This window comes from Syzygium oleosum, unplaced genomic scaffold (genome assembly GCF_021117445.2).
Source record: "Syzygium oleosum isolate NSW1041296 unplaced genomic scaffold, Sole_v2.1 Sole_v2.28, whole genome shotgun sequence".
In the NCBI taxonomy this organism is placed as follows: Eukaryota; Viridiplantae; Streptophyta; class Magnoliopsida; order Myrtales; family Myrtaceae; genus Syzygium; species Syzygium oleosum.
In genome coordinates this window covers 2,887,696-2,959,784 of record NW_026607512.1, presented here as the reverse complement: position 1 = coordinate 2,959,784, position 72,089 = coordinate 2,887,696, and the positions used below count along the sequence as shown (strand labels likewise).

At 40.2% G+C, this 72,089-nt stretch overlaps 3 protein-coding genes and 1 pseudogene across 5 annotated transcripts; all 4 read right to left on the bottom strand.

The window, feature by feature from the left end:
- Positions 1–16,060: 16,060 nt before the first annotated feature.
- On the bottom strand, positions 16,061–17,266 carry LOC115666915 (uncharacterized; annotated as a pseudogene).
- Positions 17,267–23,181: 5,915 nt separating this feature from the next.
- Positions 23,182–24,183, bottom strand: LOC115675261 (uncharacterized). Its single transcript, XM_030597861.2, has one exon. It carries the CDS (start codon positions 24,181–24,183, stop codon positions 23,182–23,184), a length of 1,002 nt encoding a protein of 333 aa, XP_030453721.2.
- A 26,787-nt stretch (positions 24,184–50,970) lies between these two features.
- LOC115664530 (uncharacterized) lies at positions 50,971–54,607 on the bottom strand. 2 transcript variants are annotated; one of them, XM_056303553.1, is made up of 5 exons: positions 54,082–54,607; positions 52,649–53,617; positions 51,877–51,924; positions 51,393–51,792; positions 50,971–51,200 (listed from the first exon to the last, which is right to left on the bottom strand). In XM_056303553.1, the coding sequence occupies exons 1-5, from the start codon at positions 54,337–54,339 to the stop codon at positions 51,181–51,183; spliced, it is 1,695 nt and encodes a 564-aa protein (XP_056159528.1). In that variant the 5' UTR covers positions 54,340–54,607; the 3' UTR covers positions 50,971–51,180. The 2 variants fall into 2 exon arrangements, with proteins under 2 accessions (XP_056159528.1, XP_030442312.1); XM_030586452.2 differs by having other exon boundaries at positions 51,356–51,792; positions 54,082–54,606.
- Positions 54,608–68,780: 14,173 nt separating this feature from the next.
- Positions 68,781–70,755, bottom strand: LOC115675322 (homeobox-leucine zipper protein ATHB-40). Of its 2 annotated transcripts, none has more exons than XM_030597926.2 (3): positions 70,501–70,755; positions 69,740–70,083; positions 68,781–69,382 (listed from the first exon to the last, which is right to left on the bottom strand). In XM_030597926.2, the coding sequence occupies exons 1-3, from the start codon at positions 70,592–70,594 to the stop codon at positions 69,092–69,094; spliced, it is 729 nt and encodes a 242-aa protein (XP_030453786.1). In that variant the 5' UTR covers positions 70,595–70,755; the 3' UTR covers positions 68,781–69,091. The 2 variants fall into 2 exon arrangements, with proteins under 2 accessions (XP_030453786.1, XP_030453787.1); XM_030597927.2 differs by having other exon boundaries at positions 69,740–70,080; positions 70,501–70,751.
- Between the last annotated feature and the right edge of the window lie 1,334 nt (positions 70,756–72,089).

Genomic DNA, 72,089 nt, shown 5'->3' with positions numbered 1-72,089 from the left:
GTTGTTGAACTGGTCGAACAAAAAGAGTATGTCAGTGTAATTTAATGAAGTAGGCCACCCGATGAAGCAGTCCATGTGCGTTATATGAGAAGTCAACACCCAAGAACGCAAATTAACTTGGATGCTGCCTTCTGGTTGGCCATTGTAGACTCGCGTGATCATTTCGGGGGCGCCCATCATGCAGATGATAGATAATATTAAGAATGTAAAGATTGATTTAATGACAGTTGTGTCTTTATATTGCACCAACCTCTGTTTAACGTGGGAATAGGATTGCAATTGCCGAGCCAACATGTCTTACAAAAGACAGCACAATCAATTAGGCAGCCATCAGATCATGAGTTTTCGGAACCAAAGTTCATTGCAGAAGAATGCAAGGAACTCAAGTCGTTAAGATTCACCCAACAACCTGAAATGTACCCGACAACGAGGTTTTTTCTTTTTTGGTTGAAAGAAAATTATATTCACTTCTCAAAAGGATACATGAGAAGTACATAAACTTTCATGGCAAAGGAATCCGACAGAGCAAAGCCCAAAATATAACAAATCAAAGTCAAATATAAATAACAAGGATGATCAACAAAGCACCGGCAGGATTAAGCATACACTCGTTCCATAAAATCGAATTTTTCAATCAAAATGATCGGCGGCCGATCACTGGATCTCGTATCATCATCAATGATGAGTACACGCCGGAAATTCATTCCCCAATAACTACGACGTTGCCAGTTGGCAGTGCATGCCTACATTCGGCTTCCTCTACACCATCATTATATGGAGGCAACCAAAACAGGTTGAAAAAACACAGATCCAACTTTTGGAAGAACAAATCTTCGTGGTTCAGCAAGCCAAAGTTTCTATAATCATCATTGAAACTGGAAGGAGAGGATCTATACATGAATAGAGCACCGGGTATCAAATCCCCGAAAACATTATTAAAATCCCAGATCTAAAGAAGGAGAGAAAAACTCATGGATCTACAAGTAACTAAATCAGTAGAGTTCAAACTCTCAGATCTAGAATTAAATCGAGAGAAGAGAGCTCCCAGATCTAGATTGAGAGAGAAGAAAAAACAAGAAAAAAATCAAAATACTCAACAAAATCAACGAGAGGGGAGGATGAGACTAGCTCAAACCCTCCCCATGGCTGAAGCTTGGAAAATACAATGGAGAGAGGAGAGAGAGAAAAAAAACCTTTCGGCTCCTTCAAAAGAACTACTTAGCTCACTTTGGATTTTCACTCCATGGTCTTCTTCAAGCTTTTACTAGGCAATTTTTCGTAACTTCTTTATAGATGTAAGGTGGCTTTCTTTTACCCTGACCCAAAAACAAAGGGTGGCTATCTTTTACAAACAAGGAGCTTGTCTTCACAATCTCTCCCAAGAAAGGAACAGAGCCAAGAATGTTGTCAAAAAGAAACTTACATCAGCAGCTCATGGAGCTGTGTCTTCAGGATTACATCAAGAAAGCCTGCTTAGTACCTATCAAGAGGGAGACAATACAGATTTTTGGGCAGCAACAAAACTGTAAATTTCTTGAAGTTTATAGTAAACATAAGGATCTGCTTCGACAGAGTGAGAAGATGAATCTGCCGTGAAAGCAGCTTGGCACGGAGCCACATGCTGTACATTAGCACCTTGTCAGATGTAAGAGAATATTCTTTTTGCCAGGAACTGATGGATTTTGCCATTGGACTTAGAGGCAGAGTTCCTGTGGTTAATGCTCTCAACGCATTGTAGTATTTGTCAATATGCATCTAGTTCCAGTTTCTGCCTTACATGGGAACAAAGTAGGATGATTTTTTAAGCCTCACATCTCACACTACCAGTCACATGGCATCTCTATCATCTCTCTCTCTCTCTCTCTCTCTCTCTCTCTCTCTCTCTCTCTCTCTCTCTCTAGTTTTATGCTCTTCTTCAGGATTGACTTTTTCTACAAAACTAAACAAACATAGGTAACAATCTCCTTATACCATGCGAGAAACTTCTGTTCCTGAGCATATGAAACAAAACCAGTAAAGCAGACCAGGAACAAGGAACTGTCTAACTAGGATGGTTAAAGATGTCATTCCCCCAATAGAGATTGGTTCAATACAAGCTTCAAGCCATCAGAAAAAAGGGCTTTGGCAGAAGCCACCGATCTTGCTGCTAGATCTACTTTGACAATCCTCTTGTGATTAAAGAGCTACAACAAGACACCAAAGAACAGAGGACCATTTAGTTTCAGATATCCTCGAATCATAAAACAGATGGAACTCTGATTTGCAATGATTATTGAGAGTACTACACATCCAACAGTGGCTGCAGAGGAAGAAAAATTAGGTGAATCTCTTGTTCATCGTAGTATTCAAGGAAAATCGACGGAGTCAACATGATCTCTTATTTGCATTTTGTCAAGTTTTAGGATTCAAAAAAACGGAAGAAAAGTTTGACCTTAAATTGGCCCAAAATCTGACGTGACCAAATGAATGATAATAAAAACAAAAGAATCAAATACAAACCAAGGATCTTCATTTTTTTAATATGAAAAACAAAACCTCCGGCCAGAAAGAGACGTGCATGTGTACTATCATCTCTTAAGCAAATCAAGAAAAAAAAATGGTCTCAAAACATTTGGACCTCTATATAATCCATTCTCGGTATTGGTTCGAAGCGTTTGAGGAGCTCCATTTTCTTTTATAATCTAAAACGGGGGCGAATAAGCCCGAAATTACGCGTGGAGGAACACAAATGCCCGCTTGATCTTCTAAGGACAAACGTGATGAATCATTTCGTGGACAGAACGAGTCACGTTGATGTTTTTTTCCGCAATGAATCGGGGACCAGAAAAGGATAAGAATGAAATGTAACAACAAGATCAGAGCCTCCTTGGCTCTTTCCTCTATTCAAAGTATGATGAATTGGACTCATGGGTCCAAATAGGTCGCTTTATTTATTCCAAAACCCATCGTGATAATTGGTTTCCGTACCGAAATAATGTCGAAGTACCTTCCAAGACTTCGGAAAACTAGGAGATAAAAGAAACAATTGCGAGGGTGGAACGTGTGTTCATGTTTGGTGTCGGATTCAAAGTTGTCAAGGAGGAGGGGAGACAAGGACGGAGAAAATAATGTTGTTGCCTCGCTTCCATCGAAGCTGACATTTCATGGGCCACGGTCAATCAGAAGAACCGCCCAGAAACACACTGTGATGAGGAGTGATAGGTTTTTGTTTCGACCCTTCATGTATGTCACAAGATCAATCATGGAAAGATGATGGTATAGCAGGAGATTGAGATGAGCTCGACTACTTTACCACACCAGCAGCATTTTCCAGTGTCCACAGAGTTCTCTTTTCGAGGCTCAAATCATGTAGAAGATGTTTTGGCACAGGCTCCTGTCAAACGCCCCGTTAGCAAGCGGTCAGATTGGATGAAAAGGTTATTTGTTTGGCGATAGATTGAGCGGTTGGGTCAGTAGAATCGTTCTTTTCGTACTGTACAAATTGGGTTACTGCTGCACGCTACTCCGCACTTTCAAACAACAATGCCCGTCATTTAGTCACTACACGCATCTTGAGACTCGCCAAGGCATCTGTGTACAGGAATTTGCACGGGACACCTCCATGGATGAGGTTATTTATGTTGGAGAACATCTCTTAAGGAATTTTAATAATTCGAAAACTATCATTGATATAATATCTACTATGATAAATGCATCATATATTTGTGGTGATATCTGAAAGACTGTGATGATATCCATGATAGTTGAATAGCTTAGCGAAGACCAATTACAATGATGTAGATTTCGACAGGAGGAGAAGAAATCGGACATGACAATGTGCTCGTGAAAACTTGGAAGGGCCATGATCGATCTCTTGGAGTCTTTGGAAGCTGATATGCTCGGAGTTATCATTGGAAGTTGAACTGCAAGTCATTTCATGCGGCTTGTACATGAACAGCGTCAACAGATTAGTGATAATGTGCACGTGCTAAAGCATCCAACTGCTCGCCCCACGTCAAAAAGGTCATGTTCTCAGGGGGAGCTGCTAATGCTGAAGGACACTGCGGAGGACGAACTTACCAATGCGCAGCTTCAAGAGAAAATGAGGGAACTCAAAGCCCTTGTCAATGCTCTTGGACGACATCTCCTAAAGATAGAGCCGGCTATTCTATCTCTAAATTGTTACAAACCTTTATGCCAATTCCCTAAGTCCTCTGTTGCTACTAAATCCGCACCCTCCTCTCAGCAAAAGAAGCGACCTAGGAAGCTTGAATCGTTTTCTTTTCTTTTAATTAGGTTTACTAGTGTTTTTCTTTTAATGATTATAATATGAATCTCTCTCGTTTTCATTGGAATAAAGGTCTCTTCAATCATTTATGTGCGCTGTTCGTTTTTTTTATTCTGATGACAAAAGGGGGAGAAGTATTATGGGATGTGATTGATATGGATATGTGACTATCTGAATACAGTGAAGACATGAACATATTTGTTGTTATTTGCTAATACTTGAAGATATGATCACTGCAGCTTTTAAATGATCTTTCTTGAAACGTTCACTGTAAGAGACAGAGGGAGAAACATTTTTTAAAATAGTTTAAATCAATTAGAATATATTGTCTCTCAATGCTTGTCTCCATAATAAAATTTCATGATGTATTGTCCAAATATTTCATCTAACTTATTATCATGTTTTTCAAAGATATCCGTTATTCCCTAATTATCACCACTAGTTGGAGATGTCGAAATCTGGTCACTTAAAATCAAGTGAAGTTTATCTAAATTCCGAGCAAATCTATTAACCTAATTGCATATACTTCTTATGATTCATTATCACATTGCGGGTAGTTTTGTCATCATAAAAAAGAACAGATTGTTGGGAACACATCCCTATGAAATTTTGATAATTCTAAAACTATCTAGTACTAATATCTTCATGATAAGTGCAAATGTGTTTGGTAGTTTCAAAACTGATTATGATGATATCAACAATCCCTAAGAGTTAAGCAAAGATTGATGAATATATCGACAAGAGGAGAACAAGTCTAATATAATGAAGATTTCATGAAAACTTGGAGATACTGTGGTCAATCTTAGATCAACTTAATGTCTTTGAATGCTGACATATTCAAAAGGATTATTGGATAGTAAATCACAAGTTGATTCTTTTGGATCAACGTTGGACAGCATCAACAAACGGCGATACCGAGCACATGTTCATAATGAGCATTGGATCTTGCTAATATCAAGTCTCTAGTGACGCTAGTGACGTATTCGTCTAACGATGACCATTGAACAAATAAGACATAGCAATCACAAGCTGAGAAACCACGGTAACGAAATCAGGAAAAGATAAAAAGAGAAGATCATAAAACCAACTAACAACCCTTTGGTGAAATAGTCAGGAAACCATTGAAGTGACAGTTGCGACAGACTCCATTTTAAAAAAGGGTTAATACCACGAAAAATCCCAAATTGGTATACCTGTAACAATTTTACCCCAAACTAATATTGACCACCAAAAACCCCAAACTGGTACACCTGTGACAAATTTACCCTCAGTTTATTTCGGTTAAATTTTACTGTCAAATTGCTTTGTTAAATGACATAAGACAATTTACTGATGTGCCAGTTTTATGTTTTACCCTCTGTTTGTCACAGGTGTAATAGTTTGTTATTTTTTTTTGTATTAATTTAATTTAACGAAAACTAACTGAAGGTAAATTTGTCACAAATGTACCAGTTTGGGGTTTTTAGTGGTCAAAATATCAGTTTGGGATAAATTTGTCACAGGTGTATCAGTTTAGAGTTTTTTGTGGTCAAAAAAATTAGTTTGGGATAAAATTATCATAGGTGTATCAGTTTGGGGTTTTTTTATGATATTAACTCGTTAAAAAACTTGTTGATGTTGAAAGAAAAGATTATATGAGCAATCCTAACATTGACAGCAGCTCCTGACGACTCTCAAACGACTCTTTGCTCCCTATTTGAGTCTCCAACGACATGATTGAAGATGCCTATATAAAAAGGATCAAGGAAGCTTGAAGAGGGTTGGACCGAAAATTGAGCATATTAATGCTGGACTCCAACTTTTTTGTCTATAATCAGAAGTTTCATTGTTCTCTTATGATGGTTCATGTGTAGAGTTCAAGATGTATTGTGATCATGATAAGAACAAGTGTACAAGCATAAGAGTGGTGATTGTGTCTTGATAGTGTGATTTATGGGTTGATAGGAATATTGCCGATTGTAACTTGTCTCGAAAAATACTAGTGAAATTCAGCCCATTTTAAAATTGTTACTCGGAGACTAGACATAAGCTTGAGGATAAAGTCGAACCACTATAGATTGATGTGGCTTACTATTATCAGCATCTGCTCACTAGCACCACCAACACATAACATTTGTTAACTAGCATCTTTTGTATATAAAGGAAAACCCGCAACTCATCGGTAAAATCTAAAAGTGAGCTAATCTAAAAGCGATAAAGGAAAACTTGCAACTCATCGGGTAATTATTACAAATTTGAACCAAAAACCCGAGACATGATTGGGGTAGAATGAATTGATATAAGATGAGATCGGATTGGACATTGGTCTTTAACCTCCATTTTCAAGGGTTTCGGCCACCTCCTCCTTGATCCGCTCTGGTGGTGTCGGTTTCGCTGGAACCATTCACTTATTGTTTTACACATCCACTTAATAATCATTCAAGTAATGTCACCAGCTAAACATCAAACAATGCAAACACGGAATTGCCTTGGGGTCAGCCTTTGATTTCCATGCGTTTCTATCACCCCCCATTCCTAAGGACTAAGATTCATTAATTGATGGTTAGTGATAATCGGTCACCATTTACATTCACAAAACGATGATCGATATCACTTAACCCCTAAAGTCGGTTTGAAGTGTTCTCGATAGGCTACCCGGCGAACAAGCATCGCGCCTAATCATTCATCCAACAAACACATGCGTAAGCAAGAAATTAAGCATGCAATTAGGCTAAGTGACCTTGTTTCTCAATCAAACATATAAGGGGAAGTGAGCCTCTTGTTCAGGTAAAGTTTATATTTCAAGCAAGTTCTATTCAAACCCAATTGGCTTATCAAATGAAGTCCGATTAACATGGTTCAAGTGTCATTAGAAAGCTTAAGACGTGGGATACAAAGTTCATGAAACCATTTCGACTTGTTCTTACCCTCGAAAAATGTGACTTAACCCAGATACCCCAGACTCTATTCGGTTTCAACCCATGATTTTTAAAAATACGTTAAAAATATCAAACAATGTCAAAAACATGTCAAATTTGATAGGGAGTTAGAAAAATATGTGCTAAACAACTTTAGTGTTTTGATATTTTTCTAAAAAACCCCTGATTTGCTCAATAATTCAGTTTTCATCCAGGGCTCAAATACAAAACAATTTTGAAGGCCAGACTGACGTTATCTGCAATTTCTACCAAATTGGCCTCGGAAACATTGCTATTAGGTCCCAAAATTTTCTAGTCTACAAATTAAGACCCTAATGAATAACTTTTAAGTTTTGAGTTTTTTGCAAAAACATGACCTCAAGTTTACCAAAATTGCAAAATATGTTCGGATGTTCAAAGAAGTAAATTTTCAGATCTGAGTGCAGAATCCAATCAGCACATTGATCAAACCTTTAAACATTAAAATGAGCCTCAATTTTAATAAAATTGATACCATTGGAAATCTTATTATCTCAGTTAAAACTTTCATGAGAACACATCTCAAAATTCGAAGCACAAAAAATCATAAAAATCGTAGAACAAGCAAAGGTCGGTCAGAAAATAATTTTCACAGAACTGAAATTTTCACTTTGTACACTAATTGTACTAATCAAATCAACATGGGATTTTATGAAATTTTTATACTGGAAAGATAAAGACATTGTCTAAAACTTTCATGAAGACACTTTCCCCATATCATGAGCACAAAAAATCATAAAAATCATGGAACCAGACAGGGGTGCGTTTGGTTCGGTATTTTGAAAGCCCCTTGGGGGAAATTTGGGGTGTTTGACAACCATTCCCCAAGGGACTTTGGGGTGAAAGCTGGCCTTAGGAAGACTGAAAGCTCAATGTTGGTAGAGAAGGCTGAAAGCTCAATGCTAGTCCCTACCAGCATTGAGCTTTCAGCAATTTCAGAATGCAGAAACCTTTTATTCATGAAATTTTGCCTTTTTTGCCCTAAAAAACTCATTAGAAATCCAAGTTTACCCCTTTTTAAAAAACAAAACCCTAGACAACCCTTAGCATATCTTCTACCCTTTTTCCTGCTCTAGACCACTCCCTCACGTCTGGTCCTTCTTCTTTACGTATGCTCTCTCTCAACGATGCCCGCTCGACGTTGTTCACTTGATCACGCTCTCTCTTGCGCTTGTGTGCTCCTTCGCTCGCTCGACTGCTCCTCCACGGGTTCAATTTCTCCTTCACTCGTTTTTGGGTTTTCTTTTTTGCCTTTTTTTAGGGTTGAAGTCGCTTGCTTTTGGGTGAATATGTGAGCTTGGTCCTTTTGGGGTTGCTGATTGTGCCCTCTGGATCTCGAGACCCCCAGTAAGATATGCGGTAATCCTCTCTTGGCCGTTTCGCCTCGATTTCTTTTGGTTGTTTTTGGTTAGTCTATGATGTATGATTATGACTTTTGTCTTGATTTATCATTGAGCTAAGTATTATTTTGTCTTTGTGAGAAATTTATGAAGTTGATTCTATTGGATTAGTTCAGTTTAGGATAGATGGTAAATTGGGATAACTAAAATAGATTTTTGTCCTTTTTGTGGCTCATTCCTTACTTTGAAATTTTCTCTGTGTTTTCTCGAATTGATGTAAATATGAAAAGCTTAGTTCGATCGATTTAACAGGGTCACTAGTTGTGTAATCTGAAACTACTAGTAAAAACTCAATGTTAATCACAATTCACAGCTCATCTCTCGAAATTGTCTCTGTTTGACCACTTTGTCGCTATGTTGGCATTTCTCATGCTGTTGGCATAATGTGGCTCCTAGTATTCATCGATCAATGTGAGAGAAAGGGATAGAGTCCAATTTGTCTTGCCATAGCATGTGATTCATCGGCACGAGTTGCTAGTTTGTGACAAGCCTTGCTTATCTAGGACACAAAATCTAGTAATTTGGGTTATCGATCTTGTAATGCATGACTCTCTACAACCTACTAGTCTTTGAACTTGAAAACTCTTTCTACAATATATTTCTACTATATATGCAGCGAATTAGTAGAAAAATGTATGATAAGCCTTAAGGTTGTGCTTGATTCAAGTTCTTGCTTCACCCTTGCTCATTCTAAAAAACAGGTTCCTTTTCTTGTCAAATTCTTGATTTTCTTTGTTCATCTCTGAAACTTAATTTGTTCTTTTGTGCCACAAATCTCTTGGACAAAGAAAATTTAGAGTCTACTTCACATCTTAGTATCTTTACAATCATCTTTAACTTTAATAATTACAAGACTAGTAACATACTACAATTTTGTGCAGGTCAGAGAAAGAAATTATTTCAACGTATGTAACTTTTGTAAGTTGTGTGTTGAACATTCTATGTTTTTATTAGCTTGTTCTCATTATTCGAATTTATTCATGTGATTTTACCGGTAGATGGCAAGTTCATCAAAGGAAAAGGCATTTTGGAGCACGGAAGACTAGTAACATACTACCATTTTATGTAGGTGTTACGCCGCAGACCCTAACGGGCTCGCGACACCCCTATGGCGGTCGTATCGAACGCGACGTCCCAGGACGCGTCGCCGACCCAAGCGAAATACCCACATGAGTACGCAAGCGGAAGGGAAATAAAACGACCCAGACAAAAGACAATGACAGAGGGATAGCACAAAACAATAATTTCATAACAATGGAAAGCAGTCAGACATTAGGCTCCTAGGGTTACATCCACCATCATCATCAAAAAGGGACAGGTGGTAGGGTAAGCTAGCTAGCTGCACAAAAAGGGCTCTACCAAAAAGCTTCTAAGCCCAGCACCCAAACGCTCCTACGGTGCCCAATCTGAATCAGACCCTGAAGACTCCGACTCCGTGTCAGAGTTGATCTCGATCGGCTCTTCCTCGTGCTCGGACTCCAAGGGCTTTGGCACGGGCTCTGGCTTAGGCTCAGATTCTTCAAATTCCTTCTCGAGCTCGGGACCCGCAGGCGCTACGGGTTCTGGTACGGGCTCGGGTTCGGGACCAGGGTTCTCTAGGGGATCTTCGGCGACCAGAATCTCACCGTCAGGAGCATACACATCCCCAGGCTCCTAATTCACGGCATCCTCGTTGCCGTGCTGTTGTTCCTCAAAACCCCGGATTGGGCCCATTAGCTCCAACCCATCACAATTGAACCAGGCCAGGTAAGTGTATCGCTGCAAGTCCTCTAAGCCCACATCTACCCAAACTGTAGTGAGGTGCCTAATGTAAGTCTGATTTGGACCTACCGGGTACTCAGTCTCCTCATGCACCGTATGCATAGGGACCCCAAAACGCCGAGGCAGCGGCATAATCAAGGTCGGGGTTGGGGATCTGAAATGATTTGCACTACAGCTAAGAGAATAAATCTCAATAAGCAGACAACCTATACCCCACCTAGACCAATGCGTACCCAGACGAGTCCCAGCATGCAATCTAGCAATCGGCATAATTAAAATTCTCATGCACACTTACCTCGCCTCAAATCACCTGCCAACTCCGCGCGTTAGTCAAATCACAATAATGCAATAATAGCTCAAGAACATATCATAAACACTCGAGCGTCATAACCACGTACATTCACCCAATTCAACCAAACACATTTCGCATGCGTGGCCGACCAACTATTCACAACCCGCTTCAACACGCCTCAGGTCCATTCTCACAACCCGCGTCAACACACCTCAGGCTCAGCCCTCCGATCAATCCGGGCTCAATCCCGCGTAACCACGTCTCAGGACATTTCTCTCGACCAGCGTAACCACGCCTCAAGTCATTTCTTACCTTTCTAGCCACACCACGGTAACCACGCCTCAAGCTGGCAGCCTTCTTATCAATCCGGGCTCAGTCCCGCGTAATTACGCCTCAGGACATTTCTCTCGACCCGCATAACCACGCCTCAGGTTAGCAGCCCTCCGATCAATCCGGGCTCAGTCTCGCGTAACCACGCCTCAGGACATTTCTCATGCACACACGCCACATCACAATTCGCCAATACCAATCTAACACGTCATACTATTCAAAACCAAGTCATGCTCACCACATTAGCCCACTAATTCGACCTTCAAGTCGGCCACATCCAAATGCCAATTTCACCCACAAACGCCACTACAATTCAGTCATTGAACCCACCTCGATTGATCACTAAAGTAGCACAAAATCACCACCACAATAAACCATAAAACAATCACATTCAATTAACTAATCCCTGTCTAATTTAATCACTAAACCAACACTAATCACTCCTAAACAAGTCTAATAATACCCAAAGTACTAAGTAGGGTTTAGAGAGTCACTTACCTAGGTTTTGGCCCAAGGAAAACCGGCAAGGGGCCAAAATGGCTCGGTAGAACAATGGCGGGCTCGGCGCGGCACGGGCGCAACGGCCACAGTGGCCGGCCACGGCTAGGTATAGCCCTCGGCTACGGCTCGGGACTCTCGGCCACGGCCGGGCGAGCGGCCAAAGCGAGCGGGCGACAGGCCGGGCAACGCCGGCGAGCGGGCGGGCGAGCGGCGGTGACGGGCAGGGCGGCGGCTAGGCGAGCTTGGCCACGGTGGGCGGCGGCCAAGCGAGTTTGGCCGGCAAACTGGGGCGGCGGTCGGATGGCGACAGCGAGCTGGCGATGACGGGGACGGCGACATCGACGGGCTCGGCCAGGTCAGCTGGGCTGGCGACCGGCGAGCTGGAGAGCAGCCGGCGACGGCGATGGCGACTAGGCAGGCGTGCGGCTCGGCTGGCTGGCGTGCGAGTTGGCCGGCGAGCTGGATGGCACGGCGGCAGCGACGGTGGTGGCGACAGGCAGCCGAGGCGGCGATCGGCGAAAAGGGAAGCTGGGGTAGTAATGGAGAGCCAGCGGCGGTCGGGGGCGGCACGGTGGCGTCACAGGTGGCTGGGCGAGGCCAGACGGGCTGGCTGGTGGCTCGGTGGAGCGGGCCGCGGTGGACGCGGCGGCGAGCTTGCAGCTGCTCACTCGAAGGGGAGGGGAAGGAAGGAGAAAGGCAGTCGGCCTAGGGGCGAACGGCGGGATGAACGGCGGCCCTGGCGGCTGGGCGAGCGACGGCGCAAGGCGGACGGCCGGCAAGCAGTGGCTGGGATGGGCGGCGGCGGGCAAAAGGGGAGCAGGGTAGCGGCAGCGAAGGGGAAGGAGGAGGAAGAAGAAAGGAAGAAAGAAGAAGAAGGAGAAGAAAAGAAAAAGGAGGAGAGAGAGAGAGTTTGCATGGGCCAGGTGGAGGAGGGGACGTACGCAGGGGGAGAGGACGCACGGGCAGAGGGGGAGAGAGAGAGAAAGAAAGAGTCAACCCATCGAGTGCGATCCAACGGCCCACGTTCAAACTCGAAGTCGATCCGACGCTTCACGAAAAACCCTAATTATAAATTAGGAAAAATGGCCAAAAACACTAACTGAAATACACTAAGCTGCGCATGGCAACCATTCTGTGCCCGGGAACATATTCTGGTCAGAAATGATTCTTTTTGATTCTGTGCCCGGGAACTGATTTTGAGCATTTAAAGGCGTTTGGTAACAGCCCAAAATTTCTATTCCTGAAATAGTAAAAGAACAGAAATGCATTTGGTAACGGCATAAAATTTCTTTTTATTAATTATATTTTAAAAACATTTTAAATATTTAAATATTTCTTTCTTTTCTTTTTTTCTTCTCCTCCTTCTTGGCCATGATCGGTAAAATATTTTTTAATTAATAATACTTTTATTAAAAAAAAATTATTTTTTTTGCCATGGCCGGTAAAAAATTTTCTTATAAATAATTTTTTTATTAAAATTTTTTTTTAAAAATATTGTTTTCTTTTTTTTTCGCCATGGCCTGGTCACTGGCCATGGCCGGTAAAATATTTTTTTATAAATATTTTTTTATTAATAATATTTTAATAAAAAAAAATTTTATTGAAATTTTTTTTATATTTTTTTGCCATGGCCTGGTCGCTGGCCATGGCTGGTAAAATATTTTTTTATAAATAATTTTTTTATTAATAATATTTTAATAAAAAATATTTTTATTGAAAATATATTTTTTTTTCGCCATGGTCTGGTCGCTGGTCATGGCTGGTAAAATATTTTTTTATAAATAAATTTTTTTATTAATAATATTATAATAAAAAATATTTTATTGAAAATATTTTTTTATTTTTTTCGCCATGGCCTGGTCGCTGGCCATGGCCGGTAAATTTTTTTTTATTAATAATATTGTTTTTATTTTTTTTCGCCATGGCCGGTAAAAAATTTTTTTATTAATAATATTTTTTTTATTTTTTTCGCCATGGCCTGGTCGCTGGCCTGGCCAGTAAATTTTTTTATTAATAAAATTTTTTATTAAAATATTTTAATCTCGCGATATCTAGGCGAGGTGGCCTCGCGCGGACATTAGAAGCTATATTAAAAATCAACAAAAAGAAGAAGAAAAAAAAAACTGATTCTCATTTTTGTTCCCAGAATCAAGAAGCTACTTTTTTTTATTCTTGATTCTACTCCAAAACTGATTTTGGGCACAAATTTGCAAGAATTTGTGCCCAGAATCAAAAAATTAAACAAACGGATTTATATTCCCAAACTGATTCTGGGAACAAAAGAACAGAATCAAATACTATTTGGTAAGTTGCCATGCGCAGCCTAAGAAGGAGGTCTACTAGTCCAAATTCGCACCCGGTCCAAGTTTCACTTTTCGCTAATTCCGGGCAATATCAACGCTGGCCACAATAATATCAACACCATCCAATTAAATTCGTCACGAAACTCTGAGAAATTCGACACCAAAGTTCGGACTCTAAAGTAGCGAATGATAACCGTTCTGTTCCGGAATGAGTTCCTGAAACAGAAATAGATTTTTCTATTTCTGGTTCCAGGATGAGTTTTTGAGGAAAAAAACCAGTTTGATAACGACCAAAAATTTCTATTTCTAGAACAGAAACCCGTTTGATAACAGCACAAAATTTCTATTTCCTGAAACAAAAATCCGTTTGATAAACAACAGAAAATTCTATTTCCAGCAACATAAATCCATTTTTTTAGAAATGGAATAAAAATAATTAAAAAATCCGAAAAATTCATAAAAATCTCAAAAAAAAATTCAAGAAAATCCAAAAAAATTGAAAATTTCCGGAAAAAATCATCAAAATGTCGAGAAAATTAAAAAAAAAAATTCAGATTTCAGGAAAATAGGAAATTTGTTGAATTTTTTCAAAAAAAAATCAAGAAATCAAAATTTTCAAAACTTCACAGAATTGCTTAGAATACCTGTAGCCACCTACTTTGAGTAAAATTTAAATTTTCTGAGGTGCCCAAAAAAAAAATAAAAGATTTCAAAATTTCACAAAATGGCTTAAAATACCTGTGGCCACCCACTTTTTGAGTAAATTTTAATTTTTTTGAGATGCCCAAAAAAAATTTTAAAAAAATTAAAAATTTCAAAACTTCACAGAATGGCTTAGAATACCTGTGGCCAACCATTTCGAGAGAAATTTAATTTTTTTAAGATTTCCAAAAAAATAAAAAAATTAGAAATTTCAAAACTTCATAGAATGGCTTATAGAATACATGTGGCCACCCACTTTGAGCGAAATTTAAATTTTTTTAGGTTCCGAAAAAAAAATAAAAAGTGAAAAATTTCAAAACTTCATAGAATGTCTTATAGAATACCTGTGACCACCCGCTTTAAGCGAAATTTAAATTTTTTTAGGTGCCAAAAAAAAATATAAAAAAAAATGAAAAATTTCAAAACTTCACAGAATGGCTTAGAATATCTGTGGTCACCCACTTTGAGCGAAATTTAAATTTTTTTAGGTACAAAAAAAAATCAAAAATTTCAAAACTTCACGTAATGGCTTAGAATACTTCTAGCCACTCACTTTGAATGAAATTTTAAATTTTTGAGGTGCACAAATGGTATTTTTGATTTTTTGCACGCTCACCTCACCTCCCATCTTTGTCCCCTTCTTTATTATATAATAATGGCGAACGTCTTTGGCCCGTTGCCCCTTCTTTTTCCACGGAAATTTCTAAATTGGACAAATAGCGTGCATCTCCTCCTCTTTGTTTTTTTTTTTAACCACTTAATGTTGTAAACATAAACACGTTGTAAAACAATTTATGACATGTGTTTTCGTCGTTACGACGGTGCTTGCTAATGCTGTGTAAGGTGGCATCGGGGGAGCACCATAATCATCTACGGTGCGACTTTCTCTTTTACATCTTGCACTTAACCACAATGTATGGATACTTAACCACGATGGCCCGTCCTAAAGTCGGTACGGTAGGATTATGCGTAAAAATGCCCCGACATTTTGGCGAAACTTTTTGATTACCAATACTTATTTCCGTTCCTCTTTTAGTTTCTTACTCCCTTAACTGGTAGACAACAGTTGACCAAAAGAAATGGTAGACAACACGTGTCACAGGGCGAATGGTATTGGAATATACGTACGTGGTACATTGGATGGACCCAGTATTTTCTCCTTGTCTGATATCAAGTCAATTACATGTTATCACATTTTAAAAAGAACCTTTTCTCTTTTGACCCCGGGAAGCCATCCGCCCAAAAGTTCATCAACGTCATAAGCACGTGTTCCGAAGACAAGAAGAAACCATCCTAAAAGATTAAGTCAACTGAATGTGCATGCTTGGAATAAGCGTACTTTTACTATATTGCGCCGTGTCTCTAACAAATTCAATCTATGCAGCCATCGGCCCATATAGTCACCTTCCACACTCAGTTCCATTGAGCCCGGCCGATCTACAACTCAGGAAACATAAGCCTTACCAGAGTGTCCTCATTTGATTACAATGTGATACTTGAAAGGCCTGCTCAGTTTCGATCCAGTTTATATTAACTAGGATGGCCAAACACAAAACTAAGATAAACTCTTTTAAGAAAAAAAAAACTCCACTTATATAAATCAAAAGAATGTCCTAATCCACTTGAATACATTGCTATCAACAATGACAGATCCCATTGACATTGGGAAAAATCATCAAGAAAATGGCCTCAAGCACCAGGCTACAAGCTCGAAACATGATCAGAAGCAACATCCGACCGGATCCCGGAATTCTCGACATTAAACGCAAAAGACTCTGCCAACTCAACGGCATTCTGGACCCTAAGCCGGGTGCCCTGTTGCCCGACAACTGTGGATGCAACCCTTGCAGCTAAGGCGCTATGCCTTTCAGATCAGATGCACCCCGCAAAATCCCATACAAGACACCCGAGGCGTACGCGTCCCCAGCTCCACAAGTATCCACCGGGATGCTTGGGGAAGGAGGGATATAGATTGCTTCTCCCTTCACACCGAAATAAGAGCCCCGGGGGCCATCTGTAACCGAGACTAGTGGGACAAAATGGCTCAGGTACCTTGTAGCTGAGACAGGACTTTCCTTTGAGGAAAAGTGACAAAAAGCTCGAGCTTCTTCACTATTTGCAAACACGATATCTGCATACTCTCCAACAACTTCCCTACATGGAGATGTCCGCATCTATATCAGGCACTAAGGATAGAATGTGCCAAACAAAGAAACACATTTAGCCAGTTTACCTAATCTACCATGACCACTGATGATTAGATTTCATATAAAACGCTACTTAATTGGCAACAAGCTCAAAATTGGGGGGGAAGTTGCTCCGACAGTTCCTCAGTCCTTAGTTGTTGGAAAAGAAAGTTCCTCCGACTCCCTCAAGAAGGATGGGAAACTGTCTGTATGGAAAACCCAAAAACAACTAAAAGGACGAGCAAATACGAACAGCTTTCATGGGTACACTCTTCAAACATAAGATGCCAGAAAAATTTCAAGATAGCTAATAGAAGGTCAATAAAGCAAGTGAATTTACCAGAAATCATCGTAGTGATTCTCAATGCATGATCCATCAGAGGCAGTTATTGCAACTAAAGCACCACCCCTGCGTGCTACTTCACATGCTTTTACCATGGTTTTGATGGTATCTGGGAGTTCAAATAAATAACCTTCAACGATGAGGACATTTGTTTTGGAAACCATGCCAGCCAAGGATGAATCATAGTTAACAGAGGACGATGTGCCCTGACCACATAAAAAGAAAGGCAATAGTAAAGGAGCGATTTACCATCAGCAGCACAAAACGAGATCCAAATCCAGGAAATAGCTCTAAACAGTACATGGAACACTACGCAGGATAAATAAGACAACTTTACAAGGCCCTTCCAAAGCTCATACAAGTTAGATTTCTGCCAGCTGAAATCCTAAACTCAAAAATCCATCTTCTGATGATTCGACAGCAAAAGGAAAAGACCCTGCACAAAATGAATAGCACCATACTTTGGATGCTCATGGTTTTGGCCAGTGCCCACAATCTCCAGAACAACAAACAGGCTATTCCCTTATGCCTTAGTTACGTGTCATCTCAAAAACAAAATTATTCTTCTTGAAGTAGTGCTGCATAGTAGATTATGCCTCATCTTAATAGATCTTACAACTAAGACTCAACCCATCAAAAAAAGGGGGAAAAAACCTCCATGGAAATGGTGAAATGCTGGCGGTCGACCTCGCCATGGCCGCCGGTCGACCTCGCCGTCGCCTAGATCTAGGCGACGGCGAACTCGACCGGCGGCCATGGCGAGGCCGAAGCTGACCCCCCCTAATCACGGCGACTTCCAAATCCAGAAAAGAGAGAGATGAGAGGAGATCCAGCGCAGGATCGGAGCTTATGTGGAGCAGGAGCGAGCGAGCGAGCGGCCCTGGCTTCCTCTCGGCCGGAGCGAGCGAGCGAGCGGCCCTGGCTTCCTCTCGACGGTGACAGAGAGAGAGTATAAAGAGAGACGGGCTTCTAGATCAGAGAGATGAGAGGAGACGAGAGACAGACATGTTTTTTTAAGAAATGATTCTGACCTTTGTTCCTCAGAAATGGTTCTGAGTTTTGTTCAAGAAATGAAAAACCAACTTTTTTTTGGTTCTGATTTCTGGTTCAGAATCGGTTCTGGACCAAAAACTTGTCCCATAAATAGAAAAATGAAATTGCGTTAACAAACGGGTTTCTGGTCTAAAACTGATTCTGGGAACAAAAAACTAGTTCTGGACTGAATCAGAATGGTTATCATGCGGTACCTAAATAACGGCCAAATTCGATTGAGTGCGATTTTAGCGAAATCTCAAATTTAAAAAAAAATAACCCGAGAGTGTTCAGTTCCGGGCGAAATCTTACTATAAGCACACTGACGAAATACACGTTTTATAAATTTCAAAAATGGGTCAAAATTCGGAATGTCACAGTAGGTCAGAGAAAGAAATTATTTCAACGTATGTAACTTTTATAAGTTGTGCGTTGAACATTCTATATTTTTATTAGCTTATTCTCATCATTCGAATTTGTTTATGTGACTTTACCGGCAGATGGCAAGTTCATCAAAGGAAAAAGGCATTTTGGAGCCCGAAAGACTAGTAACATACTACCATTTTGTGTAGGTTAGAGAAAGAAATTATGTCAACGTATGTAACTTTTGTAAGTTGTGCATTGAACATTCTATATGTTTATTAACTTATTCTTATCATTCGAAATTTGTTCATGTTACTTTACCAATAGATGGCAAGTTCATCAAAGGAAATACATTTTAAAACCCGGAAGACTAGTAACATACTACCATTTTGTGTAAGTCAGAGAAAAAAATTATTTCAACGTATGTAACTTTTGTAAGTTGTGCGTTGAACATTCTATGTTTCTGTTAGCTTATTCTCATCATTCGAATTTGTTCATGTCACTTTACTAGTAGATATCAAAAGGAAAAAATATTTTGGAGCTCGGAAGATGTAGAAACCTTTTGTAAGTTGTGCGTTGAACAAATTGATAATGACAATCGTCCTGCAAACGAAAAAAGGGATGGATGGACAATCATAATTAAGAGGTTTGAGGACCTAAGGGACAAAAAGTATGATAAAAGTCAAATGAATAGTAAGATAAATTTAAGGAAGAATGGAAAAGATGGAGGACATTGGTTTTGAAGGAAATGGGATTAGCGTGGGATCCAAAAAAGAATATACGATTGATGCAAGCAATGAATGGTGGGAGAAAAAAATTAAGGTTTTTTCCCCTTCTTTTGTTTTTTTTTAAGTTAATATTTTACGATACACCTCACGAGCATGTTTATCATAACAGGAAAATCCCAAGGTTAGAGTTTTTAAAATGAAAGGCATATATCCGGATCTTCAAGTTTTGTTAGATAGAATGTTTGGAGATACAGTAGCTACTCGAAATGTCACATGGAATCCTACACAAGGTTTATGTGTTGATGAGGATATTATGGTCACGCAACTTGATATTAATGATTGTGCAGGATTTACTGATAATGATATAGAGTGTAATGTAGGTGAAAAGATTGTTCAACGGGCTTAAAGCCATAAAAGAAGACAATCTCAATTAAAGAAACAAAAGAAAATTACCACAGCCGCTAAGCTAGCAACGCAAATAGACAGAATTTATTCAACTATTGAAAGTAGGAGCCATGTGAGGGGGTTTAACCCTTACAAGGAAATCATAGAAATGTTGAAAGCCATAACTGAGATTAAACAAGACGAAGAGTTTTACAATTTTGCGCTATATCATTTAGCAGAAAAGAAAGACAATAAGCAAATCTTCATGAACATGGATGGCGATCAAGAAAATATCAAGTGGATCAAGTATAAGTTCGTTAGCTACTCATTGTAATGTGAGATCGATTTTGTAACGCCCCCACCTCGGGGTTATTCATGTGACGTCCCGTTCATTATTATCTTTCGTTACACACAAGCGGAAGCATAATTTCGGGACAATCACATTCAATACACACAGCGGAATAAGACAAGAAGCATCATGAGCAAACCTTATATTTACAATGCATGCAAACATGTTTTAACAAGCCCGTTCTTTTGGGTCATGGTAATTATCACATATTTTCATAGCCGACTATGAATAGCAAAACTTGACTTGGGTTATCCTATACCCACTACGGCTTCTCGCTCCTCGCTTCTTCACCTCCACCCCGGTCCCGTCCGCCTGACCATCTCACATCCCATCCGTGGCTTTATCCCGGAGCCGGCCCGCCCACACTGCCAAAGCACCGTTGAACCCCCATAGGGATCCAACCCATTCTCCGTCCGCATAGCGATACCACGCCACGTACGGATGAGGCACCAAGTCCGTTAGGCCCTCATCGAACATCACAAGCGTCGTGATTCGGTGGTAGGCGCGGTCTTCTCTGACATCTATCACGGTGAGCACTTCGGATCTCTGCTCCACGAGATTGCCAATGTGGGCTGGGGGAGATACCATCCTACGGACCTGAAAAAGGGAAACAATGAGGAATGAGTCGGGGAGACTCAGCAAGTGAAAATACTAATATCAAGTGAGGATATATTGATAGCCGTTAACATAAGTCGGCCCTTACCGCACCCACATCGATGGCAGATCAATAGCAAAGTTCAAACAAGAGAACATCACGCATGGCCACATCATATACACTTTACCAACCAAGGCTCGGTTCTATCTCAAAATAACATCAAACATGAAACATGATTAAATCGAGAAAATGAACCAATTACGACCAACCAAACGACCGAGAAATGGTCCAAGCAAATCACGTCACAACGCATCTCAACATCCTTTCCCGATATTAGGGAATTCACTTACTCAACAACCACTAGAACACGAGATATTGAAGGAAGAAAGTGGCTGGTAGCTTGGCTTGAGCAAGGAACAAGCTTGATTTCGGGAAAAACAGGGCCTCGAGCGCGTATCGGGTGTTACTTCCTAGTTGGCCAAACGAGCAAGGAGAAAGAACAAGGTTGGCTTGTGTGTTTCTTTGGGCGTGAATGAGGAACAAGGAAGCAAGAAGGCAAGAAAAGTGGCTGGTTTTTGTGTGGGGACTTCACGTAAGAAGGCTTCTTGCTTCTTTATAGCCAAATAGGCTTGGAGAAGAAGCCAAGCATTAATGTGCATTAGTGCACAATAGTCAAAAGTCATGATGTATAGCAATTAAGGGCATTAAATTGGATCTTATCCCTTGGCTTCTCTCTCTCTCTCTCTCTCTCTCTCTCTCTCTCTCTCTCTCTCTCTCTCTCTCTCTCTCTCTCTCTCTCTCTCTCTCTCTCTCTCTCTCTCTCTCTCTCTCTCGACTTCCCCTTGGCTTGGCCGAATGGCCTTGCCTTGTGCCCCATACTGATAGAGCCTCCAAAGTCTAAGGTCATTTATGCTTGTCATCATGAAATAGGGCTTCTAAGTCAAGGGCCATTTAATGGCATTAATGAAACTTAATGATGGAAGCTTGAAGGAGAAGCTTTGACCATGTCAAAGCCTTATCTTCTAGTTTCTTCCCAACAAAACAAACGCGGAGCCTATTTTGGCCTACTAGAAATGTCGGTTCGGCTCACAATAACTCAGCACCATCGGGTTGCACAATAACAACTAATCGACACTTAAGTCGCAAACCAGCATCATAATCAATTCCATGATTTCCGAGGGTTTTCCACGACAAAACATGTATAATAATCTCGTTCAACCCGAGGTTCGGCACGGGAATGTCCTCAAATATCACCAAAATACATCAAGTCGAGATTCTAACGTTCTCATATAGAAATTGAAAAATCTTTGAAATCTGACAAAACCGGACAGCTTTATACTGTTCACGAAATTGGTCTTGAAAACATAGTAAATGGACTCCAAAAATTCTCAAATTTGAATATGTCATAAACAAGGCCTTAAAAAACATTTTTCATGAAGAACACGAAATCTGAATCTCTCTGAAAACACCATTTTAGTAGCTCAAAGTCAGACTAAAAACAGTTCGTTGGAGCAGAATTCTTGTTTCTCAAAGTAAGCTCTGTCCAGAATCCAAATCATCTTGAAAAATTCCCAAATTTATATACGTTATAAAAAAGGAAGTTCTCAACAACTTTTACGAAGGAAACTTTTCCAAAATCATCCCAGAAAAGCTTGTAGAAAATAAAGGAAGGGTGAACATCACCGAAATACCCATTCTGGGCAGTTTTATACGGTCCGAAAATCAGGCCATCGTACCACTCATATCAAGTCCAAAAATTATGAAATTAAAGTATGTAAAACTTCAAGATGTTTGGAGAAACTTTCAAGAAGGAAGTATTTAGAAATTCGGATCACAAAAGTCTCCCCAAAAATAACAAAATGAAGGGGTACAAAGGATCCAAAACTGGGTTTTCCAAAACAAGAGTAAAAATTTGGTTCCAATTGAAAAACTACCAAACTTAAACCATAGCCATTTCCCAGGGACTGAAATTGAGGATGTTACAATTCTTCCCCTCTAAAAGAATTTCGTCCTCGAAATTTAAAACGTACCTGGGATTTAACTTACCTTTCCTTCCGAAGTGTGACACACCCCTCATTAGTGACACCTTCAGAAAGACATAGTCGCCTACCTGAAACTTAAGCGGTTTCTGGCGCTTGTCGGCCTAATTCTTTTACCGACTTGTGCCATCCTAAGTTTTTCTCTACTTATCTGGACAGCATCTAAGGTGAGTTGGACTAGCTCTGGACCCGTGACCTTCTTTTCCCGACCTCGTTCCAACAGACTGGAGTTCTGCAAGCTCGACCGTATAATGCCTCGAATGGTGCCATCTTGATGCTTTGCTGATAACCGTTATTACAGTTGGATTCTACCTTCCTTTCTGAAGGTAGCCCTGTTTAGCTTTTTCGGAAAACATCGAAAATTTTCTTTATGGAAAATCTTCTAGCTTTGGCTTCCCACGCTTCCGCTGCGCCACTCTGATTTATCTTTTACCATCCTTTAATATTTCTTATGCTTGCTTGCTTGGATTTTTCAGTACATTGAAACGTCTTACATAAATACTATGATAAAACAGTACAAGTACAGTTTCAGTCACCCGATTTATCAAGTCTCCGTAATAACATTCTTGGAGTTTTCCGCTTCCTCTTGAGTAATGGCATAAATCCTTCCTTGAGCTGGAGGATGATTATCATGCGGTGGAACTTTGTTTTGTTGCATCACTTGTGGTTGCTATGACTGCTTCACTTTCTGTCGTTGCAGGCAATCCTTTATGCGGTGGCCTTGTTGACCACAGCCGAAACATGCTCCCGTTTGTTTTGGACACGGAGCATTTCCATGAAACCTTCCGCAAGTATGGCATGCATCGCCTGCAGTGGAAATTGGCCTCTGATTTTTTATCTTCTTGTTGGGAGTGGAGAAACGGTTTTCTCCCGACATCGGTCTTTTGTCATGATGCTGGTTGGATTGAGATGTCGGATGATAGGGCTTTCCTTGGTTAGTCGCAGTGGCAGCTCGTTCCAGGGACTCTTTCTCCACCAGCTGGGCTCGTTCATACAGCTCATTGTAATCCTTGAGGTTCAGCGGCACCAACTGTCTCCGGATGTCTGGGTTCAAACCATCTCGGAATCTTTTTGCCCTTTCCACTGGATCTTCAATAAATTTAAGGGCGTACCTCGACAATTGAGCGAACCTTGCTTCGTACTGGTCCACTGTCATGTTGTTCTGCTGAAGTTGCAAGAATTCCTTCATCTTTCGGTCACGAGCACATTCGGAAAAATACTTTCCATTGAATGCTTCAACGAAAGTATTCCAGTTGACAGCAGCATTTTCTGGGAACACGATTTCCTTGGTCGCTTTCCACCAATAGCTGGCATTACCTTGCAGTTGATAGGCTGCTAAGGTAACTTTCTCTTCCTCAGAACATCTCAAAAGCTCAAATGCCTTTTGGAGTTCATCGATCCAGGATTCCGCTTCTTCGGGATCTCCAGTTCCGATAAACTTCGGGGGTTGGAGCTTCAGGAATTGCTCGACCAATCCGTGCATCGTACGGCCACCATTTCCATTTCCATTTCTATTTGCTGCCACATTCTCAGCATTAGGCATTCGTTGTTGGGCCTGCTGTCCCAACAATTCTCCCACAGTCGCTAGAGCCTGCAGAATTCCGTCTATTCGAGGGTCTTGATTTGACTTCCCCTTCGAGGTCGAGGTCGAGGTCGGGTTCCGAGCACTCATATTGGTATTATAAGGGGTCTTTCTACAACACAAGAATAGGTCAGTGGTCACAAACAAATATTAGTACACAACCTATTCAACCACAATCAATCATTCACATGCGCAGGGGTGTTTCCTAGCTAACTACCCCAACTTCAAAGCACCTTATCACTCCAGGTCTTTATTTCCGCTTGGATTTCAGAATCGTTCTCCCCCATTCAGTGTATAGTTCGGTTTCTTCCTCTCTTACCCATCATCCTAGAAGCCTGCCAGGAGTCGCACCTTGTTCAGGTCTTCAACCCCGGCGACCACTCTTACTAGAAGCCGCACCTTGATCAGGCCTCATGCCCCGGCGTCCACTTCATAGCCAAGAGCCGTTCTTTGATCAGGTTCTATCTCGGCGACCACTCCCCGCTCTCATCGGAATGGGTCCTTTCAGGATTCCACAGCCTCTTCTTGGCTCAACACCGAACTTACACTTACTAGAGGGGAACCTGCTCTGATACCAAATTAAACTGTAATGCCCCCACATCGGGGTTATTTATGTGACGTCCCGTTCATTATTATCTTTCGTTACACACAAGCGGAAGCATAATTTCGGGACAATCACATTCAATACACACAGCGGAATAAGACAAGAAGCATCATGAGCAAACCTTATATTTACAATGCATGCAAACATGTTTTAACAAGCCCGTTCTTTTGGGTCATGGTAATTATCACATATTTTCATAGCCGACTATGAATAGCAAAACTTGACTTGGGTTATCCTATACCCACTACGGCTTCTCGCTTCTCGCTCCTCGCTTCTTCCCCGGTCCCGTCCGCCTGGCCATCTCACATCCCATCCGTGGCTTTATCCCAGAGCCGGCCTGCCCACACCGCCAAAGCACCGTTGAACCCCCATAGGGATCCAACCCATTCTCCGTCCGCATAGCGATACCACGCCACGTACGGATGAGGCACCAAGTCCATTAGGCCCTCATCGAACATCACAAGCGTCGTGATTCGACGGTAGGCACGGTCTTCTCTGATATCTATCACGGTGAGCATTTCGGCTCTCTGCTTCACGGGATTGCCAACGCAGGCTGGGGGAGATACCATCCTACGGACCTGAAAAAGGGAAATAACGGGGAATGAGTCGGGGAGATTCAGCAAGTGAAAACACTAATATCAAGTGAGGATATATCGATTGCCGTTAACATAAGTCGGCCCTTACCGCACCCACATCGATGGCAGATCAATAGCAAAGTTCAAACAAGAGAGCATCACGCATGGCCACATCATGTACACTTTACCAACCAAGGCTCAGTTCTATCTCAAAACAACATCAAACATGAAACATGAAACATGATTAAATCGAGAAAATGAACCAACTACGACCAACCAAACGACCGAGAAATGGTCCAAGCAAATCACGTCACAACGCATCTCAACATCCTTTCCCGATATTAGGGAATTCACTTACTCAACAACCACTAGAACACGAGATATTAAAGGAAGAAAGTGGCTGGTAGCTTGGCTTGAGCAAGGAACAAGCTTGATTTCGGGAAAAACGGGGCCTCGGGCGAGTATCGGGTGTTACTTCCTAGTTGGCCAAACGAGCAAGGAGAAAGAACGAGGTTGGCTTGTGTGTTTCTTTGGGCGTGAATGAGGAACAAGGAAGCAAGAAGGCAAGAAAAGTGGCTAGTTTTTGTGTGGGGACTTCACGTAAGAAGGCTTCTTGCTTCTTTATAGCTAAATAGGCTTGGAGAAGAAGCCAAGCATTAATGTGCATTAGTGCACAATAGTCAAAAGTCATGATGTATAGCAATTAAGGGCATTAAATTGGATCTTATCCCTTGGCTTCTCTCTCTCTCTCTCTCTCTCTCGACTTCCCCTTGGCTTGGCCGAATGGCCTTGCCTTGTGCCCCATACTGATAGAGCCTCCAAAGTCTAAGGTCATTTATGCTTGTCATCATGAAATAGGGCTTCTAAGTCAAGGGCCATTTAATGGCATTAATGAAACTTAATGATGGAAGCTTGAAGGAGAAGCTTTGACCATGTCAAAGCCTTATCTTCTAGTTTCTTCCCAACAAAACAAACGCGGAGCCTATTTTGGCCTACTAGAAATGTCGGTTCGGCTCACAATAACTCAGCACCATCGGGTTGCACAATAACAACTAATCGACACTTAAGTCGCAAACCAGCATCATAATCAATTCCATGATTTCCGAGGGTTTTCCACGACAAAACATGTATAATAATCTCGTTCAACCCGAGGTTCGGCGCGGGAATGTCCTCAAATATCACCAAAATACATCAAGTCGAGATTCTAACGTTCTCATATAGAAATTGAAAAATCTTTGAAATCTGACAAAACCGGACAGCTTTGCACTGTTCACGAAATTGGACTTGAAAACATAGTAAATGGACTCCAAAAATTCTCAAATTTGAATATGTCATAAACAAGGCCTTAAAAAACAATTTTCATGAAGAACACGAAATCTGAATCTCTCTGAAAACACCATTTTAGTAGCTCAAAGTCAGGCTAAAAACAGTTCGCTGGAGCAGAATTCTTGTTTCTCAAAGTAAGCTTTGTCCAGAATCCAAATCATCTTGAAAAATTCCCAAATTTATATACGTTATAGAAAAGGAAGTTCTCAACAACTTTTGCGAAGGAAACTTTTCCAAAATCGGCCCAGAAAAGCTTGTAGAAAATAAAGGAAGGGTGAACATCACCGAAATACCCATTCTGGGCAGTTTTATACGGTCCGAAAATCAGGCCATCGTACCACTCATATCAAGTCCAAAAAGTCTGAAATTAAAGTATGTAAAACTTCAAGATATTTGGAGAAACTTTCAAGAAGGAAGTGTTTAGAAATTCGGATCACAAAAGTCTCCCCAAAAATAACAAAACGAAGGGGTACAAAGGATCCAAAACTGGGTTTTCCAAAACAAGAGTAAAAATTTGGTTCCAATTGAAAAACTACCAAACTTAAACCATAGCCATTTCCCAGGGACTGAAATTGATGATGTTACAGATTTGCACTACTTATTTGTACTAGTTGGTGAGACATATCTATTTTCTATTGTGAGACATGTTTTTAATTGGTGTTCCCTTTATTGAGTGGATTTTATATATACATATATATATATATATATATATATATGATGGTTGATAAGTGTTTTGTTGATGGATGATCTAGATAATTTGTTACATCTCTTATTCTAATTATATTCTGTTACTTTAACCAGTTATGGATGATTCTCCTCAAAGGGAAAATCATGAAAAAGAGGAAGATGAATGTTTGCAACTTTTAGCAGCCATACATAGGGTAGCTGCTTATCAGACAATATACCATCACAAAGAACAGTGCATGACCTCATCGTACATAGGAAATGCATGATTAAGAGAGTTGACGGGTATTGATGCTAATCCAATAAGGTATTTTCGAATGTTTAGAATGGATAGAACTGTATTTAATAATTTAAGGCATGATTTAATGACACAATACGGTCTCCAAGGATCTAAGAATATTGATGTTGTAGAAATGCTAGGATTGTTTCTTATATTTTAGGACATGGTATAGATAACAGGTTAGCACAAGTGCGCTTTCAGCCCTATGGGAAAACTATATGCAGGCTATTTAGCTTAGTTTTGGAGAAAGTATGTGAAATGGGAGCATATTTGATCCAACCATCTAATCGACAGTTTAGGGAAGTCCCAATGAAGATAAGGAATAATCAAATATTTTATCCACAGTTTAAGGTAAGTTACGATTATACAATAGCAAAGATCAACTAAAAATAAATCAAGTAATATTTGCGTTCTTGTTTTAGGATTGCATTGGAGCTATAGATGGTACACATATCCCAGCGGTGGTGCTTACGAGCGACTAACTTCGTTTTATCGATCGAAAGGGAACACGACACAAAATGTATTGGCCGTGTGCAATTTCAACATGAAATTTACTTATGTTTGGGCCGGTTGGGAGGGAACAACTCATGATACTCGTATCTTCTATGAAGCCATTAGGAAACGTGATTTACAATTTCCTCATCCTATGAAAGGTTCGTTAATTTATGGTTTTTATACATTAATTTATGCATGTGGTATATGTTGATTCAATTTACAATATTTTTGTGTAGGTAAATACTATTTAGTAGATGCTAGATATCCAAATCACACAGGTTACTTGGGTCCATACAAAGAAGTTAAAATAACATTTGCTTAAGTTTCAACGAGGTTCGGCACCTACAGGCAATAAAGATGTCTTCAACCGTGCCCACTCATCACTACGATCAAAAATTGAGCGTGACTTTGGCGTTTTGAAGAAGAAGATTCTAAAGAGTATGCCAAGTTATCCATACAAAAAGGAAGTGAAAATTGTGATAGCACATATACAAAGAATGTCGTGAATAATGCACATTTTGCAGAAGTAGATTTAGATCCCAAATTATATATCGATAATGTAAATGAGCAGTGTAGTGCTTCAAATAATGACTCTCCTTCTGAAATGGCACATTTACATGATCAAATAGCTATAAGTTTATAAAATATTTAAGGATGTTTATAATTTTTAAGGATAATGAATTTCTTTCGTCAGAGCATATTTTACCACGTTTATTGGAATGAAAGTATTCTTTTTTTAATTGAGAAAGATACCATTTTGATGTGAATTTTTTTCATTTGAACTTTTTTAGCCAAAAGAAAGAAATTTTATTTTCTTAATAAAAAATTTTACGCAATATCTTTTAACAATGTTGTCAATATTTAAATTTGCAGACAATTTTTTCAATTTTAAACCAATTAAAAATTAAAAATATTAAATTAATCACCCAAAGGGACTTTTCAAATGTGTTTTCACCAAACAGTTTTTCTCTCAAAGTTGCTTCTCAAAGCAAAATTTACCAAGCAGTTTTTGCATTTCCTCAAAACCCTTTAGGCTAAACTACTTTGCATTTCCCCAAAGCTCTTGGAAATGCTAAACAAAACACACCCAAAGTTGGTCAACAACGGATCATCTCATAACAAAAAGCATATTTTCCAGATTTTGTCTTGAAATCATGAGGTCAATTTGACATAGCAAATGACGTTCAATTTCAACACACAGCCTATCAAATCGAAGCTCATGGTGTCAAATTTAATTCTTTAGTTAAACACTTTTAGAGATTTTGACGTTTTCAAGCTCAAATTAGCAATCATAGCCAACTGGTTCAGTAAGCAAGATTTTGCAAGCATGCAAGCAATCAACAAACTAGCAACCAACAATCAATTCCATCACAACATACACTATTCTAGCATCAATATAAGGCATATAACAACAACATATCAGCTGCCATGGCCATCATCACTCCAAGATCAATCGGCCTCTCGATACTTCTTCTATAAGTTAAAACTAGTGAGGCACCAACCTTGTTCGACGAAGTTGTTGAGCTCAATTGAGCTATTCGGCCACCAAAATTATTTCATGAAATGGCCAGAGATAGCTCACCGATCACTGAATTGAAACACAAAAGATCGAAGTGAGAATCGCTTCGAATAGGTTGAATGAACAAGAAGTAAATTGAAGTGAGATTGAAGAATCTGGTGGCTATTTTGTCGAAAGCCAGCTACCATAGCCTCAAGGACGAGCTGAGGATGCTAGTCGCAAGGCTAGGAACACTGGAGGAGGGTCGCCGATCACCGGAGCAATAGCTAGAAGTCACCGGGCAACACACCAGCGTGGGAGCCATTAAAGGAGGACCAAGAGGAAAATTAGCCGGATCAAGGGAATTTCGGATGTGCTCCAGCATGGCTAAGCCTACAATCGGTTAAGGGGAAGTGTGAGGGACATCGGTGAGGCGTTCATTCACCAGAGGAAGCCAGAGGTTAACTAGTGAGGGCGGTGGAAAAAGCTCCGGCCAAGAGAGAGAGAGAGAGAGAGAGAGAGAGAGAGAGAGAGAGAGAGAGAGAGAGAGAGAGAGAGAGAGAGAGAGAGTTGTGTCCATCAATTTTAGAGAGAGAATTTCAGATTTGAAAATGACTAGATCCCCCAAATTTTGGAGGGAAAAATCCCTATATACTCCCCTAAGTTTGAATCAAAGGTTCCAATCATTTGCTTCTTGAGTAAACAAGCAATTGATTGGCTAAATTCTATACACTTGGATCAATGATATGTCACATTGGATGGCTAAGATGTGCTATTGATGAATGACCAAGATTATTTGCTTAATTATTAAGAAAATACTCTAATTGGCCTAAATTTGATGACATGGCATTAGGGGCATCTTTATAATTTCACTTTGAAGTATTGTAGTAATTTTGGCACATGGGAGAGTGGCTAGCTAGCCGAGGACTTGAGCTGGCTAGACGTGGCCGGAATCCGGCCATTCTCACCGGATTGGCCCTCTTGCCAGTTAGACTGTAGGACTGGTTCGGTCTGGTTCAACCGATTCACTACTAGTTCAAGCAAATAGTTTTATACAATTTAGTCCAATTTGCTCTATGAGAGACCTAATTGCAAATAATTTTTAATCAATAATCAATGAAATGAGCCAAATTGCAAGAATAATACCTAAATCTAACCGATTAAACTCAATCAAACTAATTATTAACATCCCGAGTAAATTAATTTGTCCCAATTATATCATGGATAATGTCAATTTCATCCCAATTGATTTGCCTCAACAAATTGGGGATTTTCATTAATCAATGATTCAATTGAATTGGTTTTAAACACTCCAATGTGCTCAAATTGACTTTCACATATTGGCTAAAATTAAATCCCAAACGGAAATTGGAGCTTTATTGTCAAATTGAAGCTCAATCTATCAAATTAACCCCTAAATTAGAATTGATCAAGTTGAATTGCATCAATTTCGACCAAGCTAACTTGATTTTGCAAGTCTTAGGTTAGCCAAATTGATCAAATTGACTTGAATTGTCAAAATTGATGTTGAATTTGAGTTGCATATAAGAAAATGGACTCTTTCACGATTTAATGGTTCTACTTATGAAGAACTGATTGGACATCTAATTATGGCTCAAATTGGGGTTTTTACCTTCGACTTGGAATTATGAAATTGTCTTGAAAATTATGTATGAAACGACTTCTAGATCAAATGTCACGAAGGAAGTTATTCTGAAAAATGACTAAAAACAAAGTAATTTCATTTTTGGTCGATTTCGAGCCAAAATCCACAAATTAGGGAAAAGTTGATTCGAAATCAATTTTGCAAAATTGATGTTACCAATGTCAAATTGAAGTAAAAATAAGTTGATTTAGGGTTTTCAATTTTTTAACAAAGTGTTGACCGTTCAACACTTTAGTAATTAGTTACTAAAATGTCAATTAATGGGTCAAACTTTTGATTTTTTTGAAAATTGACAATTTTAAAGTGAAATTGGCATTATTTGTGGGCTTTCTATGCAAAAAAAAAAATCAAATTTTAACTTAGGGTTGACTTTTTGGTCCAAGTTTGACTCAAATGTCAACTCAAAAGTCAATGTTTGATTTTTTTAAAACAATGTGTAAAAATTTTAGAAATGAGAGGCTAATGCAAAAAAAAAAGTGTTAAATGACTTTTTTTAAATTTTAGAAATGAGAAATCCTAAGTTCAAGTTTTTACCTTTTTAAGACACGTCGGCTAAAAATCAAGTGTCAACACCTATTTACCCCATCTAGGTTGTCTCTATTAGCCTCAACAAACTTTGACACATGTTCAATTTAGTCTTTTGACTTTATGAAAATGTTTAATATTGTCATTTCATTAATTCAAGTTAACAAAATTTGCTGATTTGGCTTCTAATCTGGTACATTTCAAAGGTGGACAAAAAAAATTACTAGTGGATTATCCACGCAAGGCATTCAACTTAAATTTAAATATAATAATCATTTTAATTTTTTTAATTTGCATAAATGTTTATCTATTTCATTTGAATATCTTACATTTAAATCCACTTGTAACGAAATTTTTTGTTCACTAACCAAACTTACCGGGTTGGAAGCCAAATCAACAAATTTCATTAACTTAAATTAATGGAAGAATTATATTTGATATTTTCATATAGTTTAAGGACTAGATTGAACATTGATGTTAAGGAAACCTCTTAATATATTTTGAAGTTGACAAAACTATCTATGATTTATATCGATCTAGATAAATGCAAGAGTTATTTACGTTTCAAGTAATATTTACGTTGAAAGGACTCTTGATATGATCATAGAAAGGATTTTTTATGACCGGAAGAACCTATATGAATAAGTCTAGAATAATGGCGTGGAAGTATCGAGGATTTAAGTCTATAGGACCTACATCACTATCATTGTTAAAGGATATAGGTAAGAACAGTTGATTATATCTAAGAAGCCAGAATCAACAAATGCATAAATATCAAAAGCGTATTGCGTGAATATCAATAGTGTATTGCAAAGAGATTAGTAGCGTGTTGAGTGGATATTGGTAGAGTAATGCATTGCGGAGTATTGCGATAGCTAAATATAAGAAGAATAGGGATACTACCTGTAACGAACTACAAGATTATTATTTTGAGATATTTTATCTCATTCCTTAACAACTTGTGATTTGGTATAGATTCCGCTTTGGAATATCTTGATTGACTATCAATCTTAAAGATTAACTTCGCAAAATATTCAATCACGCAAGATATCACAATCTATTGACAATTATCCCAAGGACAAGAGAACTTCCAAAGCTGAGGCATTCCATTTTTGGAAACCAAGATTTGATTATATGGACAATCAAATCAATGTGGATTTTGATTGATTGACCTCAAAGGCTATCTACTCTTCTTAATAATTGTCTAACAGTTGGATTGAAGATTCATCATCTTAAAAATTGTCCAACGGGAAGTTTGGATGCTGAGGAATACAAAAGAAGACCAAGGCGCCGAAGAGAAAGACAGATCGTGGATCCAAAATTCCAAATTTCAGGAGAACTTCATATCTTTTTAATTGTCTTTTGAGAGTTTTAAGTTTGTAATCTTCGAGAAGTGTTCGCAGTGTGAAAGTTTATGCGTAGGTGTAACAGCATCTCCGTCGAGGAGAAGTGCTTGAATATAAATAACACTTATAATTGTAACTTCTCAACAATTAATTAGTAGAAAGGCTATTAGTTGGGAGAATGGACGTAGGATTACACTAAGTTGAACCACTATAAACTCTGAGTACTCCGTTATCTATCTCTTTGCTCATATTCATTGTTTATTTCAAACTCTGCAGTGGTTGATATAACATAAATCTGCTCATATCAACACTCTATTTTACCCGATCACACTTATTGCATAGTTGATGCATTTAATTCCGCATCTATTTGTCAAGTTATTAAAAATCACCTATTCACCTCCTCTAAGTGATACTGCTAGCCACTTCAATTGATATCAAAGCGTGATGCTCATTACTTTGAAGAGTTTACTCCAGAGCTGATGATCTATTATATGTAGCACTCTTGGATCAGGTATTGTCAAAGGACAGAGCAACACTAAACCTCCCTACTTCAATATAGGAAAGACTATGATATCTAGAAGAACAAAATGAAAGCTTTCATTAGATCCATAGACCTTTTTATGTGGAACATGGTGCAAAATAGTGGATACTACACCTAAAGCAACCTCCACACCTACATCGTCAGGGACAGGAAAAATAAATGAAATCATAATTCCCACACCTACAATTACTCCAACAAAGTTGGCCAATTGAGAAGCTTTAGATGCTAAAACTTTTTATTCTCTTTATTGTGCACTATCACCTAATGAATATAATCGTATTTCTTCATGTGAAACCATAAATGAAATTTGGTATGTGATTTAGATGACCTTTGAAGAAACTAACAGAATCAAGGGAATTAAGACAAATATTCTTCTTGGGAAAATGAATCATTCAAAATGAAGCAAGATAAATTAATCACTGATATATTCAACAGATTCACTGATATCATTAATAGACTTACATGTCAAGGGAAGCCAATCTCATAAAAAAAAAAGTGAAAAAGCTTTTTCTCAAAGAAATGGAACAACATCAAAACTTCCATTCAAGAAACACAAAGAATTATACCCCTCACAATTGATTAACTCATAGAAACTGTCATATCCTATGAAGCTGAATATATCAATAATGAGGATGATTTTAAAGTTACGAAGTCAATACTTTAAAATCTAACATTTATGACTCTAGTTAAACAAATTTTGAGCAAGATGAAGATGAAGTGATGAAGAGCTGGCCTTGATGGTGAAGAAATTCAAAAGAATGGCCAAAAAGAGAAGAAACATAAAAAAATAATAATAATAATAAAAAGTAATCCAAGTGATCGGAATCAAAAATATCATTTACTCACAAAGAAGAAGGTAAGGATGTGATACTTTTTGAGTGGAACACTACAAGTGCCAAAACTTGTGTACGGCGCTCACTTTAGTTCCAAAAGTTTCCACCGGAACACTTAAGTGCCAAATTTTTTGAAAAACGATCTCTTAAGTACCAACTCTGGTTAGTTTGGCCGGAAATCCGACGTGACACTTTTTTATTAATTTCTGAAGCCGATGTGGCTCACCAAAAATTTAGTCAGCATGTACAGTCAGCATTTTTTATTTTAAATAATTTTTTTCTTTTTTCTTTTTCTTTCTTTTTTCCTTTCTTTTTCTTTTTTTCCTTTTTCGATCTACCAGCCAGTTGCCGGTGGCCAGGCCGGACACCGGCGAAGCCCGAGAAGGGCTAGGCGAGGGCCTCGCCGGCCATGGGCGAGGCCGGCCCTCGCTAGATCTGGGCGAGGCAGGCCTCGTTAGCTGCTAGCGAGGGGCGGCCTCGCCAAATCTGGGCGAGGCCCTCGCCTAGCCCTTCTCGGGCATCGCCGGTGGCCGGTCCGGCAACCGGCCGATAGATCGGAAAAGGAAAAAAAGAAAGGAAAGGAAAAAAGAAAGAAAAGGAAAAAAGAAAGAAAAGGAAAAAAGGAAAAAAGAAAAAAATTATTTAAAATAAAAAATGATGACTGTACATGCTGACTAAACCTCCGGCGAGCCACATCGGCTTCAGAAATTAATAAAAAAATGCCTCGTCGAATTTCCGGCCAAACTGACAGGAGTTGGCACTTAAGTAATCGTTTTTCAAAAAGTTTGGTACTTAAGTGATCCGGCGGAAACTTTTGGCACTAAAGTGAGCGCCGTATACAAGTTTTGGCACTTGTAGTGTCCTTGTTCCCTTTTTGAGTGCATAAAACGAGGATACATCAAACCAAACTGTCATATGCTAAGGAAGAATAAAGGAAAGTTTGATAAGAAAAAGAAAACTTTAAAAAAAGAGACCTTGAGCAACATTGAATGTGAAGAAAGTAATGAAGAATGATATGCATACATATGCTTAATGGCAGACTCTGATTTAGAGGAAGAAATTGAGGTAAATCACTCTAAAATCCCTGATGAAGTATCAAATTATATTGATGAATTATGTTTGGAATATAAATCTGCTCATAAGAAAATCTCTGAGTTGAAGAACGAAAATGCAAAGTTAAGACAATTGGATCTTTCTAAAAATGAAAAGATTGAGTTTTACAAACGAAAATCAAGGAAAATTGAGATTTACTAGCAAAGGAAAATGATTCTTTCAAAAAATAAATCTCAAATGTCTCCAAGAAACTTTCTCTTGATTCAAAAACCTTGGAGCGTATTCTTTCCATACAAGTTTCGTATTATAACAAATCCTAACTTGGCTTCGAAAAAAATATGTTTCCTAGAGTTGAGGAAAGATTGAGGCGTTGACCCTCAAAAGTTACTTGTAAAAATAATTGTGAAAAGCAGTTTATAAAACCTATTGGCCCTCCTTCACGTACTCAAACTGTAGGGATCCAAATCATTTTAAGAAAAATCATTGTGAAAACTTACTAGAGTTAAGGAAAGATTGAGGCGTAGACCCTCAAAACTTATTTATAAAAATCATTGTGAAAAGCTGTTTGTAAAACCTATTGGCCCTCCTTTAAGTGCTCAACCTGTAGGGATCCAAATCATTTTAAGAATGATTGTTCTAAAGTTTGGAGACCAAGAGAATGGATCATCTTAAGAATTGGTGAATCTTCTAACTCGAGAGGACCCAAGCAAATTTGGGTACCAAAGAAAGCACATAATTGCTTATTAATTGTAGGTACCTCAGAAGGTAAGAACAAATAGTACATGGACAATGGATGTTCAACGCATATGACTAGTGATTGTTGACATCTGATTTTTAACCTATTTTACAAATTCTTCCAAAAATTACAAAATTAGGATTAGGAACCTTGGCCAAACTTAACAACCTATTTCTAAACCAAAAAAAAAAATTAGAATTTTTGTTTAATTTATTTTAGTCAAAATAAGGGTGAAAATCAAGAAAAATAGCAAATGGAATCCAAAAATTTCATAAAAATAGTCATTAGTCCTCTTTTAAATCCAATTTCATCAATACACAATCAATTTTATAAAATTTCCATTGGAAATGTGTTTTTCCCAAAATTGGGTAAAATCAAGCCCAAATTGAATCAAAAATTCAATTGAACCATTTCTAGTCATTTCTAGGCCATAGTGTCTTCACAACAAATAATTCTGGGACCTTGAATTACATATTGGTCAGGCCAATTGCACAATTTGTTAAAGGAATTAAAAACCCCAAAAATCAATTAAAAATTAGGAATTTTAAGCTCAAATTGGGAATCTTGGTCAATTTGAAATTGTCGAATCAAGAGAGTACCATTCCTAGGGTTAATCAGTCATGGGCAATCCAATTTTGGCATCAATTTTACCCAATCAGGCCATCTAGATACAGAATTGAATAAAAACCCTAGTAATTCGAATTTAAAATTTTGGAATTTTGGGTTTAATTGTAATAAAAATTAGGACAAATTTCATATTTTGGTTCAAAATGTGCTGACAAATCCAATTTTGGGGTTAAAATCAAATAATTGGGTCAAAATCGAGCTTAATTTGCGATTTTAGACCAACCCGGGTCTGCTGGGTCAGTCGGATCGACCCGAACCGACTCGAGTTGGCTTTCTCCTTTGCCCGCTAGGCAGCAATGGGAAAGAAGAAAAAACCTTCTCCGGCCCGTGACTTTGCAGACCTTCTCCAGCCAATTTAGCACGTGTAAAATCACACTAACAGCTAGAGAATCTCCAACTAGCATCGGAGATTAGTTTCAACCAACTCGGAGGTCAGTGGTAACAGATTTTGAGAGAGAAATCGAGCAAGAAAAAGAGAGGTGATCATTATCCAACGCAGACCAGACTTTCGAGAGAAGTCCAAAGAGAAAGAGAGATAGAGAGAGAACGAGCGCGAAAGAGAAAGAACGAGCGTAAGCGTGAGTAAAGACTCCCAGGGCCAAGCGATCGGCACTTTTCCACCGGAAAAGCATCGACAAATCGATCTCGCCGGTGAGTTTCCTCACCGGTGAACTTGTGTTGAAGCTGGTCACATTGGCCTGAAAGTCAAGCTCAGCCGGCGTGTCCAGACGTTCTCCGACGAAGTCGAGGCCACCAGCTTGGAGTTCAGGTGCTAAGGAAGAGTTCTACAACCGCAAATTCGCTAAGAAACTTCATTTGATCCTCTGACGAAGCAGGTAAAGTTCATTCATAATCACAGTTCTACAAAATTCCAAAAGATGAACTTGAGTTCAATCTTGCTGTTCACGTGATTTTTTTTGTAACTTTGAGTTCATTGATGATTAAAACGTGCTTTTGAACACTTTTTTTTGTTTAATTGCATTTTGATGGTTAAACCTGCATAAACCGAGTCGGTTGTCCATAAACCACCTCGTCGGAGCCTGCACATCCTCGCCGGAGTGTTCCCCGTGGCCATAGGCCGTCCAAGTTAGCTTTTTATCACCCTGTTTGATGATTTTATATTGATCTGGACCGACGTAGACGGCTAGGGCAATCTGCATGAGAATCTGTAAGCTTAAATGGCCTATTTAGGATAGTTTGTAAGTTAGGTTTTTTTTATCGGTTTTTTGCCGGCCGGTGGCGGCCTGGCGGTGAATCAGTAGGCTACGACTGATAGGGGGTGATGAGCACTCTACTTAGAACTCGAAAGAATGATAGAATACTCATCGGAAGGTCGTCGACGGTGGGCTCAAACTGACGGCCTTAAGAGCTCTAAACTAAATTTCATGCCTACCAGATGCTCGATGAAATGCCACAAAGAAAGAACCCCTAAACGGCGTCGTTTTGGTGTTGTGCCCACCGGGGCAGACGACCGGCGCCGGTGACAGTCGATTCAGCTTGGGCAGACCAAACTGAACCGGCCAATCCGATTTGCATCTTCGGCGAGAAAATTTTGAAAATTAATAATAATAAAAAATCAGAAAATTAAAAAAATCAGAAAAACAGAAAAAATTATAAAAACAATTTTAAAAAATCAGAAAAGATATAAAATTTTGAAAATTTTGGAAAATCTAAAAAATTCAAAAATTCAATAAAAATTTCAAAAAAATCCAAAAATTTTCAGAAATTCAGAAAATTCAAAAAATTTGGAAAATTTCTGAAAATTTCATAAAAATCTAAAAATTCAGAAAATCAAATAAAAAATGTGAGAAATTCATAAAAATACAAAAAAAAATTGAAAATTTTCAAAATCCCATAAAAATTTCAAAAATTTCCAAAAATTTTAGAAAAAATCAACAAAATCAGTTCCCGGGAAAAGTAATTTTCAGAAAAAAAAATTTCCAAAATCGAAATCAAAAATTTCAAAAAATTCACAGAACAATACAGAAACACTGTAGCCAACCTTTGCAAGTAAAATTAGAATTTTTTGAAGTGCCTAAATGGCATTTTTAGGAAATCCTTAGTTTAGGGATTAAAAGAGGTTTCAACCCCTAAAAAACCCTAAAACTACATAAACCATTAAATGAACAAGTCTTTAGGGCTTTACTAGGGTTTGGATGTTTTGGATTGGCTTCCTCTTAAAGACAATTTAGGATTGCTTTGCTTGATTGCAATTGATTGTAGTGTTAATGATGATTGATTGATTTTTCACGATTAGAATGGTTAGAATTAGTGGATAGACCTCGGAAACTCGTGTGACATGTTAAACACATCGTATCGTTTTAGGTACCGAAAGGGCTTTAAAGATTTCAATTCGGTATCATTAGCATAACCAAGTCCTCTTACTCAGAATCTCTAATTTGCAGAATCGTGGTATTTCTCCCGTACCTCGATTAGGTTTCTCGTCAACTTACCAATAATAACTAGTGACGACTCCAAATCGAAAATTTAAATTGAATAAAAAGATAAAGATTACAAATCACTGTCACGTGAGGTATGGTCTAGGAGAAGCCCCTGTTTGTCTAGTGATGGGATGTCTCTGGGACGTTTGGGCAAAATATCCGTATCAGACCCTAGTAACCCATTCGGGAACAGATTCCCCATTCGTGACAAATGGAAGTACCTCCTTAGCATGCCAAAAGCGCGGCGCGACGGTGATCTAAGCGAATTTGTTCGATTCACCAAGCTGAATGGTGGAAGCGTGTCGTTTAGGGGCAACAATAAAGGAAAACAAAGGTATAATCAAAATAGGAAATCTCACTATCAACAATGTCTCTCTCATGAAAGGACTTAACTACAACCTGATCAACATAAGCCAATTATTGGACATTGGGTTCAGGATAAGCTTCCAAGAGGATAAGTGTTATGGTGCAAGCAAAGATAATACTCAATCCTTTGCTGGCGAAGACATGGCAATATTTGTCTCTTGGGTGTGAAATCTGATGATATCAAGTGTCTTGTTTCTATCATATACGAGACAATTCTTTAGCACAGAAATATGGGACATTAGTGTGAAGCAAAGTTCCAAACTTTCATCCAAACTCTTTGTACGAGAATTACTTAAGATGTGTTGAACGAGTTGAAGGTTTGAATGTTTTTTGGAAAATTCAAAACTGCTTTGACCTTTCGGTGTTCAATGATTTTCACGGGAAAATTGGCTTAGAATCAGGAAAAGTTGTCTTCTAGTGAATTGTAGCTAATCGTAGCTTTAAATTGATATAGATTTTATTAAATTTGAAGATCGTTAGGATTGTGAACATCAAGTCCGAAGATACCGAAGTAAATTGGAGTTTGATCTGAAAATTTTGTCTCCATATCAACTGATTTTGTTTTGCATATAATAATTAGTTTGAGGAGTTAATTTACAAAAACTCAAAACATGAAACTATTGGAGAGATCATGAACTGCAAATACCCAAAATTTTATTAAATTTCATCTAGGATTAGTTGGTTAATTTAAATGAATAAGGTCAAAGTTGAAATTGACCTACAAAACTAATACATATTGAGTGCTCAGGGTAAATTGCATAATTTTATATAGTTGCAGGGTTAGCTTACAAAAGTTCAAAAAAAAAAAGTTATAAAACGTATGATGAACTATCTGTCTATAAAATTTGGCGCCATTTGATGATTGTTTGATGTTTTTGCCACATTCGCCATCCTAAAAATCTGTCAGGAGCCGCTCGTTGTCTGAGCTCTCTAGCCCCGGTGACCACTCTCCACCCTCATCGAACCAAGTCATTACAAGCCCACCAGCTTTCACCTTGTTCTTCCTCAAACCACACCCCTACTAGAGAGGCTCTCGCTTTGGCATCCCTAGATTATTTCATATAACCGACAACGTGACATTGACAACTCATATATCGACTATGTAAACATCGACAACTAAAAGAATTGACCACGTGATTAATAAACAACACTTAGATAGTAAATCGTTAAGATGATTAGTCATCCAACACTTGATCAAAATCATGTGGATATCCTCGTCAAGTCTAAATTTCACGTTTTTATGCCTTTTCATATAGGGTTAATACCACAAACCCCATACATTTGTAACAAATTTACCCCAAACTAATTTTGATGGGATAAGGACACTAAAAGTGCCATAACTTTCGTATGGAGCTCACTTGAGTGCCTTAACTTTTTTTTTCGCTCACTTGAGTGCCACATCTAAGTAAAATGGATCATTTGAGTGCCATTTCTGGAAAATCATCCTACGTGGATTTTTTAATTAATTTTCCATCCGACGTGGATTTTTTTAATGTTATTTTATTGAATTTTTTTGAATTTTTTTATCTTTTTTATTTTTCTTTTTCTTTCTTATTTTTCGTTTATTTTTTTCAAGGTTGGCGTGGGTCGCCGGTGACCCTCGCCGGAGGCCTCGCCCTCAGCCAAACTGGTAGAGGGTCGCCTCACAATCGGTCGGTTGGCCGCAAAGGCCCTTGGCGAGGCCATCGCGGCCTCGCCGGCCGCGAGCGAGGCGGCGAAGGCTCTCACCAGATCTGGCGAGGCTGCCTCGCCTGCGACCGCGAAAGCCCTAGGCGAGGCCATCATGGCCTCGCTGGCCGCAAGCGAGGCGGCGAAGGCTCTCGCCAGATCCGGCGAGACTGCCTCGCCAGTGACCACGTAAGCCCTTGGCGAGGCCATCACGGCCTTGCCAGTCATGGGTGAGGCGGCGAAGGCTCTCACCAAATCTGGTGAGGCCGCCTCGCCCACGAACGCCCAGATCTAGTGACGACCTTCGTGGCCTCACCCGCCTTCGGTGAGGCCGCGATGGCCTCGCCTAGGGCCTTTGTGGCCAAGGGCAAGGCGGCCCTCGCCCAATCTGGGCGAGGCCTTCACAGCCAGCGAGGGTCGCCGGTGACCCTCGCCGGCATTGAAAAGAAAATTTGCAAAAACAAAAGAAAAATAAAAAAAAATTCAAATTTTCAAAAAATATTTAAAAATTATTCATGTCAGCTCCGATGAAGCCACGTAGGACAACCAGCATCCACGTCGGATTTTCCAGCGAGGCAAATCACCAATGGCACTCAAGTGATCAATTTTTCAAATTTGTGGCACTCAAGTGAGCGAAAAAAAAAGTTATGACACTCAAGTAAGCGCCGTACGAAAGTTATGGCACTTAAGTGAGTGCCATCCTTATCCCTAATTTTGACAATCAAAAACCCAAACTGGTACACATGTGATAAATTTACCCTAAATTAATTTTTTGACCACCAGAAACCCTAAACCAATACACCCGTCACAAATTTACCCTCGGTTAAATTGGATTAATACCACAAAAAATCACAAACTGGTAAATTTATGACAAACAGAGAGGTAAAATCCTGAACTGGCACACCCGCCAACTGCCACATGTTATCAAACTCAACAATTTGATGGTAAAATTTAATGGAAACTAACAGAGAGTAAATTTGTTACAGGTGTACCATTTTGGAGTTTTTGGTAGTCAAAAAATTAGTTTGGGATAAATTTATCACAGATGTACCAGTTTGGTATTTTTTGTGGTATTAGCCCTTTCATATAATATTCAGCCAAGTCTTTTGTAAGGTCGATCAAACATTTTCAATGCATGACAATATTATAGATTCAACACAATTACTCAACATGCTGTTATCAAAGCTTGATCACACTCATGATTAACATTCAAACTAAATTAACAAATATCAACCAATCAAGTCAAGAGTACTATTAGAGTTTTCACTTACCTCCATTAAAGACTTGGACAACTCAGAACCTTAATCACCTTCAAAGCAAAATAACAAGAGGAAAGATTAACAACCTTCAATCTTTAATAAAACCAGTTTAAGAAGAGGATAAAGCCCACAAGTTTACCTTGTAAATTCTTTGAAAGATGGAATTTAGAAGCTTTGATAATACAATAATGGAATCTTATCTTTTACTTGAAATATTGAAAAGCAAAACAAGAAGAGGAAAGTGACGAAGTACCTCTTGCAAGAACAAGTTTGGATTCTTTTTTAGGCTTGAAGACATATAGAGACCTATTTATAGGCTAAGGGAAGTAAGAACAAGTAACTCAAGTTAAGAGATATGATGACGTGAGGTTAAAAGGGCTAGGTTGAGAGTGTAAGAGGTGTTTTTAAGTTAGAGAATTACAAGAGGCATGATCACATGGCGCCATACAAATGTGTGGCCAAGGGGAGTGAATGACAAGAGAGAAGAGTGGATGACCAAGGTTAAAATTAATGATGGTTTTGGGTTAAAAGCCTTAGGTTTAAAAAGGAGAATGATTTTTCAATACAAAGAATACAAGTAGCCTTACAAGTGGCTTAATATGAATAGCTAATGAGAGATATTTTGAGGGAAAGTTTCTTGGCCAAGTAAAATGCATAAATGATGACACATTATTTGTGCTGTAATCATTCAAGCATTAATGATAGAGATAGAGAAGACACCTTGATGTGTGTTTCTCATAAGTTAAAACTAATACATATTAGTTAAATAAGGTTAAAAGCCATTATTACATTAGGGTTAAAAATACTTAATTAAAATATTACAAGCGGCATATTTTGAATAGCTAAATGAAGATAATGATTGAAGAGAACATAAGATCACCCAAGTAGATGCATGAATAAGAATCATTATTGATTTGTAATCATTGAAGCAAAAGGGTAAGATCATGCATGATGTAATTCTCTATATGAAACTTATGGTTGAAAATGAGGGAGATGTGGCATAATGAATGAGGACTCTTGGCTTGCAAGCTTAAAGAGCATTATGACGTAGCTAGCAAGGATCACCTAGAGGGGGGTGAATAGGTCATCTAAAAATTTTGATCAATTTTTAAAGCGGAAACAAATGATCAAGATTAAAGTCTGAAGATATTCAGATTCCGAGTAGACTTTATAGACAATGTGCTAGTGTGCAGTATAAAAGATAGAATAAGAGTTTAGGGATAAAGAGACTGCACACAAGAAATTATAGTGGTTCGGCTTAGATCAAGCATACGTCCACTCTCCCACGCTGACAACCTATTGGCTAGATTCAACTATGTGATCAAAAAGGATTATAAGTTCTGAGTGATATCACTCTGTGAATGACAGAACTTTATATCTCATACAATCACTATTACAAAATATCCCTCAAGATCTCAGTGTTAGGCTCAAGAGAGACAAGTAGTAGAATCGGAGTATGCTCAGACTTTAAACTTGTTGATTCTTAACTTTTGTTCTATACCTTTTGCTCCTCGTTAATCTTATTTTATACTCATCTACTTCCAAACTAGCCATTAGACAGTTTTCAGAGGATCATCTTCCAATCTTCAACTTGGAAAGATTTGTATAAAATGGATTGAGTAACCGTTGGTTGACAAAATCTGAATCCCGCTGAATCTGACCGCCCATACAACCAGAATATTGGTTTCCATAAGTATAACTTTATCCGCTGTGATATATACTTACCTTAATTTTTTATTGTCAATCAATTTTGCATTATAGCCTTTTAAGATTGAGTCAATCGAAACTTTCCTTCTGCGAAATCCATGCTAGATCACTAATCGTTATGTTCATTCTGAATAGTTTCGGAGTCTGGATAACTTCTGGTTCTTACTTCACATCCAGAATTTAAGTCAATGTGGGTCTTCAATAGGGTATGAACCTTTTAGAAATAAAGTCTGAAGTTCTTCATCTGCTTAATATAAAGTTTGAGTGACTTTTAGAGTAAAGTCTGAACTTCTCGATGTGGTTCCAGTAAAGTCTAAGATCTTCCTTCTGGTCCTCTTAAAGTCTAAGTGTCTAGAAAGTTTAGTTCTCTCGAAGTATTAGAATTACCATTTTCAGAATATATCTACTTGGATCAAAATACTTCAGAGTATTTATCAGACTTACAAAATTCACATGGACAGTTTTGTCAACTTCAAAATCTATTATGAGGTTTCCTTAACACATTATTGAGCTAAAAATGTGTTCAAATAGAAAAGTTACAAGTGGTATAATTATATGAGTCCAAAGTAGATATTTTGATAAGTTACCAAAGTATCTAATAAACTAGTAATAAATAAGGAAATCAATGTCCATTTCAAACATTGATAAATCTGAAAAATATTTTGAACTCACTAAAATCATTAGTGAAAGATATCAGATGTTAGAAAAATCTCAATAAATTTAAAACTTGAATATCATCAAATATGCAATTTGAGGACTATCACTAATATGGCAGTAAATCAATTACCCATACTCTATACCATCAACGTATATGTTAATATCTATCAATTTAATTCAAACACATCGAACTCCGGGTGATAACGATCACGGAAAAGTATCCTAAATACTATTATCGAAAGTCGAAAATTCTAGATGTCACACCAACCCTCGAAAATCTCTGGTTGCATAGGAAGTAAGGCAAACTCTCGTGCTTCACTTGATTTCTAGCCGATTCCAATAGGTTAGTGGCAATTCCTGTTTCACCTAGAATATTTATAGACTAAATCAAACTCAAAATGAATCCATTGTCAAGCAAAATAAGGGCTTAGGAGATCCCACGCCTAACTAAGGGCTTAGGAGATCCCACGCCTAACTAAGGGCTGATGACCTGCCTTTAGACATTACTTCCAAACCTGTCTTTTCTCCAACCACGTGCCACGTCGGGGGGTTGCAACAGCTCCTAGTTGCAAATAAAATGCACAAACGGTACAAGAAATGTACTCCTTGCAAGGAGAATAATCGATCTCTTGTAATTTAGGATCCTTAATATAGAACTTGTCATCGTATATTTAAACAGATATAGAGTTGGGTATACACGGTATTTCAACATGGAGCATAACAACATGTCCATTTGCTCGATCGAAGAGAAAGACGGAAATATGGAGACAAGCACTCCCGTTCATGCATACCGTGAATAGTAGGCGCAGCAATGGTCCTAATCCGGTACAATGATTTTCAAGGTGGCTTAGCTTGGGAGGCCTCCAATAAAAGCTTCTTAAGAGTAGACAAAAGGCATTTATGGGAAGTAAATGAAGTAGTGATAGTAAATGTAGCCAATTATTATTCTATATCATCGGTATATCATGTACCTCGTGTGTTCATAATTTCATTTGAGTAAAATTTTATATAAGGGTCTAAAGTAGAACCTTTTTTCTCAAAAGAGGACCCCAAGTGATCCTTGAACCTTGTCTCAAATTAGACTTGAAGTGGCCAACCTAATATCAAATAAGACTCTTAGTTTCCTCGCCAACCAAATCTTAATCGACAAGAGTGTGACAATCAAAATTTTCATTATGGTTGATATTATTTAAGAAAATAAGTCAGTGAGAATTATTGAAAGATATATAATTAGTACAATAATTGTCAATGGGGACCAATACGCTCCTAAATACATATCAAATCATTTTCAAACATTAAAGTTTTACTGAGTTAAAGTGTCTCTATTGCTCTATACATTTTGTTAATAATTTTAGTTGTTTCAAAATAATTTTCTTACCGGCGTTTCAAACTGATACCGATTTCCCTGTTTATTTATCACAATGTAAAATATCTACCCAAAATAACCTAAAATCTTCATATTTTCAATCAAACCATTCCATTTGTCACTATTTTAGCTTAGACAAATGTCTTAAGTCTCATCTTATTTTATCCCACATGCCTTAATTGAATCCATTGAACCTAGTTCTTATGGCTTCATGCATTACATACTATTTTTAACCCTAATAACTTTATATCTAATATTAGCTCTAGTTAATTGACATTATTATTTTTAACCTAAGCTAATAAATGGGCAAAAGTACACCAGAAGTGCCATAACTTGTGTACGACGATTACTTTGGTGCCATAACTTTTTTTCGGATCACTTTGGTGCCAAGTCGGAGAAAAAGAGATCACTTTAATGCCAATTTGACCGGAAATCTGACGTGACATTTTTTATTAATTTTTGACACCGACGTGGCTCGCCGGAGGCTGAGTCAGCGTGTACAGTCAGCATTTTTTATTTTAAATAATTTTTTCCAGCATGTACAGTCAGCATTTTAATTTTAAATATTTTTTTCCTTTTTTTTTTCCTCTTCTTTCCTTTTTCTTTTCGTTTCTTTTTTTTCTTTTCTCCCCTCACCGGCCGGTTGCCGGTGGCCGACCGGCCACCGGCGAAGCCCGGGAAGGGCTGGGCGAAGGCAACCTTGCCCATGGCCGGCGACAGGCAAGGCCGCCCCTCGCCGACCCAGGCGAGGCCGTCCCTCGCCGGGCCAGGCGAGGGCTGCCCTCGCCGGATCTAGCGAGGCGACCCTCGCCGGAGTCGGGCGAGGGTCGCCCACGCCCGACTCAAGCGAGGGCGACCCTCGCCCGACCGGCGAGGGCTTCCCTTGCCCGACGCCGGCGAGGATCGCCCTCGCCGGATCCGGCGAGGTCGACCCTCGCCGGCGTCGGGCGAGGTCGCCCTCGCGAGTCGGGCGTGGGCGACCCTCGCCGGCGTCGGGCGAGGGAAGCCCTCGCCTGGGCGGGCGAGGGTCGCCCTCGCTGAGTCGGGCGTGGGCGACCCTCGCCCGCCCGGGCGAGGGCTTCCCTCGCCCGACGCAGCTAGGGTTGCCCTCGCTAGATCCGGCATGGTACTGGTTGCTTTTCTGCTTGCAGGTACATAAAAAACAGAACAAACCCACTTCCCTAACGATTACATCGCTATAATTTTCCTGAATAAAACTTGCCATGTCTTAAATCTTTTGTTTCTTCAACAGTTCCCAATCGCAATAGCTGTATTTGGATATGAAGCAGTGAAATTGTACAGAGAGCACAGGAAGCCTATGTGCACCGCTAACACCGAAGCCATATGCAAGGCCACGATCCAGTGGACCGCAGTGCACATTGCGTTCTGCGTGTGCTCTGCGGCATCTTAGGAGGCTGCGTCGGGGGTCTTCTGGGTTCAGGCAGCAGATTCATTCTAGGGCCGCATCTCCTCGAGATTGGAGTCATTCCTCAGGTATATATGATGGATACCTATCTAGTGTCTTTCTTTAACGAGAAAAGTTCAATTAGATATTGTTGCCTTAACTATCGGTCAAATGTTGTGATCAGCAATCATCCGTGAGAGTGCAAACAATTGGCTATTTAATTTATGCAGCAGGAGCTTTCTGTTTTGTTGGTCAGAAATAAAGTTTTGTTGAAACGCTTCATCTTCCAGAAGTTGGTAAAATGCATGCATCACACGATGATAAACTACACATTCAGGTGTACATCAAGTGGGCATCCTAAATGATATAATATTTTGAATTTGCTCATTGATTACTGCAGTTTCGCCTTGATCAAAGAAAGGAAAATAGTAAATCTCCCGAATTTGAGGTCCTGGAGTGTGCTTTCCGCACAACTCTCCCCACGTAACTCTGGAGCTCGTTCTCGTTTTACAGGTAGCTAGCGCGACGGCAACGTCTGTCATGATGTTCTCTGTCATCCTTGTCTGTGGTGGTGTCCTACATGCTTAAGAGATTTCCCACTCCCTTCTGTAGGACTCTCCAACTTGCACTCCTCTTAGTTTGTTTCTAGTTCAGCACCCAACAAGACGAAAATCAATATTCCAGTCGACGTTGAACCGTGATTTTCGGGTCATTCTTTTTTGCCCTTTTGCAGCGTTGTATCTTGTGAATGTTTCGATATTGGCCGGTCTCTTGGGACAATTCTAGGTGAGTAAACTGATAAACGTTCGTGAGAAGAGCTTGCCTCATCGTATTCATCCTGTCTGGTGTCAACTTTGCTCATGGTCTCTCCATGGGTAATCCCACTCCTCCCTGGCCTTCTCTATCGTTAGAATTGAAACTTCTAAATACGTTTCACCACCTCTTTTGCGCATAGAATCTGTTATCTTTCCGTTATTCATGTAGTGGTTTTGTCTCTTTTATTGCTTTGCAGGGGTAATTGGCATCGAGAAGAGAATTGTGATGATTGATAATCATGAGTTCATGAGATTTTTCAGCTTTTGCAGTAGCCATTGAATAGGGTGGAATTTGTGAAGAATGCCTTTCGACACATTGTAGTATTTGTCAATATACGCTTAGTTTTAGGTTCTGTTCTGCCTCACATGGGAACCAAGTCGGATGATTTTTCAAGCCTTACATCTCACACTACCAGTCACATGGCATCATCATCATCATCTCTCTCTCTCTCTCTCTCTCTCTCTCTCTCTCTCTCTCTCTCTCTCTCTCTCTCTCTCTCTCTCTCTTACAAAGTCAAACAAATATAGGTAAAAAGCATATTGAGATTGGAACTCAAAAGGGCGTGACACTAATACCCGGGTAACAATCTCTTTTTACCGTGCAAGAAGAATCTATTTATGAGCCTATGGAAACAAAACCAAGTAAAGCAGACCAGGAACAAGGAACTGTCTAACTAGGAAGTTTCAAGATGTCATTCCCTCACTAGAGATTGGCTCAATCCAAGCTTCAAGCCATCAGAAAAAGGGCTTTGGCAGAAGCCACCGATGTTGCTTCTAGATCTACTTTGACAATCCTCGTGAGATTGTACAGCTACAACAGACACCAAAGAACAGAGGACCATTTCTCCTCAGATATCATCGAATCATAAAACAGATATAACTCTGATTTGCAATGACTATTGAATGTGCTACATATCCAACAGCGCTGCAGAGGAAGACAACCGAGGCTTACATCATACCAGAGGACACCTCGCTAAAGGCCCTTCTATATGATCAAAATTCATTACGCATGAACAGCATAACTGATACGCTTATATCAAGGTCATCTCTCAGTCACGCATTTTTTAGCAAAGAAAATGGTTAATAAGTTCTGAGACTTCAATCATACATATTTTAGGCTTTTGTAAGTAGGTCTCATGCAATCAAACAAGTTGATGATCAAACATGGATGTTTTCACCAAGCTTTAGTGAAATTAGACTGTTGCATTAATTAACAACCCTAAAAAAAATTCCAGTTTGGATTAGGAGTCTTCTTTTTTCTGGCTAAGGATTCTTCTCCTAGTTTTTTTGGTCGAACTTCTTCTAGTTGACTTAGTAGAATCTCTAGAGAGTTATGTCCCTATATTCTACTTGAAGTAGGATTTATGCTTCTTAAGGTTTTATGTTTCAAGTTGGAGTAGAAATTTAGAAGAGTATGCATGTGTTTTTAGTTCTTCTGATTCAGTAGTGAGTGAAGACTATTATTTTAGCAATTGTTTGCTTTGAATTGTGTAATGCAACTCTCTGCTTAACATGATTCTTTTTTTAATCCCAGGATGTGATGTGTATGGAGCTTTTAGGCGCGATACCTAAAGTAACTTACTGGTTTTGAAGTATAGTTCATTGTGATTTATCTTCAACTTATCAAATTAGCTTACTTCTTTGGGACTCGTCCTGCATGAAGGTCTCATTAGACTTATCTCTTAAGAGTCTACGCAGAAGTACTGACAAATAGGTCTAATCACATTAACTCTTGGTCCAAGCCGCACAATATGAACTAGTGCTCAGGTGCTGAACCTCGCAAGCAAAAGTTGCAGCGTCCATCACCTCATATCTCCTCTAATGATCATACCTATTGCATGAGAATAAGGAAACTCGCAAGCCCTGCAAAATTTTATCAGCCAGCGGAACCATGCAGGGATTTCCCATTCAATTATCTAGAAGAAGGTGGCGTAAAAATAACACACAATTCTTGTTCTGACAAGTCCACTATTTGTTACAAAGTTCATCTCTACTACCGTAAAGCTTTCCACTCTTAAAAGAAGGGGATGGAAGAAAAGGAATGTACCTTTGGATTCCTCTATCCTTCCCACGCTAGTCCGATGTCATTCCACATTGTGTTTTGCTTCTTCCTACTTCATTTTTCAACCTTTCCCACCGATTTCATATTTCAATTAAGCCAGCCAGATGGATTAACTGAAGAAAATATGTTCAAGCAAGTACAATGTTCCCAGTCCATGAAGGCACAGACCAATCAACAAAGATAGAGGTTGCACATGATATGAGTTTACTTCACATCTCTAGTATTCAACATTTATATTCTAATCTGCCAGCTCTTTGGAATAGTTTGTGACATTTTAGGCTCGTATCTACTTCAAGAGTAACACAAAAGTTGGTATATCAAGTACGAAAATAATTGCCATCATTAGAACTCAAAATTTTTTAAATTACCAATCAGTCCAATTTCAACAACGGTGTGAGGTACAAAAATTGCATTAACTTTTCATTACATCGGGCAAGTCAGCGGATAGCAAAGGCTACACTGACCTGTTACACATGAAAGAATGGTACATGATGCCACATAATTTTGCCTGAGAAAGTGATGCTTGGAAAATTCAAGTCTCATCTTTTGCAGTCAATAAGCTTGAAATTCACCTGCATTAGGACTTGATCTTATCTATCCGCAGGACAAAAATGTACATCAAAGGCAAAAAAAATACTGAGGACTTCTACAAGAAGATCACAGTAATGCAGAACACTGTATGAGGAAAAGCACCTAAAAATAAATAATACAAAAACAAACATCCTACCTAGATGAACTAACTGTGGCTGCCTTTGGGGCTTTACCTCCAGATGGGGAATCTTTGATGGATTGAGAATCAGAATTGATGGCAATATTTCCTACACCAACTTCCACCGCCTCCCTATCATCCTTCTCCTTGGTAAATTTCTCTGAATTGACAACTTCAGTCACCTGATTTTGATTAGAAGGAACAGAAGGCTCCAGCAAACGAGGGCCTGCATTAATCCACGGATGTAGAAGGCATTGCGCAGCAGTTGGTCGATTCTCAGGAACAAAGTCCAGGATGGGAATTAGGAAGTCGGTCATTTCATCAGCATCTTGCTGATTAAATTCATATTTCTCAAGAAGAACCTTGTTCAATGGCCAGAACCGTAACCTCCGGATATGTCTCAAGTCACCATATCTATTAAAGAAGTCTCTAGAGTACCGACCACCAAGAGCAATCTAATATTGGACACAATGTGACGCGTTAGATACAATGTGTATGTGAACATAGGACGCAAAATATTCACAGAGAGACATTCTCACCTTGCGAGGCATCATTCCTAGGAGCTCCATCATCAATGCCAAGTGATCCTAAAACAGATTATTTAGTATCAACTTAAGTGAACTTATACTCCAAATTTATCTGTTAGCTTAGCTGAAAACAAACTAGGATGGTCAAAATTCTATAGCTACAATACTCCACATTCTTGTTCATCTTTTTAGGATAAGAATCTATTAGATAATGCAGAGAGGTTATGGAATTCATCATTATCAACAAATCTCAAGGAGAAAATTGCTGAAATGAACACATTTACCATAAGAAGGAAAGCAATCTCATTAGCAGAAAAATGCATGCCCCTCAAATAATTCAGTTTAATCCTTTTCTGAAGCATACATATGGCCGTATATATTTCAATGAAAAACGTATATGATAAGTCCAACTCATTTATTACGAAGAAATGATACACATCTTCACTCGAGTTCCCTCCTTAATGAATATTTAGGTTGTTAAGCAACCCAAAAGCATCTAGAAGAGCTTTTTTTCTTCAAGAGACATTGTGAATGTAATTCTAACAATCGGAAAAAATGATCTCTGCTTCATGGGAAAATTAAAGTTTTTGTGCGTATGACATTATTTAAGGTACTTAACCAATAACATGCTAAATCAACAAAAGCAATGTCATCCAATGATTTTCTGAACCTTCAGAACAAAGGACGATTATTTGCAGCATCCAAATGGAGAGAAAGGAAGTCAATGTCTCTGACGAACAAAAGATCTGCAAATAAATGTAAATAGTTCCAGACGATGCCATACCTCATCCCTATCGAAGTTGTCACCGCTGTGAGGATCAAATAGTACATCACCAGTGGCAAGCTCGAAGCAAATACAAGCAAAAGACCAAAGATCAGCTGAAGTAGAATACTTAGATCCAAGTATAACCTCCGGACACCTGTACTGTCTTGTTTGGATGTCATTTGTAAACTGTTTGTAAGTCCAACATGCATTGCCAAAGTCGACCAACTTGCATTTCAGGTCTACAGATGCAAGCAGCTTCTGCCTCACGGAGCGATTACCCCTCTTATTACCTCGCATGCCAGAATCCTTTATTCCACCAGCCTCTGTCAATTTTGAAGGACTAGTGGGTTGATCATCATTAGCCCCCAAGTCAGATTTTGTGTTCTGACAAGTATCGTTTGCAGCAGACGTTTCAGCAGTCAACTCGGCTTCCACAGAAACTTTTTTCTCAACACAGACCTGAGCAGCTCTCTTTGCCTTTTGTCTGATCTTTTTCTTCTGATTTTTAGTCAGACTCCCATTCAAAGCTCTAACATCTTTACCAACCCCAGCGATGGAAACATTATTTTCCTTACTGTTAGGAAGGATAAGAGGAGCACCCGACTTTCTGGGATCCTTCAACGGGTCAATCATCGCCAGCAACAAAATGTTCTCCGGCTTCAGATCAGTGTGTATGATGGATAGCTGCCTATGCAAGTAATCCAAACCCACCAAGACATGAAAACAAATTTCCTTTACCATATGAAGAGGAAGTCCACGGTAATCAGTGTACTTAATGAGAGTCAAAAGATTGTCCCCCAAGTACTCAAAAACCATACAGACATGCTGTCCATTTGGACCTGAATGCTTAAAGTGGTCCAACAGTTTCACCACGCATTTGTTATCATCCGGGTCTCCTTCCGCGATCTGTTGCAAGATGGTTATCTCATCCATGGCAGCCTCAGTGTAGTGCTGAGCGCTCTTTTGCACTTTCAGAGCGACATACCGCTGGCATTTCCAACAATTTGGGGAAGAAAAGGCAGAAATATAAGAACCATTCATCAGAAAATTCAAATCTGTTGGCTAAACAGGACCTAAAGCAGCAGGGACAAGAAATTATGAACAATAGCGGTGCCACAGGTGTACTTGCTGGGAAAATATGGGGAAAACTCAAGTTTCAACAGAGCACATAGCATATGAGGAACTCATTCTCCAACCAATAATGTCCAATTACATTAATTTCTTCAGTCTCTAATCTAGTTTCCTCCCCCTAACCTGCTGCAATCTTCACTAGCAGACGTAAACCAAACACACGCACGCACGCGCACAAAATCACTTCGTTTCACTATCAAGTATTTAACTTTACTTCAGTCCGTGTCATTCCCCGACTCCCTTAGAAACGCAGCAAAGCACACGAAACAAGTACATGTCGCCATTTCACCTACGGGGGAGAGAGAGAGAGAGAGACGTACGGAACTCTGCGTGTCCCAAGCGAGCCAGACGGTGGAGAAATGGCCCCAGCCGAGCTTTCCCTGGACGACGTAACGGCCGCCCTTGAAGGCGTCCCCGATCCGGACCGCGTGGTAACCCCCACGCCTGTAGTCCTCCGTCCCTTCGTCCTCCGAGGTATAGCAGTCGTCGCTGCTCTCGCAGCTCCGGTCCTCCACCTCCTCCTCCTCCTCCTCCTCATCCTGATGCTGCTGCCGCCGCCGCTCCTGCTTCTCCGCCATTCCCCCGCTCCCCCCTTCCACAGAAACCAGAAAATCCCAACAAAACAGCACGGAAGTCACAATCGAGAAACCCCTCCTCGGCGATTCCGGTCCTCGACGAGGTTCCCTAGGGCCCTCGACAGCTCAAACGGAGTCCCTGATTCGGCGGCGGCGGCGGCGACGGCGGCGGCGGCGACGAAGAAGAAGAAATTTCTCGGCGGGTGTGGCAGGCGTTTTGTCTCGGAGTGAAGCTATCGGAGTTTAGGTCAAGTCATCTCTGTGAAATTGTCGTTCGTGCCTTCTTGAGATTTGACAAGTAATCGGGTCGGCCCGTAAGGGTGAGCGTCGGGTCGGGTCTTTTCCCTTTTTCTTTTTTGCTTTTTTATCCGGAGCGCTTTTTGGGCCCCACGGGGCTGAGGTGGCATCGTGATCAATCATTGGGGGTGGTGGTGGTGCTGGTGCTGGTGCTGGTGTCCTGTCCTAGTGTCCTCCCCACCGTCTGATCTGTAAGGGGGCGCCATGTGGGCTTGGGCCGGCTTCGCTGGACATGCGGGGGGGCACACACGTGATTAGACGTGATCCCGATTACGTTTGGTTTGAGTTAATCCCACGCTTGAACACGATTTAATTGAATGGATTAACGTGTTACGCATAAAAATGTGAGTAGTCTATATTTGTACGCATGTCCCGGTGGCCACCCTTCCTTCTTAGGAAGAGGGAGGTGGGGAGTTCGATTCTCCACCTTCTCAGGGGGTTAAGGGTAAGGTAAGGACGTTTAGTTTCAGATGTGGGTTTCGATTCTCAAGTTCTGTGAAGAGGCGGGACAAAAGTCTGAGATTAAGTTGAGAGTCAACGTAAGACAGACCAAAAAAAAAAAACTATACGCATCTTATGCACTACTAAACACATCTTGACGAGCTTAGGTTGCGTTTGTTTCACGGAAAATGAGTAATTTGGATAACATTTTTCGAAAAATAATCACTTTTATCGCTTACAAAAATAAATTAATGGAAAAATATTTTATCACCCATGAAAATAGTTAGGCATATATTGTTATCAATGATGAAAACATTTTCCGTTGACTAATTTTTCTAAATGATATAAGTAATCATTTTTCAGAAAATGTTTTCCAAATCACTCACTTTCCATGAAACGAACTAACCCTTAATATTGTGAGATTTTATCAAGGTGTAGTGTTGGGCATGTTTGATAACCCCATTAAGTAACGAAAATTAATTTTTTTTATGAATTTAATATCATTAAGTGCATTTGATAACCTCTAACTGCACATACTTTAATTGCTCGTTTTAAGTCGAAAATCACTTGATGAGATAAGTAAGGAATGGCTTGCTTAAATTAAGTAAAAAATATATTCAACGGAAACTGGAATTTTACCAGTTACATTGTCAAAACCTTCTAATAATAATGCTCTCTATTTCATATTGAGTGTGAAATTAATAAAATTTATTATTTAATTTACATCTATTATCAAATAACTCTCTATACCGACACCTAATGAATTTAGCATTTAATATCCATTATTTAATTTTTCAGCACTTATTTTTTGGTTTTACCAATCGAGTACTTACTAATTTTCTGGCCACAATTGTATTATGATACTCAAATTTTTAAGTATCACGAATATATTATATTAGAAGATTTAAATTGCAGGTTTTTCAAAACATTTCAAGTATTCCCCCTCAAACAATAGCAAAATAGCATGACCCGCAAGAGTCGAAAAGTAAAAGATATAATGTTAAAAAAAAAATGAAAGACGAAGTCCTTGCTTAGAGAAAGGGTTGACAAATACGTGTTTTTAAAATTCTACCTTTTATTTTTTCGAAAAATATGAGCTCACTCCATATAATTTGAATTGATCGCCGCTTAACTAGTCTAGCGCGCTTGCATATGTTGGTGTACGTACATTCACATGTACTTTTGCATGTATATCGTTTGGAGCTGTAACCCATTGAGCGTAGAAAATACCAAATAAAGAATTTTTATAAGTTAGACATATCCAATGCTATTTGAAAATTTGATCTCGAAGTTTTGCTCGGTATATGAATCGTCAAAAAAATTAGAAAGTAAGATTTTGAATCATTACCTTATTCAAACGTTTCTATTTTGTTTTATTGTGTAATATTCTTCGAATGTCGCTTTCATTCAATTTTTTAAATGCCTAAATTTATATTCGAGATCATTTCTTTTTATCCATTATTTAAATCTATTTTTTATTGTAGTATTTTACAAAAATCTGTCGAACAATACAGTACTACACTAAAATTTTTATCTCTTTTATCCTATCAAAGTGTTGTTATTGAAATAGCTATACTTAATTAACATTAAGTAAAAGAAGTCAGAAAGCAAGCTATCCTTCACATTATTTGAACATAATTTTAGATTAAGTGGATAAATTGTGTACTTATTCACATGTAGAAATAAGCTGTACTTCAAATATAAATATTATTTATCTAATAAAATATACTTCTCTTTCTAGCTTAATTTTCCATTAACCGAATAAATTATGTATATCAAAAGATTTGTATATTTTCACTTTTTGTCAATTTTGTGATCCAAATAGTTTGTCCCTACTTACTTTTTTCTTCGAATTTAAATTAATGACAAAAAGATGAAAATACATATATAGGAGGATATATATGAGATCTTTTCTTTTTTAAGAGATCAATGAGATCTTTTCTCTTTTAAAAGATCAATTGGAGAATATATTTTAGATACTTTTCTCTTATCGATTTTATTCTTTGAAATTTAAACTCAATAAAAGACAAAACTTTGGGATAACAAATTAATAAACCAATTTTTATTGGTCAAATGTAAGCCAAATGACAAAATTATGCACCACGTGGCAATCACAGAAACAAAATAAAGTGCCATATTGCGATCACAAGAATGAACATATCCGGGGCTTATACTCTAACTATATATAATAAAATAAACATGACAAGACAGTGGATGTGTATTTTTTTTTTTTAGGTTATGTTAATAGTTGTATGAATACTCGCTAAGCATGATTTACGAAAAATGTTTCTATTTTCTAAATATTAATTATACATAAAGTCAAGGGACTGAAGATTTATTTTCTTTATTTCGTTAATAAGCAAATGGAATTCGTTCCCAATTGCTCTCGCGCCACTCGTCAAGTGATTGAATGAGAAAATATTTTAACCTTTTATGCATTAACTGTTCTAATGAAGTGTGTAATTGGTGTTTTTAAATTGAAAATTTTCTTATACATCATAAAGGTGACCGTTGGGGGGTCCGGTGAGCCTTGCGAACGGGCCTACATGTTTTTTGCAAGCCCGTCCCTCATAGAATTTTTACGTATAGACGCCGTGCCAGCCTTTTCCAACTAAATGCTCCCGGTCCAAATAAGTCTAGAAAGTCTTCTAACCCTCATGAATCAGGCCAGGGACTGAGCGAGCCCGAGGCCCGTGAGACTCGTGATCAAGTCTAATTTTTTTTTGTTTTTTGTGTCAGAAGATCAAGTCTAATTTAGGCTGGCAACCATTCTGTGCCCGGAAACAGATTCTGCTCAGAAATGATTATTTTTTATTCTGTGCCCGGAAACAATTTCTAAGCATTTGAAGGCGTTTAGTAACTGCCGAAAATTTCTATTTTTAGAATAGGAAAAGAACAGAAATGCGTTTGGTAACTACACAAAATTTCATTTTATTAATAATATTTTGAATTTTTTAATATTTCTTTCTTCTTTTTTTCTTTCTTTCCCTTTCCTTCCTTGGCCATGGCCGGTCACCGGCGCCGACGATCGGCTATAGGCCAGGGTCGACAAGGGCGTTGCAGCCCTCGCCGCCGCCCTTGCCATCATCACCTAGGCGACGGACCTGGGTGGCGACGGCGAGGCCTCGCCGTCGCGGCCGCGAGCCGCCCTCGCCAGCCTTGGCCTGTGGCCAGTCGTTGGCGTCCGGTGGTTGGTGGCCGGTGGGTGACGGGCGGCAGGCCAAAGAACAACAACAAACCAAAAAAAAGAAGAAAATCAATAAAAATCAAAAATGGAAAAATTGTTACAGAATCAAAAAGCTACTTTTTTTTGCTTCTTGATTCTATTCCAAAATTGATTCTGGGAACAATTTTTTGCAAAATTGTGCCCGGGCGCAAAAAATTTAACAAACGAATTTCTGCTCCCAAACTGATTCTGGGAACAAAAGAACAAAAATATTTACTATTTAGCAAGTTGTCATACGGGCCCTTAGTATGCCTAATAAGTGCGTCGGGAACAAGTTTATTAAGAACGCCAAAACTCTAGTTAATGGTAGTGTTGGGACCCGAGTGGAATTTCCCCTTTTTTAAAATTTAAAGAAGTGGGACTTCAGTTCAAAGTTCAAGAACCCCCAACATTGGCTTTCCAAAAATATCGATTGCCGTGCATTGGAAGCGATGAAAGTTGGCCAAGTGACCCATTCCGAACATCGTGGCAAATGAGCTCGAGACACCCATTTGTACTACAGTCAACGTCAAGATGTTTTACCTTAAAAATTGGCCATATATGCCGTCTAAAATTAGAAGTTGATATGGTCATGGGCTACCAAAAAGAATTGGCCCATGAACTATCCAAATTATCCCCTGGATTTATATAAAATTCTCAAATAGCCCCCATAATTGTACGAAATGTGTCAAATCGCCCCAAGAGCTATCAAATGTTAAAAAAGTTGGATGGCCGCGAGCCACATGCCTCTTCACGTTCAAAAACCTAATTTAATCTCTAAATTTGTGCGACAAGGATGATGGAGATGGAGGTGGCGGCGGCAGCCACGCCAATGCCAGCCACTGCCACCGCCTTTGCACAAAGGAGAGATGAAGGCGGTGGTTGTTGTTATTGCTTGCCGTCACCACATTCTAACGAGGCATCATCGTAGAGGGAACGAATAAGAAAGGCATTTGGTGCTCCACACTTGCTCTCCAACCACCGCCATTGCAGCCGCTCGTCGCTCTTTTAAAGCGGCCATGGATGCATAGAAGAGAAAATGAAGGCGGTCATTTTTTAATGAGAAGATGAGCCAAGAGGAGAGGGGTTTGTTCACATAAATCAAGATTACAAAAACAAAGTAACATATTCCTCTATCCAATCTTTAACCCTAGTGAACCCAATGACCAACTTCAAGCAAGTTTGGCTATACCAATGAATGATCTCTTCTCTAACAAAGCCACTTGTCAATGATTCTTCTACGCCCAAATGATCTAATCCAAAGAAAATGAGAACGCAAAAGAGATGGATAAGGAAAAACCAAGTGAAAAATGACTCATAGCAGAACCCCCTCGCTGCCTTGGCCTCCGTGTACAAGCTCTTGGAACTCCACAACTTGTTGACTTCCATCAACAAAGTCGAAGACAACAGATTTCTTATGGGAAAATTGCCAAAAAAGTCCTAAACCTATTGTACGGCGGCCAATTCAGTCCTAAACCTTTTAAGTTTGCCAATTCAGTCCTAAACCTTTTAAATTCTTGCCAATTGAGTCCTTCCGACCAATTTTGGCCGGCCGGCGATGACGTGGCCGCCGACCATCCGGTCAACGCTGACGTGGCAATTTTTAATTATTTTTTTTCAATTTTTTAATCTTTTTTTTTCTTTTTTTTCTGCTTTCTTCCCTTTGGCCGGTCCGGCGACCGCGGACCGGCCAAAGGGAAGGGCCGGCGAGGTCGACCTCGCCGGCCCCTGGCTGGGCGAGGCGAGGTCGGCCTCGCCTGGCCGTCGCCTAGGTCGCGACGGCATGGCGAGGCCGACCTCATCACGCCCGGCCAGAGGCGAGGTCGAGCCTCGCCGTCGCTGGGTCGCGACGGCGAGGCTCGACCTTGCCACGCCGTCGCCTAGGTCGCGACGGCGAGGCTCGACCTCGCCTCGCCGGGCGAGGCCGACCTCGCCTAGACCTCGCTGTCGCGACCCGGGCGACGGCGAGGCTTGACCTCGCCTCGCCGTCGCCCGGGTCGCGATGGCGGCGCGGCCGACCTCGCCTCGCCCTTGCCGGTGGCTGGCGGGGCGAGCTTCGCCAGAGGCCGGCAAGGTCGACCTCGCCGGCCCTCCCCTCTGGCCGGCCAGAGGGAAGAAAGCAGAAAAAAAAAAGATTAAAAAATTGAAAAAAATAATTAAAAATTGCTACGTCAGCGTTGACCGGACGGCCGGCGCTGGCCGGCGGCCACGTCAGCGTTAACCGGACGGCCGGCGCCGGCCGGCGGCCACGTCAGCGCCAGCCGACCAAAATTGGCCGGAAGGACTCAATTGGCAAGAATTTAAAAGGTTTAGGACTGAATTGGCAAACTTAAAAGGTTTAGGACTGAATTGGCCGCCGTACAATAGGTTTAGGACTTTTTTGACAATTTTCCCGATTTCTTCTTGTACTCCTCCATGGACTTCCCGTTTAGTCTGTGTCCCCTCTATCTATTGCGGTGGCGGTGATCGTCGGGTTAACACGCCACACCGGCCGGGTGATGCCTCATCGGATCACGGTGGTGTCGGCGACCACCAACGCTATCTCCTTCATCCTGCTTCAAACTGTGCCCTTCTCCGTCTCTCTACTTTAGTTTTCTTTTGAAGGGAGCTTCTACTTCCACGGCCAAAATTAGCTGGGAAATGCAATGGACCGAGATTTTCATTGCACTAAACTTTGTAAATGTTCGATTTTTAATGAAATTAAACGGAATTTTCATTAGCTTGATTCAAATATAATTTACATGTGGGATTTTCGGTCAAATTTTTTCTGAATTCCACGACGGTTGCTTTTTTTTTTATTCCGTCTGATAGGAATTGATGGCTAATTTAATTCGAAAGAATGACTATCGGTGTTCGTGGCTCTCATTACTCAAATTTGGACAAGCATATGTCTATCTTATGTCCTCTGGGTAATTACAAAAAATGTCACTTTGCCAATTTAGTCATAAACCTTTTGATCTAACTAATTTAGTCATAAACCTTTTAACAATTTGCCAATATAGTTCATCAGATTAATTTTGGCCGGAAATTGCTAATTTGGACGTCGGCCGTCCTATGTGGCACACCGGTAATGATGTGGACAATTTTTGCAATTTTTTAACAAAATTGTTAAATATTTTTTGTTTTGTTTTTTGTTTTATTTTTTTTCCCTTCTTCCTCCGTCAGTCGCCAGGCCTCCTCGATGACCAGCAACCAACCACAGGCGAGGGCCGACCTTGCCGGCCTTTGGCAAGGGCTGACCTTGCCCATTGAGCAAGGCATACCCTCGTAGGGGCAAGGTCACCCAAGATTGGCAAGGGTCGACCTTTCTGGCCTCAAGTGAGGCTCGCTCTTACCAGATCCAACGAGGTCGAGCCTTGTCAAAGGCAGTAAGGGTCGGCCTCGCCAACTTCGAGCGAGGCTCCACAAAGGTCACCCCTCGCTAGCCTCAGGTGACCTCACCCCTGCGAGGGTGAACCTCACTCGGCGGGCGAGGCTTAAATTAGAATTCTAGTGATCCCTTGTGAAAATAGATGAAAACGAGCTAAATTGGTTCGATTTTTACGCTTTGTTTTTGGTAAATAAAACTTTATTTCATCCCTTATTGTTGTCTTCCAGTATGATTTCTAAAGATATTATGTTATGTAAAAAAATTGGGGAAAATTCCGAATAAAGGTCTGAAGTGCTCTCATTTTCTCGAATAAGGATATGAAGTGGACTTTGTGTCAAATAAAAGCTTGAAGTGGCATGTCAGTATCAAATAAGGGCCTGGAGAGGCCAAGAGAGTTTCAAATAAGGGTCTGACCTCGCCGATCGCTGGCCGGCGAAATATTTCGACCAATCAATAGCTCCAGAGACAATTTTAATTTTAATTTACTTTTTTATTTTTTTCTTTTAACCTTTTTTCTATTTTTCTCTCTATTCTTTGCTAGTGGCTGGTCGCCGGCCACTGGCGAAGCCCGGGAAGGGCTGGGTGAGGGTTGCCTCAACAGATCTAGGTGAGGGTTGCCTCGCTAACTGCTAGCAAAGTGACTCTTGCCCTGGGCAAGGCCACCCTCGAAAGCCATAGGTGTGGGCCGGCCTTGCCTGGGCAAGGGTCTCGCCGACCGCCCTCGAACCTCGCCTGTGGCTTTTGAGGGCAGCCTCGCCCAAATCTGGTGAGGCCCGGCCTCGCCCATGGCCAGCGAGGGCAACCTCACGAAGGACGAGGGTTGCATCGGGCGAGGCAACCTTCGCCCGGGCTTCGCCGGTGGCCGGCAACTGGCGAAGAACAAAGAGAAACCGGAAAAAGAACAAAGGGAAAAAAAATCGCAAAAAGTTAAAAGATGAAAATACCAATGCCTTTATTTGAAATAAACATAGCCATTTCATAACCTTATTCAAAAAAATGAAGGCACTTCAGACTCTTATCTGGCACAAAGTCTATTTCATGCCCTTATTTGAGAAAATGATGACACTTCAAGTCCTTATTAAGAATTTTTCCAAAAAATTCAGCCTCCTTTCTACTAAAGATAACGCCCCATATGAATCTCTTTAATCTACCGACGTCTTCTCCACATGAGACTTGAGAGCCATCTGACTTACAGCAGACTCGCTTCATCATCACAGAGCAACCCACGTAATGATCCATGGCTGCTTCAATACCAACAGAAAGCTAAGAACTGGATCGGATCCTCTGATCCCTCGTCCTTCCTAATGTAATGATGAGGATTTGCACCTTTCCGTGATGGATACTCTACTTGTATCTGCCGAGGAATGGAGTGGAGTTTGTCAAAGGAAACAATAACGTGTCCTGATTCAGCTACAATCTCTCCAGCACTCGCTCATCAAGCAAGATCAATTCTTTCCAAAGAGAAAAGAGCACGATGACGTGTCTTGATTCAGCTACAATCTCTCCACCACTCGCTCATCAAGCAAGATCAATTCTTTCCAAAGAGAAGAGATCATGATTTTATTCTTCATTAATTCCGTAACCCTAGCTTGTATTATATAAAGACATCACAATATGTAGCCGAAGAATGTAACAAAAAATTCTATTACTGAAACACAAAACACGTATTGGCAATTGCCACCCATTCTCATCTTGTTAGTTCACTGTTTAACATGGTATCAGAGCCATATCTTGCGAAAGCATAAATGGCAAACCAATCAGATTCAAATTCATCCCCAACTTCCCCAAACGCAGCAGCTAGCAATCAAACAATAAGCAACCCAATCCCAAGTGTTGCTAATCCAACTGACCTCATCAAGAATGCTATCCCACCATGTCCTCTCATCCCTCCCACAGGGGGCTCATCTGGATCAATCACATGTCCTGCGGTTGGTATCAAATTAACCGGAGACAATTACATCATATGGAAGGTACGCCTCCTCCCCTTTCTTCGGGCCAGTCGACCCCTGTCAATTGTGGACGGAACCGAACCATGCCCTCCACACACTATCACTGAAATTAGTGAGAATGGTGTCACCAAAAGTTCACCAAATCTAGCATATGAAACATGGTTTACTCGAGATCAAATTGCCTTGGGGTGGATTCTCAATTCCACAGCTGACAACATCGTTGCACAGCTCTCCAATTTAGGCTCTTCAGCAGCCGTATGGTCCTTCTTGGCTCAATCATATGAAGCACGTAACAGTGCTCGCGCCACACATCTACAAATGCAACTTCAAACTCTCCGTAAGGGAAATCAAACAATCACAGAATATCTACAGCAAGCAGCCTTCCTTGTTGATCAACTTGCCTCGATTGGTGAGAACATCTCTTCACAAGAATATCAAACTCATCTGTTCAGGGGACTTGGAGCGGAATATCAAAATTTAGCAGTGTCAATCTCCGTTCAAAGTCAGTACCAATCCCTTACACGTGAGTCTCTACACGGGCTGCTCTTGGCTCATGAGGCACGACTTGATTTGCTTAAGCCCATCACCTCCCCTCCAGCAGCGTTCATGACGCGGACAGCACACCAATCACCTCAACAGCTTCCTTCTTGTATGGATAGGTCACCACGGCCTGGGCAACAATTTCCGCAAAGTGGACAGCACTTTGGCCCTCGAAATTCAGCCCCAAATTACTCTCCAAATGCAGGAAATTACAGAAATCAAAGGAGGGGTAGTGTTCGATGTCAAATCTGTAATCGCTTTGGCCACCGAGCCAATGTGTGCCGAGATCGTGGGCCTCCACCACAATCTTTAGGCTCGGCACCACAGCTCCACATTGTTGAAATTCCACCACCACCATCAGTCTTTTCGGACCCGTGGTATCCAGATTCCGGTGCTACACACCACGTCACAAATAATCCATCTCAATTGTCCTCTCTTCAGCCCTACATAGGCAACCAACATGTTACCATAGGCAATGGGTCTAGCCTCCCGATAACCCATATAGGTACTCTTGTTTCTCAAAATTTTCGTTTGTCCAATGTCCTAGTTGTTCCCTCTATAAAGAAAAACTTACTTTTCGTTCGTCAATTTTCACAGGAAAACAATTGTGATTTCATTTTCTCACCTAATTGTTTTTCTGTGAAGTGCCGCCGTACGGGCAAGATTCTCTTCCAAGGGAACCTTAATCAGGGACTTTATCAACTGTCGAATCAATCCAAGCTTTCTCCTTCAGCTTATTACCTATCTCAGTCCAGCTCCCTTGTCCGTTGGCACCATCGTTTAGGCCATGCTGCATATTCTACTATTTCTCGCATGTTAAATAAGTCGTCAGTTGTTCAACCAACTTGCTCGGCATGTGCCTCTAGTAAGAGTCATCCTCATCCTCATCCTCCCACTTTTCATAGATCCAAGGCTCCCCTAGAATTAGTTCATTTTGACATTTGGGGGCCAGCTCCTGTAACGTCTCATCAAAATAATAAATATTATATTTGTTTTATTGATGATTACTCCAAATTTTCTTGGCTTTATATGTTCAACTCTCGTGATCAATTTTTACATATCTTCGTGGTCTTTCTAAACTTTGTTGAAAACCAACTCAATACCCGAGTTAAAGCCATCCAAAGTGACTGTGCCGGAGAATTTCTTTCTGCATCTTTTAAAAAATTATTGCAGGAGTGTGGCATTTATAAACGGACATCCTGTCCTCGCCTGGCCCTTCAAAACGGTTCGGCCGAGCGCAAACACAGACATGTGGTTGAAACGGGTTTGGCCATGATGCACTATGCATCTGTTCCCTCTCATTTTTGGGATTTTGCTTTTGAAAGTGCAGTTCAGATTATCAATCGACTGCCTACTCCCGTTCTGCAGCAGCGCAGCCCTTGGGAAGTACTTTTTTCTACCGCACCATCCATTGAGCATCTTCGGGTTTTTGGCTGCGCTGTCTACCCGAACCTACGAACTTATGCCAAGCACAAACTAGAGCCCAGGTCACATCGATGTATTTTCTTGGGATATCCCTCAGGTGTCAAGGGCTATCGTTGCTATTCTCCACAACAACAACGGTTCTATACAGTTGCAGATGCCACCTTTGATGAGACTGTTTTTCCGTTTGCTGCTCCCGTCACCGACGAATCATCAAATGTGTCCCCACCAGCATCATTGGAGTTACCCCTTTATGTTCCCCCACTGACACATTTGCAACCTGATGATTCACATATGCAGGAGCCAAGGACTGATGCATCTCACATGCCGACACCTGTGCACGGCAATCCCTCCACCTCCCGCTCAATATCTCTCCAACTACAACCAGAAGTGCCATCTCCTACCACTGAAGATATCACACATACCACAATCCAGCAGGCTACCAATCCGCCACCACAAACGGCGCCACTAGCCCACCCCATGGTGACCAGACTTCGAGACAGCACCGTTCCCCGCCGACATGTGCAAAAGGATCACACCTATGCACTCACCACTTTGGTAGCCGTCCCATCTACACCATCTTGTTACAGTCAAGCGGTAAAAGACCCGCATTGGCGGGCAGCTATGGCCGAAGAGTACACCGCATTGCTAAAAAATCAGACATGGGAGCTTGTACCATCTCCTCAAGACAGAAAGCCCATTGGCCGCAAATGGGTCTTTCGTATCAAGCTTCGTGCGGATGGCTCATGTTGAACAATGTACAAGGCCGGATTAGTCGCAAAGGGCTTTCATCAACAGCAGGGAATCAACTATAATGAAACCTTCAGTCCGGTGGTGAAACATGTCACGATCCGTACAGTCCTCGCAGTTGCATTTTCTCGGGGTTGGCAACTCCGACAACTAGATGTCAAGAACGCTTTTCTCCATGGTCATCTCACCGAAGAACTATTCATGGATCAACCGCCTGGTTTCGTTGATCCCCACCATCCTCATCATATCTGCCGCCTAAAACGATCTCTCTATGGCTTGAAACAAGCTCCACGTGCCTGGCACCAACGTCTCAGTAATTTTCTCGTCTCCATAGGTTTTGTAGCTTCTACTGCTGACTCCTCACTGTTTATACTGCATACAGCCCAATACAGTATCTTCCTGCTCATCTATGTCGACGACATCATTATTACAGGATCCCCTACAACTCCATTGTCTACTCTCCTGGAGTCTCTACAAAAGGAATTTGCTATCAAAGACTTGGGTGAGCTTCATTATTTTCTTGGAATCGAACTAAAACGCACTTCGGATGGTATTCTTCTTCACCAGATAAAATATGCAGCCGACCTTCTTGCCCGAGCAAAAATGCAGGATGCGAAGCCTGTCACCACCCCATGTGTAGCGGGCTCGGATATTCCATCTTCTCATTGTGGTGAGCTGTTCTCGGACCCGTCTCTTTATCGTAGTACTGTGGGTGCATTGCAGTATCTTACTCTCACTCGGCCCGACATTGCCTTCGCTGTCAACACTGCCTGTCAGTTCATGCATGCACCCACGGAGGTCCATTGGCAGTTTGTTAAACGCATATTACGCTTCGTTCGCGGCACGCAGCACCATGGCATACTCTTCACTAGCAGCCGTAATTTCCATCTCCATGCTTTTTCTGATGCAGGTTGGGCTGGGGACCATGACACGAGACGGTCAGTTGGCGGCTTTGGCATATTCCTTGGCTCAAATCTTATCTCATGGAGTTCCCGTAAGCAACGGACGGTCGCTCGATCCAGCACAGAGGCCGAATTCAAAAGCTTAGCCGACACAACTGCTGAACTCATTTGGATCGAGGCTCTCTTACGTGATCTCGGTGTTTCTTGGCAAGGCCCTCCGGTTCTTTGGTTTGACAACATCTCAGCCATTTATCTGACAGGGAATCCTATCTTTCATGCTCGGACAAAGCACGTGGAAATTGATTACCACTTTGTGCGAGAACGGATTGCCAAAAATCAACTTCATGTTCAGTACATCTCCACTACCGATCAACCTGCCGATATCTTCACCAAAGGGCTCTCCACAGCTCGCTTTCGACTTCTACAGTCCAAGCTTACTGTGTGTTCCGCCACATCAGCTTGCAGGGGGGTGTCAAAGGAAACAATAACGTGTCCTGATTCAACTACAATCTCTCCACCACTCGCTCATCAAGCAAGATCAATTCTTTCCAAAGAGAAAAGAGCACAATGACGTGTCTTGATTCAGCTACAATCTCTCCACCACTCGCTCATCAAGCAAGATCAATTCTTTCCAAAGAGAAGAGATCATGATTTTATTCTTCATTAATTCCGTAACCCTAGCTTGTATTATATAAAGACATCACAATATGTAGCCGAAGAATGTAACAAACAATTCTATTACTGAAACACAAAACACGTATTGGCAATTGCCACCCATTCTCATCTTTTTAGTTCACTGTTTAACAGAGTTGACTTATCAAGCTGGTTAGCCATTGCATCCTCATGCCAGACGAAGCATTCCAGCGCTCACTGAACACCAAGCAAAGTCCGGTCGACTTTTTTGTTTGATGAGGAACGATTGGCATCGGACATGAACATGTGTGTCCCTCGTCTGTTTGGTGGGTTTGGGAGAGTTCAAGCTCGATCTAATGAACTCCACGAAAGAAAAATAGCTGGGCTTCGTCTCATGAGTCGATGCAGAAGAGAGAGAGAGAGAGAGAGAGAGAAAAGGGAGGCGTCGTCGAGGGCATTTCCCTCACTCCAGCGGTCAACAGTTTGGAAGGCTGTGGCTTTATCAGTGGAGGCCATGGAAATAGGTGGACCCTTTTTCTTGATGCTTTCTAAATTTCATATCATTTATTTTGATTTTGTTAAATATGTATAATTTCATACGTTTCGGACAATTATGCCCTCTCCCAGACGTGCACAGATGCACATGAGACGGACATGGCTCACGACCGTCTAAACTTTTTTCAACGTCCATCCGCTTTCGGTGCGACTCAGACACATGGACTGCTGTTCCTGGGCAACTTTGAAAATCCCGAACCGATATAGGGGCATATTTGGAATTGGTCATTCAAGATAAACTTTTAGTACCTTATGGACAAGGTAATTTGGTCAAGAGAGACTATCACATTGATAGTTTGACCAAGAGAGACTCATGGACAAGGTAATTTGGTCAATTACTTAATTAGGACATTGATCTATCTTTGACAAATTATACTTAGTAGATGGAATACAGCAACTCTTCTTCAGAGAAATATCAAAGAGAGAACCTCCAAAGACCTCCACAACAGGCTTGAAGATTACTTCACACCAAAGCTATATAGAAGCTCAATTAAAAAGTTTGACTAACTCGAAAGTCTATGGAGTTCAACAAAAGGTCACCAGCAAAGAGGGGCACTCCCCTTCTACTTCCCTAAACACTACCATGATCAGTCCCTACATACCCTATAGAGCTTAATTAAAACACTCATCAAGCTTGGAGTCAGAGGTTACAGTGTTTTCTTTCTTTTTTTCTGGGGGAGGTCAGTTCTCATCATGGGTATGATGAAGGCAGGACGCCCCAGTAGGAGTTGGACTCGTAGTCTTGCAGGGTGAACAGCTGATAGCTCGAGCCCGTGAGGTGGTGGTGTTGGGTGGTTGAGGCCGTCGGCGTCGCTCCTCCTCCTCCTCCTCCCCCCCTCGGGAGGTCGCCGCAGTGGCGGACCTCGCCGGAGTAGCGAGTGCTTTCCACCGTCTCGTCGCCGGAGATGTCGGTGTAGCCGGTGGAGACTTGCTTCTTCTTGGCCACTTGGATGTCGCTCACAATGGCTTTCAATCTTGAGACCTTTCGGCGGGGGGGGGGGGGGGAGGCCAAATTAGTCGAAAGATGTCAGTCAGTCGTATTATCAACTTATTGTGGAAAATAACCCGAAGTTGGAATTTCGTATAAATTTAAGTATGATTCTAATACATTATGAGAAGTAATTATGCAATTTTCACATGAAAATACTATTTTTTCCAACTAGTAAATTTCACGGATAAGCCGTTGTGCTTTAGTAGACCAACTTATATCTCATGCTATTCGAAATTTTGTTTGCAATATAATTATATATATATATATGATTTCTTAGTATGTGCATGGATTGCATTTTGAGAGAGAGTGTAAAATGCTCATTTTGCATCGTCATACACAAATAAGTACCTCCTCCTGGAGCCTGAGCTTCTCCCTCGAGACCGCATCGAACTCCAGCTTGAGGGCATCGTAGAGGCGCTCGAGCTGCTTCGTCTTCCACCGGGCCCGGCGGTTCTGGAACCAGATGGTGATCTGGCGCGGCTGGAGCCCGAGCTCGCGAGACAGCCGCATCTTCCGGTCCGGGTCCAGCTTTATCTCCTCCTGGAAGCTCCTCTCCAGCATCTCCAGCTGCTCGCTCGTCAGCTTCTTCTTCTTGTCCATCGCCCCCGCTACCACCGCGTCGTTCTGGGCCTCGGCCATCGAGGACGACGGCGGGTGGTGGTGGTGGTGGTGGTGCTTCAGCTCCATACCTACTAATGATGAAAATGTATGATGTCGATGCATTGTCATATTTGCTTTGTGGGAGGCATCAAGAACGCAATAGTTTTCCCAAATTGTTTTTCTCACACGTTATAACTAATCATTTTCTGCTTTTTACAACTTCCCCAGATAATCTATGGAAGATCTCAGTTACCCTTATTAGAATGCTCCTTTTTTAACCCAATAATTGCCTGCAAATGGAGTTTCCTCTTTCGTCCTCCTTTCTTTTGCTATTCTCTTTAAGGAAAGGTGTTGGTTGAATTAATTATGCGTATCTTCTTGAATGAAAAAGCCATTAGAATCTACAGCACCCAGAAAATGCAGAATAAATGCATTCCATTGAAGTCAAATGAATTCGCAAGAAGAAAGCTCGAGAAGAGGAAAAGGAAACGATATACATGGAAACATACCAGGGTATTGGGCGAAGTTGGGGTTGAGAAAGCCAATGGAAGATTCAGGGAAAGAGACGTTACTGAAACTTCTCAAGTCGCCATGCCAATCCATCTCTCTTCTTCTCTGCGTCTTCTTAACTCACGCAGACACTCAGCAGCATACACTCTTTAAATCTCACAGAAGAGGAACAAGAGAATCTACGCGGTGTCTTATATTATGGGCAAACGTGGAGAGAGAGAGAGAGAGAGAGAGAGAGAGAGAGAGAGTTGGCCCACAGGAGAGAGAGAAGAGAAGGCGTGGCAGAAAATGGTGGGGGAAGAAGACAGCAGGCTTCTTACAACTCTTATTACTTCTCTTTTGGGGTACAACAAAGTGAATACGCGGGTTTAGAAGCTGTCGCTGTATCGCTCTGACTGTGACAAGAAGCATCGCCTGTTAAACAAAAGATTACATGGATCGGATACTCCCACGAACCCGTTAAACAATACCCGTTCCCGAGACAACCATGGTCCTTGGACAAAACCCACCTGTCTAAGAGTGCAGTAACTGAGAGGATGGGGGACAATCAAAAGTAGGTATGCAAACATTGAGCCTATGTGTTTATTTTTTTCACCGGTGGAATATTTGATTGATGAGTTATAAATATAGATATAATCCATTTTTTATTCTAGTTAAACTTACATGTGGCTAGCGATCCAAACTTGTGATTCATCAATCAAAGACATAAGTATCTCAGTTTGGGTTATATTTTATTCCAATTAGTCTTCCGATTGGTTAATTATGAGCATGGAACTTGCCCATGTTTATTTATGCCATGGTTTTTCTCTACATCTGATTGGAAGAAACCTCATCTAATCATTTCTCTGATTGAAGGGTTACAAACATAATCATCACACACTTCTAATTTTAGCTAGGTTTGTATGTGAGAGACGACATCTACACATTGTGACTTACTTATCAGAGCTATTGTCAAAGGAAATTTCCTTCAAATCAGAGATGGAGATGAATATAGCCCCACCTATTTATCCTTAGTTAAATTTGCATGTGATTAATTAATGTTCACAACTTGGGAGTCCATCGATCAAAGTTTCCTCCAAATAAGATAGAGGAAAAAATTACGACTTTGATTTGTTTCGAGGAAAATATAGCCCCGCCTATTTATTCTTATTATGCTACTTTTATCTAAAATAATTATTAATACAGAGGTGATTAAAACTTAAACTCAAGTACGATGAAATTCTAGCCCCTCCCAAGTCGAATTTTTGGCTCCGTCACTGGTCTAACCTAGTAAGCACAAATAACAAATTTAAATCGAAGCACGCCTTTTATTATAGAGTTTTTTATTTTTAGATCTGCATAACGTCTACCGTAATCCTATAGATCACATAAGATCATTTTGTCGCTAATCACGTGTTTAGTCTCTTTATACATGGTCAAGAATTTTGAGGAAACTCTTAGCAAATTTGAAGTCTAGCTTTACAAGGGTACGGATGAATCTTTCTATATTTCAAAAATATATAAATTTTCCTAAGGAGACATGTATGTATAACTCTCACTTTTGGGGAGCAACAAAGTTGATATCGATGACAGAGAGAGATGGGAGAGT

Coding starts and splice junctions, on each gene's coding strand:
- LOC115675261 (XM_030597861.2), bottom strand. CDS start 24,183: ATGAGTGCTCGGAACCCGACCTCGACCTCGACCTCGAAGGGGAAGTCA.
- LOC115664530 (XM_030586452.2), bottom strand. CDS start 54,339: ATGGCGGAGAAGCAGGAGCGGCGGCGGCAGCAGCATCAGGATGAGGAG. Junction 53,618..54,081: donor CTTGGGACACGCAGAGTTCC/GTACGTCTCTCT, acceptor TGGAAATGCCAG/CGGTATGTCGCTCTGAAAGT. Junction 51,925..52,648: donor ACAACTTCGATAGGGATGAG/GTATGGCATCGT, acceptor AATCTGTTTTAG/GATCACTTGGCATTGATGAT.
- LOC115675322 (XM_030597926.2), bottom strand. CDS start 70,594: ATGGATTGGCATGGCGACTTGAGAAGTTTCAGTAACGTCTCTTTCCCT. Junction 70,084..70,500: donor CAACTTCGCCCAATACCCTG/GTATGTTTCCAT, acceptor TTTCATCATTAG/TAGGTATGGAGCTGAAGCAC. Junction 69,383..69,739: donor AGCTCAGGCTCCAGGAGGAG/GTACTTATTTGT, acceptor CCCCGCCGAAAG/GTCTCAAGATTGAAAGCCAT.